Source organism: Gouania willdenowi, chromosome 1, assembly GCF_900634775.1.
Source record: "Gouania willdenowi chromosome 1, fGouWil2.1, whole genome shotgun sequence".
Lineage (NCBI taxonomy): Eukaryota > Metazoa > Chordata > Actinopteri > Blenniiformes > Gobiesocidae > Gouania > Gouania willdenowi.
This window is the reverse complement of record NC_041044.1, coordinates 32,898,595-32,969,898: the sequence shown is the minus strand read 5'-3', so window position 1 is coordinate 32,969,898 and position 71,304 is coordinate 32,898,595. Positions and strand designations below refer to the sequence as shown.

Below are 71,304 nucleotides of genomic sequence, written 5' to 3'. Positions count from 1 at the left end.
TTGTACTTGAGTACAATTTGAATCAAGTACTTCTACTTGAATAGGATATATCAGTACTCTTTACACCTCTCGTGATTAGTATTTGTTCCACTGCTGCTTTTCATTTACTTTTCTTCTCCCAGTGGGCTTTTTTTTTTTTTTTTTAAATTGGAAAAACTATCTTCTGCTGCAAATTATAACCATCTTTAGAAAAAATACCAGATTAACTGCACCTAATTGATGAAGGTATAACACAGCAAAAGTCCCGCTCAATTATCTTTCATCTTTTAGGCACTACTTTCATTTTTAATGGAGCTTAATGCCACCGTTTACCTCATTAAGGAAGATTGCACCTTTTATTTCATTCAATTTAGGAAATGTAATAAGTATCATTAAACTTAATTACATGGATGAAAATGATGTATTTATCCATTTACTACATTTGCAGCTGCAAAATTGTCTCATAAACTGATATTTTTGCAGAAAACACTTTATTGTATAATGGTCCAATTAGCTGCTTATAGGCTATTAAAACACAACACAATAAGTATTGCTATTAGAATCACACATTTGTATGTTGTTGTTGTTTTTTTTCAAACTTAATGTCTTATTCTAGTATTTTGCACTTGCACCGAATGATGTCTTCATGACAATTTGACCCTTATCCAGTCATATATATACCTCTGACCAAATCAGTGAGATCACAGTCTAAATATTTACCTGCACAGTCAGCAGAAATTAAAGTTTTGGTGTCACTGTCCTGGGAAAACCTCAATATGAAGCTCTTCTGTAATTACAGATTTAGCACTTAGAGCTCATTAGTTTTTCATAAAACCTTTTTTTTTTTTTTTTTTTGGTAAAATATGTTTTTGAAAAATCGTTCATTTTTGCATTGTACCAGGGTTTTTCAACCTTGGGGTCGTGACCCCATGTGGGGTCGCCTGAAATTTAAAAAGGGTCACCTGGAATGTGTTGAAATAATTACTGATTAAAAATACTTTTTAAGAAAAAAATTACAAATAAATTTTATTACTTTTGCAAGTTATAACACAACACAATCTTAATCAACTTTATACTTTCACTTTCTGAATATAAATCTAGTTCAAATAAAATATTTTTCTAAAAAAAAAAAAAAAGAAAGAAAAAAGACAACAAAAATAAACAGTATACAAATGTTTGAGCTTTATGGTGAATTTTGTCACGTCACAAATCATGATCAGAAAGTAATCTTTGGGGTCGTCACACATTTGGGGCTGGAAAATATTACTGCTTTAAACTACTTCTGCATTTTACAGTTATATTTGGAGAGTGTGTTGTTTGTTTCTTGGAGATTCAATTACCAAAATATTTTAGGGTCACCCCATTTTTTTTAAATTTTTTATTTATTTTTTTGCAGTGGCTCCACAATGTGGAGCACGGACAAGTAACTACTTTAATTATTTCCACATTAAAAAGCCTTTACCATTTATTTATTTATTTAATGTATTGCGGACTGCACAAATAAGTCTTTAATGTTGCAAATAGGGATTCATTGTAGATGATAACTTTAATTAATTTAACGGCAATAAAAAGAAAGAAAGAAAAGCTGTTGTTGTTTTGTTTTTGTTTTTTTTTAATCTATAAAAAAGTAGAAAACAAAACTTTGGTGCACTTAGGTGAATTTGTGACATTCAGCTGGACGTTATTTGCTGTATATCTGGAGGGGGAAGAGTTAAGTGTGAGCGCTGCTTCCTGCAGCTCCGCGCACTGGACTATGAAATATTTGGAGGACAATTGGTTAAGTGGAGTTAACCGTTGCCTTTTCTCCCTGAGGTATCTTTCCTGTTTGATCCCGCCGAGCCTGGCGCCTTGCTAAACACAACTTGTCTGGCTTATTAAAAAGTATGACCTGGAGAAAGAAAACGCCTGTTGCTTCTCAACTGGGACCATTGTGTCTGAGAGGAGCTCATGACAGCTCCTAAATTGCTGTAATGCTGTGTGACCAACAGTCATACCTAATCAATTTCTCTCCCGGCAGCGCACGTTTCTTTCCATGGGAACTGATCTTCTATTGATGTTTTCTCCTTTTATGGCTAACATTTTTTTTTTTTTTTTTTTTAAAGAATCAGCACACTTTACTCATACATATATATATACATAAATGTGAGAGTGATTTTACACGTTTTTACATCCTCTCGTTATATATGTTAACACCTGATTACCTGGAAATAACAAGATATAAGTGTCCTGGTAATGGATTTAAATGGTCAAGAGAGTCCTCCCCATTAGAAAATTGCGCAAAAATTGGTCTAAGCTCTACTTTGAGAGGTCCATCAATGGGCCTGCACCGCATGGGGTCTGTATGATTAACGTCTCCTTTCCTTTCAAAGGCCTCTTGATGTCTCCTTGGAGGGCAGAGGCCCAATCATAGCTGCACAGAGAGACGTCAGAAGACTAACTCGGCCAGCTGATTGGTGGAAACTGGGAAGGGGAGCGGTCCCCGTGCTTTAACTGGCGCCTCTGCCCCGTGCGTAAAAAGCTCCTGGTGCACCGCTGTGTGCGCAAATACGCACTCTGGACACCCAAGCGACGCATCATTTATCTGAACGGGCCCCACGGAGGTGCATGGCCCCCTTTCCCTTCGTATCATGATGAATCACGTGCAGGGATCTCCGTCCCAGGACGCCAAACATCTTCATCAGAAGGATGAGACGGACACGGAGAGCGAGGAGCTCCAACCGAAAGACATGACCTCAGAGAAAGGATACAAAGCCCCGCGGAGCCTTCCGTTCAGTGTGGAGTCGCTGATTGCAAAGAAAACTACCTGTCGGACTTCTTACTCTCCCTCTGACCTGGGACTTGGGCTGCCCAAAACCGTGGCCCCTGCAGCCGGTGCCGCGCACTTTGCTCCAAGGACTTTTTACGCAGAGAGAAAGTCTCCAGCGGAGAGTTCACACAGTGTTTCCTGTAACTCCGCAGAGGAGAGTCCGCAGCTTTGTGAAAAGGACCAAAGCACTTGGTTTCAGGCACCATCGTTTTCTACACCACCTCGTAAGTTCGCTGTCAGAATAAGAAAATAAGATGTTTTTTCCTCTTTAAACAGCCACAATTATTTTGTTACAATCTCTGTCAACATTCTGCACGTTATAGACTTGATGGAGAGTTTATACAAATTGTCTGGTAATGTTAATAAATAATGAAAATAATATTTTTTCATTTAAAGCCTATACTCAAGGCATGCATCATTTTTTGTTAAATGTAAACGCGCAACATGTTCACAGGGTTTAAAATTGACAGTCTGTGATGCAACATTAAAGTATAAACTCCATGTTTAAATACTTGTAACTTCACGTCTTTAACTAATAGAAAACTTTATTTGAATTTAACCTTGTTTTTCTTTATTTCCCCCCACCCCCCCAGGAAGCTCAAGTCCCGCTCCGTGTCCTTTGAGAAAACACAAAAACAACAGAAAACCTCGCACTCCCTTCACTACCTCGCAGCTTCTGGCGCTGGAGCGCAAGTTTCGCCAAAAGCAGTACCTCTCCATCGCTGAGAGAGCAGAGTTCTCCAACTCGCTCAACCTGACTGAGACTCAGGTCAAAATCTGGTTCCAGAACCGAAGAGCCAAAGCAAAGAGACTGCAGGAGGCCGAGCTGGAGAAGTATAAACTGGCCTCCAAGCCCGTGATGCCGGCCTTCGCGCTGCCGTTCCCGCTCGGAGCGCACATGAGCCCCCCGGGCTGGGGGCCGACAGGCGCTTTCCCAAGACCCAGCCTGCCGGTCCCAGGACTGTTCAGTGGACCTGTCACATATGGGATGTACTACCTGTCCTAGTATTCCAAAATGTGTGTTTTTGCTCTCATCGGAGTTGCAATAGTGGCCTGAAGGATGCTGCGTTTTTTCAAAAAATATCTTGTTTTATTTTGTTGTTTTGTTGTTTTTCTTAAAAAAGGAAAGACATTGTTCTTTCATCTTGGTGTAAAAAACAAACAAAAAAAAAACAACAACAAAAAAAAACAAAACAAATTGAAAGCAAAACACGGGTTAAGTCATCAGTTTATGTAAAGTGTGCAGGATTTTTTTTTTTTTTTTAATTATTATTATTTTATTTTTTTTTACAGTTTGTGTTCAAATTTGTGGCTTAAGTCTTCCCAGAAAGTAAAAATATAGTCCACCTCAAACTTCTGCAACAAGTGGTTATTTAAATGTGCCTGAAAGCAATAACCAAGAGCAAAAAAGGAAAGTACTTATAGATGCCAGTGCCTTAACACACCAGTGTGCTCTTTTTTCTATATTCCCTAAAAAAATTGCTGCTTCAAAACTTTATATTTTCCTACAGCAGTTCATTCTACAATTTCTAGATTTGGGTAAAAAGAAAAAAGAAAAGAAAAGAAAAAGAAAGAAGAACTAGAAGAAGATGAACCGATTATGTTTTGGTACATGTAAATAAATTGTGTATTATGTAAGTGTAGTGTTCAGTCCTGCAGATTCATCTGATGAACGGGAAAGTGGTATTTATTAAATATGTTTGTATCTGTACTATGTACATCTGACTGTTCTCAAATGGATTCGTAAATAAACACTATATATGACCTGTAATAAAAAAACAAATGTGTCAGTATTTCCTCTGTGTGAGCAAATGTTATATAACCGCCAACCACAAAAATAAACAGCAGCTAGAAAAACTACGCTTAAGATTATATTTTTTGTTATAAATATGATCGTTTTGCTTTTCTATTAAGTAAAATATGATAAAATACTCAATAGTAATGTATATTCAGTTTTAAAACAGTTTACATTAAGTGTATCCTTTAACCTAATCATTGAAAAAAGAAAATGAATTTAATACAGCATTTATACGGAAATTATGACAATTTATAGAAATATTCGTTTCCAGTAACCAAACTGTGAACAAAAAAGAAAAGCAGGGAAAACACTATTGAATATATATATATATATATATATATATATATATATATACAGTATATAATTTTATTTTATTTATTTATTTATTTTTAAATTAAAACACACTTAAGTAAACAAAGTAAAAACACAAAAATCTGACCATTCACCCTGCAGCCTCACAGACTGTATTTCATTTATTATCATAAAACGGATCAATGGTATATGGCAAAGTCGTCTTTTGATACATATTTGACAGTATAGGTTATTGTAACCTTCCTTGTTTATACCTTGATGAGTAATTCCTTTAAATCATCACTTAAGCTTGGTCATGTAGAAAATTTGGGCTTTTTCTTTAAAATATAAGACATTTAAAACGTATTTGACAAGCGCCAATAAATTACTGTGTTGTATTCAGGGCTATACAAATAAATTTGATTTAAAACTTAAGATTTCAGCTTTTATTTGAATGTTAATACCCCGATTTTTCTTTTTTCTTTTGATCAATAAAAACATTCAAAACATGTAACCTGAAGCGTATAGGGACTAGTTTGTGGTTTTAGGTTAGGGGTTTGCGTGAGAGTTGCATGGAAAAAAGGCTTTAACTCGTCATAAGGCCCAATCTTCTCCAATGGAAAGAAAGACAATGTGAAATAACTGATTATGTGTTTTACAAATATGTCAATTTATCCAATTCATTCTTTTTAAATTGTGTTGATGTAATGAGACACTATCATAATAATTACTTATCTTCCAAATAATGGACATTATATCCTAAAGTTAACAAAAGAAAATAATGATTAAAAAGAATAAATGTCTATAATGTGATGAATGGTTTGGCCTGTTTGATATTAAAGTTGTCTATTATTAATTTCTTACATCAAATTAGTTTGACACACCTGCTTTAACAAAGCAGTCCCCAACCAACCGGTTTAGTGAAGAACTAATGTGAACCAATAATTTTATAGCCTCAAAAATGTTCCTCATGTCAATGATTTGATCTATATAAGTTCATATAGATAATCAATTCCTTTAGGGTTGAGTGAAAGCGAGTCTTAAGCAATGAGTTTTTATTCACCAATTTGTTTCATTGAATATTTAAATAGACATATAGGAATAAACCACTTAAATTTATGGACAGATACAGTAAAGTGTGTAAAGTTGATTGATAATTGTTGAACATTTTAAATATGCAAACAAGGAAAAAAGATAATAAAAACAAGACATTGCAATAATATAAAATAATAATAATAATAATATTATAATAATAATAATAATAATAATAATAATAATAATAATAATAATAATATAATAATAATAATAATAATAATAATAATAATAATAATAATACAACTTAAAGAATTTATCTAGGAAAGAAACACTAGAGTTCTCTTTCTTCTTCTTCTTTTTTTTTTTAAGGAGCCAACATTTGTTTACGGCCTTACTCTGAATTCAAAACAATTTCTAAATGTTTTTTAGTAACTGAATGCTTTGGGTTTAAAACATTGTCACTGCAGTTTGATAACTGACTTTAATAGACTTTGCTATGAATACCATGCTGAAACATAAAGAACACTCAGAAAAACAAACTTTGGGGCACTCATGACAGGGAAAAATGGATCAGAGTCTTTAGCCACTATAGAGCAGAGGTTGAGAATGTTTTTTTTATCTTGTCAAGTGCAGTAATATGTGCATACTATTCAAGTATCACATGTGCTACCCTCAAATTGTATTTTTGTGTTTTGAAATTGCTTCTATATTTGTCAACAGCAGCATTGCCTGCAGGGAATTTACATATTTACTGTATCCATATTTATTTTTTTATGCTCCAGCATTGTTTAAAGCAACGATTCTCAACTGGTGGATCGGGACCCAAAAGTGGGTCAAGGACAGCTGGTTAAAAATGAATAAATACTTACTGTCTCTCATGTTGGACTTGTCTTTTATTTTGAAAGAAACTTTTATTTTGACAGGCATGCTGTGAAATGCAGGGTGCACAGGAAAATATATAGATTTGCGTCTTTAAAAAGGTTATATATGGGTGGTTTTTAACTGCTATTTTTGAAAAACAAAGTTTAATTGTTTGAATTCTGAAAAAAAAAAAAAAAAAAAAAGTGGGTCGCAATTGAATGACCGTGGCAAAATGTGGGTCCCAGTGTGAGACCAGTTGAGAACCCCTGGTTTAGAGAATGCTTTGTCTAATTATATGTCATTGTTATAAATAAATACATTTAAAAAAATGTCTTTAAAAAAGTCTGAAAATTTTGTTTGCAAATTATTGACAAATATTTGATCCACGTGTTTGCTTTGTTTGAAAATATCCTTCTTTAAATAATAGACAATATAAGGCAAGGAAAGGCAAATTTATACATTTCATACACAAGGCAACTCAATGTGCTTTACATGATAAAACATTCACCAGCTTAAAATCACTAAGAATATTTAAAATCATCAGTAAAATCGATTAAAACCATCAACAAACACATTACATCAACAACATGATCAAAAATCTCCCTCTCAATCATACGCAGTAGAGAAAAATAGTGCCTTTAACTTTGATTTAAAAATGTTCACATTAGATGTACAATAAACTGTTTGACAAATGTATCTGTACGTGCTTCCACGTGCTTATCTCCTTCGTTGGGAATCACTGCCATGGAGGAACGACACAGTGTTAATTCTGTCCAGCAGGTGGCAGTGGCGGGAATCTGCTTCCTGGGCAGCAGCAGAAGAAGAAGCGTTTCCGCTGCATCGTCCCCTCGTAGAACCGACAGTCGAAGTAGCGAGGTGAGCTCTAAACACTGCTGCTAAATTAACTAACTCTCTGTTAATATGTTTTTAATATTCGTCTGTCGAAATTTTACATGTCATTCTCTTTTGGGAATGAGGTTTTAATTTGTTGTTCATTTGACGTTCTCTGGAAATATACATGTAGAAAAGGAAACATCTGACCTTGTCTAGTGGGCTAACAGCGGGGCTAACATTAGCTGGTGGTGTGACACAACCGGGGACTGTATTAGATAGTGACCAATTTAAAATATTAGCATGACGATAGCCGTCAAAACGCGCAAAGGAACGTTTATCATCATTATCTGTTACATTTGATGTGTTATCTCAATCAGACTTTAATATAGTTGTTGGTGTTTACGCTTGTCATTCAGTTTGTCCTGAATGCTATGCACGGAGGTTAAACATTGCTATGGACACAAATGAAACACTAATACCAGCTGTCATTGATTCGTTTCCACGTCTCACATATTTGTCAGACACATATTAATATCAAAACTAATTTGCAACCATTTCATTGAATTGTGCTAAGCAACATTTTCGGTGTTTGTCTCTGACGAGGTCGGAAGTAAGACACAGTTTTAAATGGTTACCAGTTGAACCGAAACATTGATGCTGCAGAACTGAACAAATTGTGAAGGACGGAGTGACAGGGATTTTGACTTAAGATCTTACATCTGTCTTAATTCTGATACTTCAGACTCGTACATATGTTAACTAGCTTCCTTTGTCATGGCGTGTTTTGTCAACGCAAAAACTATTATTGTAATTTGTTTAACAGCATTATAATCTTGGTTCCAGGCTTACTAACGTGACAAAGCAATGATAACTGGGTAATTACTAAGTTTTCTCACCATGATTAAACTCTACTCTGCCAGGTAATTTAAAAATCAGGATTAATCGTGGCAAATTTACCAGATGTTTCATTTTATCAAAAGTCTTTTGATTTGATTTTAGGATTAGAAGATTCTGAAATGTCAGAGCTTTTTGCTGTAGGGTCAAACTCAGATTCAACTTAAATGTTTTTTTTCCCGTATATGTATTTTTACCTGTAACCGTAACTCTAAACCAGGAAATACCCTAAAATGTTAATATTTTTTAATATATATATATAATATAATATGTTTTTTTAAAGGTGGAATTTGCCGTGTAAAATATGTTAAAATGAAAAAATATTTATGACAAAAGTGGGATTTGAACCCACGGCAGCGGAAGGGAGAATTCTTGAGTCGAGCGCTTAGACCACACACAGGCACATTACGCTTATGTAGAAAAGGTCCGGAATACGTACGTTTCCGTGTCACTAGTCCCAGGGTCTATGGATATGTTTCTGTATGAATAGACACTACTTTTTTTTTTTTTTTTTGGCCGTGGTTATTGATACGGAAACGTATCAATAGACTGCCAGTCTATGCATACACAGGGCCCCTCATTGGCCAGTTTAGGTCACATGATAGGTGCGCCACGTGACTTAAAGTTCCATCAGTTTTATTTTTTAGCTACCACGCTAACCCTTTTATTTTAGCCTTATTTCTAACCCTAACCGAGGAAATATTATTCATTTTTTTGTATAGGTATTTTTAAAAGTGGAATTTGCCATTTTAAATATGTTAAAATAAAAAAATATATATGTCAAAAGTGGGATTTGAACCCACGGCAGCAGAATCTTTGAGTCAAGCGCCTTAGACCACTTGGCCATCCTGACATGGTGAAAATGCAGACTCATTATGCTTATGTAGAAAAGGTCCAGAAAACATACTCAGTCCCGGGGGCATTTGATACGTTTCCGTATCAATAGACACTTCCATTTTTTTAGTGTTTGAATGTTGTTTGGACAATCATGTGTATATAATGTTAAATATATCTCAAGTCTAAAATGTTTTCTTATGTGAAGTACCTCTGAAAATATAAGGGTAAAAAATAAAACGTATACAAGTTGTTATCTAAGTTTTTTTTTTTTCATTAAATTGTTTTCACACCAACACTTAATTAAATGATAAAAGTGACCCTTACTCACTGGTATATATTTAGCCTACATTTATTCTTTTATTTTGTCGAACTTTGAAAATAAAAGTATCGTAGTCTGACTGGTACAAATAATAATAACCATATAAATACAACTCTAATTTGTATTAAAAAAATTAGTACTTGCTGTCTTTGGTGAATTTTTATGTGAAAAATTGATTTCTGAGAACTTTTATTTATTTACACTGGAATCCATTTGATTTATTTCACTGAGGTCTTGGTGAAGCTAAAGAAACATTTTCTTGTCCACAGTGAAGATGGCAGGACGACGTGTAGCCCTGAAGGCCGTTGACTGGCTGGCGTTTGCTGAGCGCGTTCCACCCAATCAGAAAAGCATGTTTAATGCACTGAAGACTCGCAGTGATTCCATCGCTGCCAAGTATGTTCACACAGTCACTGCAGACTTCAGCAACGCATTTCATTCTAGTGTCATCAAACTGGGACATGTGCTGCTATGTGACATTGATTCTTTTTTCCCTTTTTAACGTCTGCAATCTCCTGAACTGGTTTTTAAAATTTGCAAGAACTGTTTTTGAAATCAATGTTTGTCTCGGACGGCAGATACAAACATGCTAAACCTGCATCTTGAGTCCATGAGCTCCATTCATGGCCTTGTTTATGCTCAAGTGGATCAATTAGAAAAATGCCAACATCTTGAGCATCTTACCCTCTGACTGACAGAACAGCATTATTTTAGTCAGTTTACAGCAGAATTGGGCGATATGACCTAAAATTCATATCTCAATATTTTTTCTCAAAATGGTGATATACGATATAAATCTCTATTTTAAACTCAAAGTCTTACCATAAAGATTATTCTGGGTTAAATCTGATGCAAAATGCCACATAGGTACATTTAATAATAAACAGCAGTGCAATTTGTGTCACTTTTGGCTTTTTCATTTATAAGGGACAGCACGTGTGAGTGAGTTCTGTAGTGTGTTTTAGGGGAAGGTCTGGGTTTGGACGCACTCGGTAATCCATCTAACTGTGCTTTTCATGCTGTTCTGAGAAGTAACGAAAGCAGCAACTCCTAAAATGAGTATTTTAATTAAAAATAAGCTATAAAATGAAAATATATCAATGTAGACAATATTGTAATTTTCTATATCGCCAAAATAGAAATGTTGATATATCTTGAATCTCTATATATTGCCCAGGCCTAGTTTACCGCAGGGTTGGTATTGTAAATATGAGTTTTGTTGGAATATTTTAAAATTATCCGTTTTAAATCTTAATTCCAAAAGATTTTTGCTGTATTTTGTCAAATTTCATTCGTCGTTGTCTTTTCCTCAGACTCAACTCCCTGCCACAAACTCCTGCTGCTATTGACTGGAGTTTTTACAGGAGTGCCGTGGCTAAAGCTGGGATGGTTGAGGAGTTCGAGAACAAGGTGAACTTTCCATTTTGGTTCATATGTGTACAACTGATGAAGCATAAAGATGCACAGTCCATCCAAAATCCTGGATTTGTCTGAAATGTGTTATTTAGAGGCAGAAAATACTGCAAAAACTTCAATAGATGTTTTTTCGACAGTGTCATCATTAATATGAACTCAGATTTTCTGTTTGTAACTCTTCAATAAACACTACATTTTCTTAGTTCTCCAAAGTTTCTCTTGTTTGCATCTAAATGAAACCGACTGCTTTTTACCTACAGTTCAAGGCACTGCAGGTTCCTGAACCCATTGACACACAGTCCAGTGCCATCAACGCACAGGAGACTGAGGCAGTAAGTCACTGCACAGAACATCACATTTTCAACTTGATGGATTGAAGGAGATTTTAGGATGAGTCAAAAATCTGTTCAAATAGTTACATCCGTCTTTGGGCATCAATGTACAGTAAATAAAGAAACAAAGACCACAATAATCAGTTTTTTGTTTCAACTTGTATGGCTTTTTTTCTTTTCTTTTTTTTTGCAGAACGTAGGTGCGTTAGCTTATATTGAAAATTCAAAAGCTCGTATCGCTCAGTATGAAAAAGAGGTGAGACTGGAGCTGCATCATTCGCTAAAAGCATTACATTTACATCTAAGAGAGGATTTTTCACCTTCATACTTTTTTCTCCTGTGTGCCCATTCAGCTGGAGAAATTCAACAACATGATCCCCTTCGATCAGATGACCATCGAGGATCTGAACAACACTTTCCCTGAGACCAAATTAGACAAGGTCAAATATCCTTATTGGCCCCACAAGCCTATTTCAGACCTGTGATTCTTTCTCTGAACACCTCACCTCAAAATAAAGATGTATTTTAAAATGTATATGGTGGTTTCTTTTTTTTTTTATTTACCAACGTGATTGAAATGTATTTTCTCTCCAAAGGTTGTTATAGGTAGTGACCACCAGGGGTTGCTGTTGTTTTAGATTTTCTTTACAGTTTCTGAATTATCTATCCATTGGGGCTTTAAGTCGTATATTATATATGACAAGAGTAAAAAAAAAAAAAAAGCCAGTATAGGTAATTAGATTTTTTTAGGTGACTTCAAACCCAGGAATGTTTATTTGTTGTTCACTTTTGTACCTTTTTGCCCCCCCCGCCCCCTTTCTTTTTTCAAAAGAAAACGATGACTAAATACAATTTCTTAGGTTATTTTTTTTTGCAATTGGGATGAGATGCATCGATCCATATTTGGTATGATACATTTTGATCACTATATTTATTTACACATGAAAAAGTTGGCGATTGTGCCAATATAAGACCTAAAGGGCCTGTACTACGAAGCTGGATAAGTATATCTGGGAGATCTCTCCGTTAGCAAACAAACATTCTCCGTCAGAGTGCCCCTGTCCTAAGAAGCAGGATATAAATATGTTCACTGAAGACAGGTGATTTCAGGCTAGCCAGATGTGTGCGCCTGTGACAGGTGGAGATATCAGTGTCAGACCAACCACAAACAAGGAGAAACTGTAGAACAATTTGTCACAATTGAGGACTAATTCTTCCAAAATATGAAGATTTAAAATCCATAATTCAGACCAAAAACAACACTGTTGCTGCAGAAAAAGCAAGAAGAAAGGAATGCATGCAGGAAGCTGCTGACACTTCATAAAAGCAGATTTGAATCCATAAGCGGACAGCGCTCTGATCAGCTTCAATTTAAGGCACAGACATGTTTCTATTCAGATAATCCTCCTGAATTTATCACACTGGGATAAGAGCGCATTGTTTCACTGTAGTGTGTTCCTGATGAGACTGTCTGCGTCACTGTAGCTATTCATGAATGAATGACAGAATAAATTACTTAATAGCCTTACAAATATTTCCAGGCAAAACGATCAAAGGACAAATGTAACTTGTGATTAAATACTACGAAGAAAATCTTCAAAAAGTGCTGAAGCTGCTTAAAAACTTTACAGATCGAAACATGCATGCAAAGACATGCCTTTAAAATGACTGATGTTTCTTATCATTCGCAGAGGAATAAAGTGTCTAAATCGTGTGCTCACACGTCTCGTGTGTACACGCACTTCAATGCAGTGTTTTACGTCAACGTCAAAGTTCCTGTTAACTTCCCTGTCACTCAATCCTACATCATCCAATCACACATCGCCTATTTGTTTCCCCTAATGCTGATTGGACACTGGCTCTTTATTTACATACAGAGAGGCGGGACTTTGTGGCCTCTCCCCCAGTGCCGAGCTCTGATTGGCCAAACTCTGAAAAATACCGGTTGAGGATTGGCTAGTGTTGTGAACTAGCGAACGGCTTCATGGAATATGATTTCCGTTGTATTTTACTTGTCAGTCATTGACGGTTGACGGAGGTTCACTAGTCCAGGTAAATACAAATACATATGTATTAATATCCTGAAGAAAAGCCTTTTTGTTTGTTGCAGCTGTGTGTATCTTTCTGGGGAAGCTTTCCGAGTGGTGCCGGTTAAAACAGGAGCTGTCTGCTCAGCGTGTTGACAACGGCCGAGCTCTGGCTGTTCGTGTGGAGGTCAAAGGGAAAAAACTCGCTGCAGTCTTTCCTTGTTTCGACCTAAGCACTCACAGCATTTCTCAGGGCGTTTTTCTGTTTACGACGGTTATGAGCGCAGTAAACAAATATCACCATCATTGACAGGGAGCTAATGCTAGATGGGAGGAAAGCAGGTGTCCTCTGCTCTGCTGCAATGATGCTTCATTTTCCTGCTGTCAGGTTAGCACAGTGGGTCTTCCTCTAAAACCGAGATGAAACCATGTTTTCCTTAGTTGAAGTTCTCACATTTTGCTCACGAGTGATTGAAGACAATAAGACCTAACCGTATCACACAATGTAGTTTCTTCCTTTTCAAAATCATATTTATCAGCCCCAACACTATGACCATGTGATGGGTATTAGTGTTTCGTTTCCCTTTTTTTTTATGAGGGCATGGACTCCACATGATCTGAAGATGTGCTGTGATATCTGTCAACAAGATGTAAACAATATGTACTTGAAATGTTCTTACTAGGGATGTCCTGATACAACTTTTTCCACTTCCGATACGATACCAACATTGCAGCCTTGATAATTGACAGATATGATACGATACGATATCGGCACGAATCATACAAACATTTATTACTTATTTTATTGTGTCAAATGTTAGAAAAGCTTGATTATTTTTTTTTTTAAAAGACCCATTTATTATAAACCAATGGATTACATATAATTAACCTTTTAGAATAAGAATTTTCTATGATTTAATATAATGAATAAAATCTGATATACGTTTTCTGACTGATATCGGACCAATATCCGATATCAATATCGGATCGGGACACCCCAAGTTTTTACATCTTCCACAAGAACAGAGAACTTTATTCTTGTTCTTGATGTGAAAACAATAACACCAACAACCTGAGTGATTAGAGGAGAAGATTGTTAACAACACAGGATAATTTGTCTCTTGATTTAGGAAAATAGAATATTGTGCTGATGATATGCTATTGTAGGAGTTCTTGTTATTATAATCAATGTGAATTTTTGACTGTACATTTTTAATAAGTTTTAATAATAGTCTTTTGACTATGATGCAACTAATTTGAGTCATTAGATCTTTTGTCCACTAAATCTGTTACAGATATAGTTGAAAAAGATAAAGATTTAATTAGCATTGATCAACCTGATAAGGGATGATATTAATGTTTGTAAATACACACAGACAGATTTGATGTGATCAATTTGTAAAATCACATGATTACTGATTGGATTTTGTCATGTATTACGAAAATATAGTTTTGTTTTCATTATTTAATGAAATATCAACATATTTTGATATAGTTTTTGCTCACATGTATTTTATTAGTCATAGTCTAGTTATTGTCACTTTAAAAGATGTAGTCGACGAAAGCAATGACAGCATTTTGGTCGCTAAAATGTACCAAAGTATACAGTAAAAGGATGAATGGACAAATTAACCTGCATCAGATCTCTTTGTTTGTTTAGCACACATGCATATAGTATGTCATTGACCCTGGGGCAGTGTATTACATACCAACACATGATTATATCAGACTTATCACAGCATCATTCACAGAACAGGTATTACAGACCCCTGCAAAAAAACAGTTTACTTACAGCAATGTAATGAGAGCAAGATGAGAGACACCAAAAGTGGTGGCTGCAAGTAAGACTTTTTTTTTAGTTAATTTGACTCTTGCTGACATTCAGGAGAAAACAACATTCTCTGTCCTTGTGCGATATGTAGACAGAGGCAGTCTGCAAGGTGAGGCTTTGATCTAGGCCTGAAATGATGATTCCATGCAAATATTCTGAATTGTTGCAACGTATATTAGTGATAGTCATGGGTCTCAATTCTGCTTTCTAACCAGACATTTCAACGCCACCATCTTTACAACTGTACTTTTGTTTTTGGTTTCTTTAACATTGTTTTAAGTTCCTTTGTATTTGAAAAGTTGATATGCATGGTCAAACCCATTTAAATACATTCAAAATAGGCAAAAAATCCCCATCCAGGCAGCTGTTTACTACACAACCCACCACAGTCTTGTCAACCAATACCTTCTGTAAGTGCAAAATATGCTAAACTATTTTGGCTGAAAGGAAATACGAGCTGCTATCCTCAGGGTTCACCCATGGTCACCAGTTTAAACTTCATGTTTACAGACAGTCATAACTACAGAAATGTGCAAATCACTCCTCATGAACAACAATACAAGCTATTTATTTTATTCTTAATTAGGATGTTCTAAACACGTTTTCAATAACTTTTAATACATAACTTAAATCAAATATTATAAGAAGGGGCGAATCCATTATAAAACAACAACCATATTAAGTTCAAGAAAGATTAAAATGACACAACATTTTTAATAATTAAAGCTTTTTGCTACAGACCTTAAAGAGAAGGTACTCCACAAGGATTTCCTTCCTCCACTTTTTACCTATCTATCTATCTATCTATCTATCTATCTATCTATCTATCTATCTATCTATCTATCTATCTATCTATCTATCTATCTATAAATCAAGGAACCTCTGTCTGCGTGTGTGTGTTCCTCAATCATCTCTGCAAATCAGGCTCAGATTGACCTGAGACTTTCAACATGGCTGCTGCTTGGTTCAAGGGTGTGCAACATCGGATTTGTTTGGACTGCAACAACACCGTTCATGAATTATTTCATAAAATTGTCTTAAATGCAGCTTTACAGAACAGCTCAATGTTGACAGGTAGTCATGGTAACTCAGAATAAGTTAGAATAGCTCAATGTTGACAGATAGTAATGTTAACTCAGGATAACTAGAAAGCTGCATAGAATCTACAGGAGTGACTAAGGCTGAACGATAAACCTTAATCGCATTGATATTGAGATTTCACGACTGCAATAACGTAACCTCAGATGCTGGAGGTTTTTTCTTCCGTCTCCATCATTTGAGTGATGTATATGTTCACCAATCAGAATTGCAGAGAACCGCCTTCCTGGGCTGCTGGCCAATCAGAGATGGCTACAGGACACAAGCTGGTATGCGCTGCAGCAAGTCTCAGTTACCCCTCAGTTGAGTGTGCTAACAACAACTACACTAGGACCCTTTAAAATTCACGTTAACAGAATCACGGAATTGACCAATGAAAACGGAATCTACCTTTTAACGCGTAAATGGATGGAATCGGGTTGAAACGCCGCCATCGTGAGGAAAAGGACGTTTTTTAATCGGGAAATGTTTCGGGGACTGCTTATTAGATGCACCACCCACCCCCATCCCATCCTGGCTGCTTCACACACAATCTGAACCGCACTAAAACACTGTCTAAACTGCCAAAAAAACAACTTAAATCCTCACCGACTCCTAAATTAGAGCCACCAGTGTCTGTTTAACTTTGCTGTGTCTGTGGAGCTCCAGAAGATCTGTGGATGAAGTTGTTCTGTTGTTGTGGACGAGACCATCAATGTTAGGATTGTAGAGTCTGAAACATCGTAGATTAATGATAACTTCTGATACTTTGTCCATTTACTTTTATTTAATCATTATGGTCTGGAATTATGTCATCAGGATCATTTAAATTAGGTTAATTTAAATAAAGTTGATCATAACTTAATCAATAAACCTGCTCAGATTCAGTAAACCATTGATCCTCGAGGAGACATTGGGTGACATTAATGCTGTTCTCATACATCTTTATATGACATGAATAATTAAAAAGGAGCAGAACAATCCATGTCAGTACAACTTATATCTACCTTTTAATTGTATCTTTCTTTATTTTTGACACACATTTTTGTTTAATTGTGGTTTTTAACTTGTCTATGCTCATTGATTTAATAGAACAAAATGAAATGAGTAACATTTTCAAGGTTGTTGGGAAAGAAAAACAAACAATTGGAGTTAGTTTTTATAATGATAACACTTTTAAGGAAAGGCCAAGTGGATTGAAACTATATTATTGTGGATTTTATGTCCGTAACCAAATGTGGCTTATAGAGATGAGCGTAAGAAAACACAGTGAAGGTGACATAACTTTTCTCACATGGTCAAGTCAATAGTCAATATACTACATTTGTTTTAGTGTTGTAAATGTATCATCAGATATGTAGAATGTTGGAAGTTTGTTCACACCTTTGATAAAATAGCTACATTTAAAAAAAAAAAAAAAATAAATAAATTTTTTTTTTGGACATCATGACCCAATGACTATGTATTGTGTTAGGTGCAAACAGACTCAGTTGTGTTAGCAGTCGGAGCAAGTCTGCCCCTGGACAGTGGAGTCGACACTAGCGTCATTGTTCGCAGAGGACAAAGGAAACAGGCCCGGGGCTCTGCTAGGAGGCCAGAGGCTGGACGCAAACTCATCCCTGTGTAGTTGGAGCCCTGTGTGTTGCTTTACACTGTGGTTACCAGTTAGTTACCACACACAGTGTTGAAACTGAGACAAGTTATGTTTGGCAATCGACGGTGTAGCAAGCAACCGATCAGTTAACAGAGAAATATATACTTTCATTGTTGCATGCTGAATCAGTAACAATTTATTTATTTTAGTAGGAAATAGATTTTTAACAAAAATTAATCAGCATAAATGCTCATTGTTCTAAATTATATGTAATAGTGGTGTGAATTGCCATGAAGCTGATGATACGATTTGATTCACAATACAACATACATCGCAATATCAATAATTGCGCACAACTAACTGTAATTCAAGTACAAATATGAAAAACAAGTGGTGTGTTTATCAAACTGTCAAATTAATTACATTTTTCAAAAAGGTTCTACCTTTTGCTTCTGCAACAGATTTGGATTCTGTTAAGTTTTAAAATTCTTAAAGAATAATTAGTAAGTACATATATAAAAGTGCCCCATATGTTTTATGAAAATAAAACTTCCAAGCTAAAATGCTTCGAGGAGTGAGGTAGTTTAACAAGGTCTGCTGTCATTCACTGACACCTAGTGACGGGTGTTTACGTGCTCGGTATATGTAAGAGCAGATACATGTTTTTTTTTTTTCATTATAAAGCATGATTTAAAAAATCTATTTTGACATTTTATGGATCGACACGATAATCGCGAGGTGAAATATTGCGATATATCGCCGAATCCATTTTTTCTTACACCCTTAATATGTAATACATTGGCAGTTTGTCCTTCACAGCTGCTTCTTCCTCTGAGGTTTGGTTATTTCATGTAACCCGACACCGTCCTCCTTTCACTGATTGAATATCATCAATACAGCAGTTCAGCCATCCACTCTCACTCAGTGATGGTGAACAAGTTAAAGGATATGCATCAGCCTGTGGAGGAAGCAGCTACTCATCTTTGTTTTTTGTTTTTTTAAGACTTGGAACTATACTGAGACTTTCCTTGGTGTTAATTTTAGCCCAGAATTAGCATATACATTTACCTTTAACAATAATGTTGGCAGTATATCCAGCTGTCATGATACCACAGAAAACAAGGCTGGGTGCACACAAACAGGTCACTGTTTACCAACATTAAAAATACTTATATAATCCACACAGAATAATTTACCTGGTAAAATGAGAAAGCTGTCCATTAAATTAATATGATCTTTACCATCCAGTCACCTAACCATCCCAAACAATGGTTTTCTTAACTGATGGATGAGCAATTGCTCATCAACAGCTTCATGTATCTTCTTTACCCAATTACAGATGGGTATATTGTTTACTAACTTTGCATTCATTTATATAGCGCTACCACCAAGGTAGTCCCAAAGCACTAATCATTGATCAACTATTAGGAGGAGCTTAGGGTTCAGTGTCTTGCCTAAAGAGACTTTGACACATAGACATACCAGGATTAAACCCCCAACCTCTTGATCAGTAGACAATCCTCTACAACCTGAGCCACGGTTGCCCTAGTCAATGATTACCTATCTTTGATTCATTAACAAATAGGTGTTCTGGTGCTATGAGTAATATAGTTGTTAATAGCCAATCTTGTTTCGTCCTGTTTGTTCAGGAGTCCACTGTGTATGCCCTCAGCAAACAGAGTACCGGTCTGATATACAGTCGATGAATGAAGCTCGTTGTTACTTTTTTGACAAAGTTAGGAAAGTGAGAGTTAGCAAAGTTAGGAAGTGAGTTTTTGCGACCCAAGAAGTGTTCTCTGAATCATAAACTGTATGAAGATTGTTTTTTCTAATGAGTTTAGAGATTGAATATTTGGATTTTCTACAATACTTACTGGTCATTGCCCAAAGCTAAAGGCACTCAAACCCAGCTGATCAGGTTATCTCATAGCTATTAGGGATGGGATAAACGATTATTTTTTAAATGATTAATCTAGTAATTATTTTTTCGATGCATCGATTAATCTAACGATTAATTTTCCCAGTTCGATTCCACTCGATTCAATTATCCATTTTCTCCCCATTAATTGACTAAAAGTAATTTATACATGTTGATTTACATATCTAAAATGAAAAAAAAAAAACATGAATTCCTTAACATTGCAATATATGTTTATTGCTCTTCAACTCAAAATTCCAAAATAAAGTTCAAGTAAGAATATGAAAGCACAAAATAATGCATTCAGAGTAGGTAGCATTCAATAAAAAATAAAAAGGCAGTGGGAGCCGGCAGTCTGTCATGGTGTCCTTCATGAACCAACAGAATTTAAGATTTATGTTGAAAACACATAGGCCTAGCTTACTGAAAAAAGTGCATCTTTTAATTCTTCATTTACATGAAAATAACAACAGTTTAAAGTAATACACTCTGCCGCTCACATTTTTCTTAATTCAAAATTCCAAATACTAATACAGAAAGTGCTTTTCTAACAAAAATAAACTTTCCTTTTACCTTAAGAAGTGTGTGTGTGTGTGTGTGTGTGTGCGTGCGTGTGTGTGTTGCTATGTGTGTGTTCATGCTGCGTTTGTGTTGCTGCTGCTGTGTGTGTGTTGCCGCTGATGTCACGGTGGGTGTTTCCTCCTTGTCCCGTCGATACGCTGCCGTCCATTCACACCCGGGATAAAGGAAGAGGGTTACACGGAACAGCTGCCTAACTAGTGCGTGCGCTCACTGCCTTGCACTTTTGAAACTTAGAGGAGCCACTCGCGTTAGTTATTCTCTGACGCCACCATCTTTGTTTTGGTCAACTCTACAATAGAAGACCAACTGGAAGGAACCTCCGGCAGAACCAGACTCAGCAGTAGCGGCTGTCTGCCCAAACTGGTTGCTGTTTGCAGAAAGTAAGAAGAGAACAGAACAGTATAGGGGGAAACATTTGAGTATCACAAGCTATGGCCAACTGCAAAGCACAGATAAGGAACGGCAAGCTCAGAGGATGTGAGAAAGCACAGACTGCATGAGAGAAGGACATGACTACAATTCTAGAATTTCATTTAGCAGATGGTTTTGTAAAAAGCAACGTACAACACAAGCAAGAATTCAGACTGAAATAAAAAAAAAAAAACACTTAGTAAGTGCAACAAGAGCTTCAGGTTTGATTGGCCGCAGGGGCTGCCATCTAGTAGGTATGTGGTCAGCATTAGGCTTGACTAAGGGAAGAGGGCGTTTCCTTCCTTGCATAGTCCCATGGGCTGCACCAATGAAACAACCAGGTTTCTCATGAGTGGGCACGGAACAGGTGGCTACCTGTGGCTGGGGAAAAAGGGACTTTTAGAGACTGAGATTCCACCAAGTAAAGAGAGGATGTTTGAGAGAGCAGAGGAAAGGGAATTGCATTCTTACGAAGCAACCAGTCAAATCAGTCGATTGAAGCACAGCGACGGGAACACAACCACAGTTCGTAGAGCATCAGCATTCATGTCACTGAAGAGGTTGGCACAACTGTAGAAATGCCATTGAAGGATTCCAAAAGAAGAGATCAAAGAGCAAACACCATGGGAAGGAGATGATCAAAGGGCCCAAAGCTGCAGATGGGAGAGAGTGTGAAACAGTTAAGCTTGATCACCCTGTAGCTTGCCACCTTTGATGAGGGTGTATACTGTTAAAAAGGCTGAAACACCCCCTTGTTCTAAGGAACACTACTGATGATGCGTCCCAAAATTTACATCCTTTCCATATTTTAGACGCAGCTCCCAATGCTAACTTTCAAATGGTAAACCTCATGTTACTACCATCTTTTGGCACAAAGGAGATTTTTATATCATGTCCCGTGTTTAATGATTCAAGAAGAAGAGCCTTTATTATTTTTCTTTAAATTCATCAACAACATTTTCATTTAAAGAGAAGTTGCTCATGCATCAGTCATATATTTATTGCAGTCACATGTAATTAACTTCTTCAGCTTGAGTAATGGTATCTGTCCATGGACGTGAACGTCAAACCTGAAACTATGCCTGATTTTAATTTCTGTTCTTGTGTGTGTGTGTGCATGCAATTAAAAACTTTGACAAGGACATTTTCCTGCAGGTGTTATCTGTAGTTTTTGTATAAGGCACACCTCCAAGACCTTAACATAAAATGCATCTCTGAAGTGTAATCTGTGTTTTGTTTTCAGAGAACGTTGATGGACCTTCCCTATGAAGAGACACGGTTACAATGGGACAGAATACCTCCGAACAAGGGGTTCAAGGAGAAATCCCAAAGGTTGGTTTGTTCCCAGTATTCATTATCATACAGTATGTATACACATGAAAGTAAAATATTATTATCGTAATGACAGAATTGATTTGATTTGATGTTGTTAACAAGGTTTATTTGCTCAAACTTTACTGCAGATCCTTATTTGTGTGTAGAATGGAGAGAATAGTTGCAACAAAAAGGACAGATTTATATTCAAGAGTTATTGCTTTCTACACAGCACATTAATAGATTGGATTACAGCAGTTCAAACTGATGAACTAATCATGCAAACATTTTTTTTTAAAGAAATGCACTTGCTTTTGACAAAGAAAGTCTTTGGTGATTGGGTTTATGGTTGTCATGTGAAAGACGGGTGTCCACATTACGCCTGATATGAGCTGGGAATGGGAAATAGCAAGACCTCCTCGCTCTGGTACAGGATATGTTCATATAGAAAACTAGTGATTGTGGATTTATCCCAAAATATAGGCAGATGTGTGAGATATATTTCTGTTTAAAAAAAAAAGAGATGAAAACTGACAACACATGGTGATCAAATCCTGTGACTTCGTTACTGTAACTAAACTGTACTTAATTTTCTAATAATCTGCTGGCATCATTTTAGGTCACACTAAGATACATGTGGCCCCAGGACAATAATGAGTTGGATACCCCTGAGTTAACTAGTAGATTTTATGCCATCTACCTCCCCCCAAAAAAAAAAAATCCAACCCCAGCGTGAAACCACGACAGTTTCACCTTTTTTTATGCGAGTCTTACGCTCCGTGCTCTGCATTTAGTGTACACACATACATTCACACATTTAATTCTTCAGCTTTATCGTCTAAAGCAGGGGTGTCAAACTCATTTTAGTTCGGGGGCCAAATACGGACCAGTTTGATCTCAATTGGGCCTTAGATTATAGGTGGAGGAAAAAAAAACAATTTTAACATCATTGTGCCCTACTTTTCTGTATCACGTCAATTCACTTGAATTTAGCAGAATTTTTGTAATTAAACAGAATTTTTGTAATTTAGCAGAATTTTGTGAAATTGTTTGAGATTTGTAGAAAAATTTAGTTCTTTCCACAATTTGCAACCAAAATTGACTGCATTCATGTGATATAAACAAAGGAAAAATGTAAGCCACGAAAAACATTGTGGAGTTTCATTAAATTGGAGAATTTGAACTGATTTATTTAGTAATTTACACAATAATTAATGTTTTCTCAGACATTTTTACTTTTGCCTGCGGGCCGAATTGGATGCTCTAAAGGGCCGGATTTGGCCCCCGGGTCTTGAGTTTGACACGTGGTCTAGACTTCAGTTTGAACTATTTCTTCATACTTATCCAGCTTAGACTTTTTACAGTCTAACAACCTTTATCCTGTAACACGATAATTAAAAACTACTGATAACAAACACCAAATTTCATTGGCTGGCAGTCAAAGCACTAAGCATTGTATCTGATGTTGGACCATTCAGCAACACACACACGCACGCATACACAGACACACAAAGAGCTGGGCGATATGGACAAAAATTCAAATCTCAATATTTTTTCTCATAATGGCTATATCTATCTATCTATCTATCTATCTATCTATCTATCTATCTATCTATCTATCTATCTATCTATCTATCTATCTATCTATCTGTAAAGCAAGGAATCTCTATCTGTCTGTTTGTCTGTCTGTGTGTTCCTCAAATATCTTTCAACAAGACTTTCAACAAGGCTGCTGCTAGGTTCATCGTTGTGCAACGTTGGATTTGTTTGGACTGCAACGATACCATTCATAAATTATTTCATAAAATTATCCACTGGGACAGCTCAATGTTGACAGGTAGTCATGGTAACTCAGGAAAGTTGAATCGACAGGAGTGACTGGACAAAGGGCTTTTAAAAGTTAGTCTAATGTCCTAAAAAATGCCCCATAAGTATTGATCAGCAGGTGTCCTCAGTGAGCAATGTTTGTAACTAAGGTGAGTAATAATAATAATAAAGAATATGTTGACAGGTAGTCATGGTAACTCAGGATAAGTTGAAAGCTATGTAGAATCCACAGGAGTGACTGCACAAAGGGATTTTAAAAATGAGTATTTTTTATATATTTATTCAGTTTATTTTCGACATGGTTACATTCACTTTCACGTTTACAATTTTTTTTTTTTTGTACATGCCGAAAAAGGAGACGAGAGAAGCATTTTGCTTATCTAAGTCCCGTCCCCTGTTTTGAACACAGAAAATTTACATCAAAGCTTGTCACTAAAGTCAGTCTAATATCCTTCAAAAACACCGTACAACCGTAAATATTTATTGCCATGAGAAACAGGTTTACAATGCCAAAGCAAGTGTGACATAAAACGATGTACACACGAAAAGAAAAATTGCTACATTTGTGATGTGCAAAACAATAATAAAATAAAAATAAAAATGGGCTTTCACTATATATATGTGGAACAAAATTCACCATGAAGTTATGAGAGTTATAAAAGGTGAACAGGATATGTACAGAATTTTACATATATCAATATACACACATGCCTCCGGTACATACATATATACATACAGTACCTGTACACAAACATCTATAGATATATATATATATATATATATATATATATATATATATATATATATTCATACATGCATGGGCAGACTGTATATATCGATAGTCTTCCCATGCATGTATGAATACAGACTTCCTACAGGCACAGCACAAGTACAATATAAACGTTGATATTTTTAACTCAATAATGTCTGACCCGAAAGACAATTCAGGTTAAATTTGCTGATTTTTTGCAAAATGCCATACAGGCACATTCATCAACAAACAGTTGCACAATATGTTCCACTTTTGGCTTTTTCTCCTGTAAGAGACAGGACATGTGAGTGAGTTCTGTATTGTGGCTTGTTTAGTGGAAGGTCAGGGTTAGGACACCCTCAGCTATTCATCCAACTGTGCTTTTTATGCTGTTCTGAAGTAGCAAAAGTAGCGACTCCTAAAACATGTGTTTGGATACAAAATAAGCTTTAGGCAATATTGTAATTTTCTATATCGCCAAAATAGAAAACTCAATATATCTTGAATCTCTATATATTGCCCAGTCCTATACATACGCACTGATAATCATTGTAGAAAAAAGTAAAACAAACAGGTTCACCTTTAGGAATCTCTTGACTTTCTGCTTAGTTTTGTTTTGAAGCTAGAGAAGAGAGGAGCTGGTTGCACGATGTGATAAAGGAATAGTCCTTGTTAGGGATGTAACGATTAATCGTAAGGCAGTTAAAAATCGATTCATAGGTATCACGGTTGATATCGATTTTCTGAAAATTGAATCGCAGTACTTTTTTTAATCCACAAGTGCTATCCACAAGTGTAGGCGGCGGGCGGAGTCTGCAAATACTTTCTTTCTGGCCGCCTTCTACTCTTAAATATGTTAATAAATGATTCATTACCCCTTTAGCACCGAAAGAATATCTGTAATATTACTTGAATATCTGTAAAAGTCACGTTTTTCTATTAGCTCTGTCTGCTAGCATAGCTTCTCTTCTTCAGTGCAATATATAGGCATGCCAACCGACCACTGTGTTACCAGCGCCCTCTGCTGGTCCAAACAAATATGACGTAAATCAGTGTAATCACGGTTTTTTTTTTTTTTTTTAAAAGTCCAATTGTTAAGGCACAAAATACATTTTCAGTTGCACTTTTAAAAGAAAAAGAACTATTATGCAGTTTTGCATTGTTTATTATAGAACCAGAATTTAAATTAATAGGCTTCATTTTCATTTGTATTATTCCTTTATTATTTCATTCAAGATTTATTTTTAGTTAAATTGCATTGTTTTGAATTGTTTATCAAGGAATTCTTTTGACAATGAAAAATAAAAGGAAAATAGTACAGTATTTGTCTACAGTCCCATTTTGTAAAATAAATCATGAGAGAATCGTATCGTGAACCCAGTATCGTGAATCGAATCGTATCGGGAGTTGAGTGAATCGTTACATCCCTAGTCCTTGTTGTTGTCCATGACCTCTACATTTTTACACCTGGAATCCCATTATATAAAAACGGGGCAGATTTGGAAAACTCCATAGGTTGATCTGTTAATATTTGTGTTAAACACACAAGTAAGTAGAAGTGTGAAGAAGATTAGATTGGGGGTGGTGCCTATTGTAACCCTTTGTCACTATGTTGCCCTGCTGGTACAGATTGATATGTTGTGTCCAAGACATTTCCCTCTTTCCCATATTTGTATTTTCCTTGGCTGCAAGGCAGTGCTTCTGGCTCAGGACTCTCAGGATACTTGAATCCTGAAGCAGTTATCCTGTTCAGTGACTGTGTACTAATTCATGCTCCCATTCTGTTGTTGCATCAGGATGAGTTTAATGAATTCAAGGAATTGGTGGAGGAAGAGCTGCACACCAGCATGGTGAGTTAAGAGATTTTACCTAGCCTCATTTATGTACCGGTAGTTGGACACTGCTTTGCAATGGCTACAGCCAGCATATAATTAAATCCTTTGTGTCTTTCAATTCTTTTAAATAAAATCTTTGAATCAAATTTGTGTAAATCAAACTCTTCATTTGAAGACCTTGAATAAAAAGAGTTAATTTGCTTAAGCAGGAACACTGCATCATGTCTTTGCTTGTTTTTGTTTTGCCTTTGTTTAGATGGTGGGGATTGTGATTGGTGCAGGCATCGTTATAGTCTCTATTGCCATCCTTATCTTCTTCGTATTGCGGAAGATTCGGCTTCGAAGTCAGTAGTTGTTTATATTCCTTTTTTGCAATGCATTTAAAGCAAGTTGTTCAAATACTTGAACTCACATTTGTTTTAAATTGTTCTTCGATATCATCCTCAGACCGCGAAGCTCAGGAGGCACCCAAATACCGTTTTCGCAAAAGAGATAAAGTCATGTTCTACGGGCGCAAGATCATGCGTAAGGTAAGAATGCGTCCATGAAATGGTGTAGTTGAAAAGCCAGTTGTGCAAATACTCTCAGGGTCATTTGCATTAAAACTAGAGACCTGCAATAACACTTCACGCAAACTGTTTCTGAGCAGGTCTCTCAGTCTACCTATTCCCTCGTGGGGACGCCCTCCTCCTCCCGGCCACGCCTAAAGAAGAAACAAAAAATGCTGAATATCGCCAAAAAGTACAGAAAAAACTTCCTTGCTGGGTCATATCATTGCACTAAAACACAAGCTCAGACTTACTGTCAAAATCCCTCTTCCTTTTGTCTGTACTTTGGTAGGATCCTGCGCATTAAGAAAGAGGTGCCCACCCTTCAGGCCAAGGAGCCCCCTCCCTCAGTTCTTGAGGCTGACCTGACTGAATTTGATGTGGCCAACTCCCACCTTCCCTCTGAGGTGCTCTACATGCTGAAAAATGTCCGGTGGGTGTATTTTGAGATCGCTCTTATTTCCCAAAAATCTACACAGAGAAACTACTTTCCATTAATCCTTTGTCCAAAACAAGTCTAAAAAAGCACAAATCTACCCCTCTTCAACTCTTTGCTATTCTCCACTGCAGAGTTTTGGGCCACTTTGAGAAGCCCCTCTTCCTCGAGCTGTGCAAACACATGGTGCTCGAGAAATTCCAACAAGGCGAGTACGTGTTCAGACCTGGGCAGCATGACAGCAGCATCTACGTTGTTCAGGATGGGAAATTGGAACTGTGCCTTACTGCAACGGTATGCATGTTTTGTATGCCTCTATTCTCTCCATCCTGATACAAGTTTGTTTTTGTTTTGTTTTCTTATCAACACTAGTTCTCACAAATCAAAGATTTTTATCTTTTATTACATACTTTACAGCATTTGTGTTGTATTCTTACCTCCACCAAGGTGATCTGGATCAATACACTGATTCTAATCAGTCAATCCAAAAATCCCAATCTCTCATCACTGGAAAAATTTCTAATAGTCAAATCTCTGTTTGTAATTGATCGATCTTTATGAAATTTGAAATTTATGTTAGGTTGGTTCTTCAATTGCCACACAAACTTTCATCTGGATTGGAAATGGACTGCACATTTTATCACAATGTTTGGAAAAAATGTTAGTGTCCACACATTTTGACCTATTGTATCGGCATTAATAAGGATAAAATTTATTTCAAGCCTTCAAAGTATGAATGATCATGGTGCCATGATCAGGATCTCTGGTCCAAATAACTGCCAATATCTGACAAAGAGGATATTTGGCACTTGATGGAGGTTGGCGTTCTCTGACTGCTCTTGTTTTTTTATGTTTTATAATTTAACAAAAAAATTCTTCATACTCAAAAGTTGCTCTCTGTGTCTTCCAGGATGGCAAAGAAAATGTTGTGAAGGAGGTGTACGCCGGAGACAGCGTCCACAGCCTCCTCAGCATTCTGGATGTCATCACAGTAGGTCCCAACCACAGAGTTACATTTTGTTGCACTTGTAACTTTATCATGCTGTTGTATCTGTATTTTATTCTGTTTAACAGAAAACACACATATTAGTGTGGCATGATTTCTTTTTCATTGAGGTGGATTTTAATTGTTTTTCAGTCTTACCTTCTTGCCTTATTTACGATCACCTGCTGACTCACCAGACCTACTTCACATACAATGATATCACTTTATTTGTAAAAGATGTGAACTAATTTTGGGATTTTGTCTCGTGCTCAGGGCCACCAGAAGCCTTACAAAACCGTGTCGGCTCGAGCAGCAGAGGTTTCCTCTGTTCTTCGTTTACCTGTGGAGGCCTTCCTCTCTACGTTTGGAAGCAATCCAGGGAGCCTTGTGCGAGTAGTACAGGTGAATTCTGTTGCTCTGAATAATGTCTCATTTTGCTGATCCTGTGTACATAGGCAGAACATGTTTGCAAACATATCACTGTGGGCTTCTCTCAATCATTGAATTCTTTAGATTATCATGGTTCGTCTGCAAAGAGTAACTGTTCTAGCTCTGCACAACTATCTGGGATTGACCAATGAGCTCTTCAGTCATGTGAGTTATGCACACACATCTATGCACACACTTGCAGGTGTTTGGTTTGTGTTTTTAAGCCCACTCTTTAATATTTGTTTTGTCCTTCTACATCATTCCTGCAAATACAAATACATGTGGTCAAGTCATTGGTGCTGGTAAAATTTAAATACACAAAAGTTAATATAGATTTATAACTATTATTATCATATTCAGATCATTTACACAAATTGATGTATTGGAAAGATATAATAATTCTGGTGATGGTTGTGTTTGGTACCTTGCATATTAAATGAGGTAATGACACTTTTGATTTTTGATATATTGTCAGCTAGGTTGGACACAACAAAAGGTTAATTCTGACTGAGTTATGTTATAACTGTCCCAACTCTTATTTTGTAGGAAATGCAGCCGTCGCGGTTGCCACCTCAGTCGCCTCACCCTGCTCGGACCAGTCCAGTTCGCCATGGCAAGCGCTTTAGCAGCCTGACGGTTCCTGAGGAACACCGGGAAGCTGCCATTAAGGGGGAGGCTGCAGGTTGTGTGTAGTTGTAATGTTAACTTACAAAGAATTTAGTTTATTATAATTCATTTAATCATTCAAGTTTTTTTTTGGTTCCATTTGTAGACCAAAGGATTAAACATGGTTTTGGTGGTTAACACTGTCATCTAATTGAAGGAAAGTTTAGACTTTAAACTTTGAAGTTTGCATATTTATTCTGTGCAATTAAATTCTTCTGAAGTCTGAAGACATATATTTATTATTTTTCTGTACGTGCTTTATACTATAGTCATGGAGAGAATGTTCAGTTAATTATTTTTGCTGAATTGCTCATGAAAATAGTTTTTTTTGCGCATGCATTTTACTTTTTATACATAATCATACATACTGCAGATGAAATATGTAGGGAAAACAGGTGGATGCATTATAAAAGTCGCACTCATTTTATATCAGGGGTGTCATATGACTCAATTTAATTTGTAATAAGCCAGACCAGCAAAAATCCAGATTTGTAGGGGGAAAAACAGCAATTCCATCATTTTATTCTCTTCTTATAATATCTGAATTGTCACATTTAAACTTCATAATTATTTAAAAATTGCAAATTTATTTTGAACAAATTGCAGGGTTTTAGATAAAGAGTCCTTGCATATAAATTCATAATTTGTAAAAAATGACCACAATTATGTAACAATAAGCATAGAAAGATAGCCAGCCTTAGCATATTTTGGAGCTGAATTGAATGCTTTGGTGGGACGGATTGGGCACACAGGCCTTGAGTTTGACACGCCTGCTTTATCTGTTCACAGTGGACCAAGGAAAAGACGGATCAGTGCCAACGCTTAGCAGGACAATTTCCATGCCTGTAGACATTGCTGGTGAGAGATCTTCTACCTTTCATTGGTTTTACAATTCACTAACCACTGTTTAGGTTTACCAATGAATTATTATATTGCAACGCATGCTTCTTTAGACATTTATTTTACTGTAACTCTTAATCACAAAAAGTTACTGTCAATGACTATCAAAATGTCTTGGTTAGACATTTTGATAGTCATTGACAGTGACTTTTTCACCCTTTTGGTGTCTTGCTTTGCTCTCAAAATATTCACACATTTTTCTTTTCACGTGAATGTTAAATAAAAGTCATTTGTGCAGGTATACAGAAAAGTCTGCGGTCAGACTTTGATATGGCATTTGAAAGAGGGAGGATTTCTGTCTCTGCGGGAGAAGGCAACACTCCTCCCGGCCTCACTCGGGTCAGTACCAAGCAAATCAATAACATGATAATAGTGATTGTGGATTGGTGGTTGCCATATTTTAGAGAACAAAGAAAAAAGATAAATGTTATGGAATTATCTTTGAAGCTACATATGTGCAATATTTTTCAATGAAGTCAATCATAAAGTGCCTGAATGTTTTTTTTCTTCATATAAATATTAGGAGGTTTATTCAGAAAGAAGTAATACATTTTTCTGTTCTCAGTTCCCTTCTGTATCTCAGGACCAGCGTGAGCGAAAGGTGACAGTGGATGAAGTGCCATCAGGGATCTACTCGTATCCAGAGGAAGATATTTTTCAACCTGTAACTTGTCGATCCAGCTCTGTTCTCTTTGAGGAAGCTAAGAAAGAAGTTCTGAAACTCATGAGGATTGAGGTCTGTACTTAATAATTATCTTTCACTTTTTATTTTGTGTAATATTTGTTAATATTTGTTCTGTTGTGCAAATAAAACAGCATTTCTTTTAACAATATGAAGTGAGGGATTATTTAAATCCATGTTGTGCACTGTGTATTCTGGGTTTGCACAGCTATGTCTGTTAATTTCACATTAATACAAAGAAGACCAATCATTAATACATGTATTTTTTAGACTTTGTGATTCTTCACAGTGAAATAAAGTATTTTGAATATGTGTGTTTCAGGATCCCGCTCTCTTAAATGGGAGAGTGACACTGCACCATGCAAAAGCTGGAGCCGTCTTAGCAAGACAGGGAGACCAGGTACTCTACACCAGCCATTCAGCAGCCTCTTTGAAAACTTGCATTGAGATATTAATTTTCTCATTTGTAAAGCATAAGAAACCTGCAGTGTAAAATGATGATCAATAGTGCAAATAACATATTTTTGCCACAAATATTCTCTCTGTGTGTCTCTCCAATTATTTTTAAGGACGCGAGTCTGCACTTCGTCCTGTCGGGTTGTTTACACGTTTACCAGCGTATGATTGACAAGCAGGACGCTGTCTGCTTATTTGTGACACACACGGGAGAGATGGTTGGCCAGCTCGCTGTGCTCACAGGAGAACCTCTAATCTTCACCATCAAAGCGGTCCGAGACTGTACTTACCTGAAGATCTCCAAGTCAGATTTCTATGAGTAAGTTTGTCTTCTTTACAAGATGTGCAAAGGAAGTGCAATTAACTTCAAAAGAGTAAGCTGTTATTAATCACCTCCACCTAAACCATTCTCTGGCTGTTCTTATGCCTTTGTTTGCTGTGCTGTGTGTGCTGTCCTCTGCAGGATCATGAGGGAACAACCCAGTGTTGTACTGAGTGTTGCTCATACAGTGGCCATCCGCATGTCTCCGTTTGTCCGACAGATGGACTTTGCTATTGACTGGATGGCTGTAGAGGCCGGCAGAGCCCTCTATAGGTACACTGACTTTATTTTTTAACATATCTGACAAAGTGTTTGTCTTACCACACTGTTTTATTTATGTTTAAATCCAGGGTTGGGGAAAAATAATTGGAATTTTAATAGTAATTGGAAAAAATGCCTGGTCTCCATAATCATAGTTGAGTTGTAATTGAACATGGGTAATTGAAGACATAATTGTAATGATCCCATTTCTTTTTAATTTTGTGCTCATTTCCTGACATCAACAGACAAGACGACCAATCAGATTGCACCTACATTGTTCTCAATGGGCGTTTACGATCAGTCATTCGCAAGGCAAATGGAAAGAAAGAGCTGGTTGGGGAATATGGACGAGGAGACCTAATCGGAGTGGTGAGAAAAAGGCTTTTATCTCTCAAAATTTCCTTCACCTTGCGTGCAATATACAAAATATACAAAAAAATGTTGTGTGAAAAATAATATTCCTATAAAAACAGTCAGTTTTTAAATGAATAAACAGTTGTTACCTGAGGGTGTCCTGCTTAATTTCTAGGTGGAGGCTTTGACCAAACAGCCAAGAGCCACTACAGTGCACGCCGTGAGAGACACAGAGCTGGTTAAACTACCAGAAGGAACTCTTAACAGCATCAAAAGGCGATACCCTCAGGTTTGCAGGTTTGGTGAGAAAATGTTTTGTTTAAAGGCTGGATGCAGAGTTATATCAGAGCTTTGTTTTTTTCTGTGTGTTTAGGTGGTGACAAGGTTGATCCACTTGTTGGGTCAGAAGATTCTGGGAAATCTGCAGCAGGGTCGAGGGCCATTCTCAAGTGAGACTATAAAGAAGAGTTTAAAATCTCTCAGTGGACTGTTTGACTCCTACCTGACTTCTTGTGGCTCTGTTTTTACTTTTAGGCTCAGCCCTCAGTTTGCCCAATGTGACAGCAAGTGCTGATGTCACCAACCCAGCCAGCAACCTCTCCACTGTGGCTGTGCTGCCTGTTTGTGATGAAGTCCCAATCAATGCGTTCAATCTGGAGCTCAGCCACGCACTCAGCGCCATTGGTAGAGCATTGAGTCATTCATTTAAATTGATGCATAGAAATGGACCCGACAAATTTTTTAAATTGTTTTTTGCTGCGCTTAATTGACACCCACAGGACCCACTTTACTTTTAACCAGTGACATAATACGAGAGCGACTGGGTGCATCAGCGTTGGACAGGTCAGCATTCGTTTTCCACCTAATAATATCTGTAATTACAATTTGCGTATTCTTTAATTTTCTTTTGTTCTGTTTGGTTTTAATCTTACCACTATTCTATTTAATCTTACCACCATTACTCTTTATTATGGTTTTTTTCTCTTCCCATCTTTGCTTTTCTTATCTATCCATCCAGTATTCATGAGTATCGTCTCTCCGGCTGGCTGGCCCAGCAGGAGGACATCAATCGAATTGTCCTCTACCAGACAGACAACAACATGACACCATGGACTCAGCGCTGCATTCGCCAGGCCGACTGCATCCTCATAGTTGGCCTGGGCGATCAGGAACCCACGCTAGGAGAAGTATGTGTCCATGTGTGTGAGGGGTAGAAATGTGTTGACAATCGTTAGAGTTCAACTTCCTGCTTTATTTTTTTTCGCTTTAAGTTGGAGCAGATGCTGGAGAACACAGCAGTCCGAGCTCTAAAGCAGCTGGTCCTTCTGCATAGAGAGGATGGGCCTGGACCTTCGAGGACAGTGGAGTGGCTCAACATGCGCAGCTGGTGCTCAGGGCACCTTCACCTCAAGTGTCCACGCAGGGTCTTTTCCAGACGCAGTCCGAATAAACTGGTGTGAAGCAAACTTTTTCCCCATATATATATATATATATATATATATACGTATGTAAAAAAAAACAACTCACTGTGTTAAACATTCAACATATAAAACAACAGTTTACGTTAAAGCTGCAGTATGTAGAATCGTGAGATTTGTATAGAAACAACCACGCTCCCCCCTCCCTTCCTTGTTTTGAAATCTATCGTCCCTTACTGGTATCCTTGTGAACGTGCACAACTGTGGAGCTCTTAGATACTTTTTTCTCACTAGAGACTGTTAACAAATAGTGTTATTGGAGAGTTTTCTGATGTTTTAGAGAGACTGACATGAATGCACATAACACTCTATAATTACTGCCCCGAACATCGGCTCTTGCCGTGAGCTCGTTCCCCACCACAAAGCTCACACAGGCAGCTGGGGTGATCCCCACTCTCCCTCTGACACCAGTAAGTGGGGCAGACCCTGCGCATTCATGGAGGGCCGTGGAGTCCGTTCCACCTGAGTATGTTTTGTGCCTTTAGACTTTTTCCGCTTGCTTTACTGTGTAACCGTTGTGCCTAACGCAGCGATGGGGACTTCTGCTGCTGGAATGTCCACCATAGCACTTTTACTACAGAGAACGCATCAACTCTGTTTGTAAAAAAATTCTGATTGGCTTAAAAGTCACGTCACACTCCTGGATTTCTAAACCTCATATACAAAGCCAAGAGAAGCTGTAAAATTACGGTGTCAACTCAGACCACTTTGGATTACGATATGCTCATAGGTGATTATAGATTTTTGACCAAATAAAGCCAAAAAAAAAAACTTACATACTGCCAATTTTCACATTAAAAGTAATTTCATAATTTTCGATTGTAAACCTCATGCTATGCTTGATAGCTCTGCCTCAACACAATAAAAGCATGCGTCTGTTTTATTTCTAAGGAAAAGTTGACTAATTTGTTTTATTTTTGCAGAGAGACCTGTATGAGAAGGTGTTTCAGAAAACTGCAGACAGACACAGTGATTTCTCTCGGCTGGCCCGAGTTCTGACTGGAAACAGTATTGCCCTTGTGCTGGGAGGAGGTGGAGCAAGGTGTGTTACCTCTAAGGCAGGGGCCACCAACTTGCTGCCCGCGGGCACCATAAGAGGTGCCCTCTGGCCTCTTCTAACAAGAGCACTATAAACCAATGAGCTTTGTCTAAAATCTGATTTACTTAGCAGACTTCAAACTCACAGAGATAAATACAGGTGACAGATGTAGTCAGGGCTTTAATAGAGTACATCCTGCACTTGATAGGTTTTTGTATAAAATTAACCATCTTTTAATATTTATTTCCAGACATTGAGGCAAATTTGATAGTTTTCCTTATTATCTGACCCTTTAATTAAAGTGAAACCGTGAAAATTTAGTATTTAAGAAATGTTTATCAAACCGATAGCCCTTCTGATTATTCAGTACCTTTGAAGTTGCTCACAGTTTCAGATAGGTTGGTGACCCCTGCTCTGATAACATAGTAGAAACCTAGTGGTCAGTTTTTTCACTCCTGTTGAAGTCTGTGGTCGAAGCCTGCCTGTTGTCAAACACTGGGTCGTGTTTTTGCAGAGGCTGCTCCCATGTAGGCGTTATAAAAGCTATGGAGGAAGCAGGGATTCCTATTGACATAGTGGGCGGGACGTCAATTGGCTCGTTCATTGGTGCGCTGTACGCGGAGGAGAGAAGCGCTGTTCGAACCAAACAGAGAGCAAGAGAATGGTCTAAGGTACAGCTCATTTATGTTATTGCTCTCTGACAGTAAGGTGTCAGCTGCCTAATCAAATTAGATGACTTGTTTTTAGTCTTAGAAGTGTGTATTTTTCTGCAAATGAAACTGAATGCCTTAAAGCTTTGAGTAAAATATAAAAATGAGATACTTTTTTTTTTTCCTCAGGCCATGAATTCAGTGTTTAAAACAGTGCTCGATCTGACCTATCCCATCACCTCCATGTTCTCTGGCTCTGCCTTTAACACCAGCGTCTCTAAAGTTTTCCAGGACAGACAGGCAGAGGTAAGGGCTGCATCTTCACTAAAAGTTTACAAATAATGTGATAAAGAAATTACAATTAAACTTAATAATGTTAAAATAAATGCCTTCAGGACCTTTGGCTGCCATATTTCAATGTCACCACTGATATCACAGCTTCAGCCATGCGTGTTCACCAGGATGGTGAGTGACAGCATTACAGTGTTACTATTTTTTTTTATAAAGAGTTTATTTGGATATATTTTGTCTGACAGCCAAACACAATAATCAGAATGTGCTATTTGTTTCAACTTAATGCATTTATGTAATATTAATGAATGGCATGAGAACTAATGTCTGACAACAGTTGGTTTTGCATGCAAACTAAGCTAACACAGCAGCTACAGAAACCATGCATTAGGGATGCACCGAATATTCGGCCGAATATTGCAAAAAAAGACACATTTGGCCTTTGGTTTGGTGAGTTAAAAGAATAGTAGCGTGTGACGCAAAGACGCAATCAAACAACATGCAGTGATTTAGAGTCGGAAAAGTGTGTGTGCGTTGCTGCAGGAGCACAGCAACAGCAACAGCTCTTCCTTTCCGCACACAAACACAGCCAGACTCTCTCCTTTCCGCTTACCGCTCTTCGTCACCGCGTAAAAGTTGGAAACCGTCCAATTCCACAACCGAGTCCGTTTTAGCGATGTGAGCCACGAATCCATAAACATCGCTATTGTTTCCTCCTTACACTACACCGGCTCTTGCTTTATAGGCTGGTGTAGCATTAGCACTGTGCTAACAGCTGATGTGTGCAAACAATGGGTTCGTGGCTCCAAGCAGTGACTCCCAACATGATCGGCAGCAAAAAAAAGTAGTGCAGTTTGGGCGTTCAGTGGTGCAGTTTGCATTTACATATATGGCAATAAATACATAACATTGACTTTCTTTAAAAAACATGTCTAAAAATATATTGTAGTCTATTTATGCTCTATTAGAAAAATAGTGAAAAACTTTACAACCGTATTCGATATTAGGTATTATTCGGCCAAGCGTTTATATTTTATTTAGCTTCGCCCACAAATTTTAATTTTGGTGCATCCCTACTATGCATATATTAAGGCTGTTAAAGGTATTTTTCAGACGCTTTAATGCCCCCATTTTGCTCTTCAGTAAACTACTAAAAAACTGCTGTTTAATGCGTCTCCTAAGAAGACTGAACTGCATTTTCCCCCCTCCTTTTTGATGTAATTAGATACTCCATACAAAAGTTTAATCATTTTCAACCAGTTGATAATGACAAATGGCTAACCTGCATGGGCGGAGAAAGAGCCAGAGACATTTGATAGAGCTAATAATTCCTTATGCACAAAAATGCCAGTTTCCAGTCTTTTGCCAGTCTTTTTTGGAGAGAATCTAAAGCCTGTGTTTGTATTTGCCTTGAGGTGCTCCATCACTAACTTCAACTAATGTAGTTCTGTGTAGTATGAATGTTTTCACTCAATGCTCCACAAATCCAGTGACATGTTTTCTGTCTTTAGTTTGTAAAATATGTGTAATATGTAAAATAATTTGGCAAAAACAAGAAGAATACCAAACAAATGATTTGATGTTTTGGTTTAATGTTGTTTTATGGTGTTGAATCCTGGATTTATGGAGTTTAAGAATTTGTCACGCCTTCTCAAATCTTCATCACCATTTCTTTCTTTCTTTCTTTCTTTCTTTCTTTCTTTCTTTCTTTCTTTCTTTCTTTCTCGCTCTCTCTCTCTCTCTCTCTCTCTCTCTCTCTCTCTCTCTCTCTCTCTCTCTCTCTTTCTCTAAATCAATAAAGCTGTAACTGTTGGAATAATTTTTATCTCACCCCAAAATTTTTTTATCAAACCTAACTCCTCCTGATGTAGATGTGTATCAGTGTGTCTAATCTATGTGTTGTGAATATTTAGACAAAATAACTCTACAATTGTAGCTTCAGTCATATTCGCTCCTTTTGTTCACATCAACATGTAGGATCCAGAACACATGAGCGTGTCTTTCCTTTTTTTGCTCTTTTTATCCCTAATCCTGTATAACTGTATCTAATCATTCCCATCCTTGCTTAAAACATTTTCCTAAAGTGTCCTGTACAGTATGTGTAGCTTGTTGTCTGCTTTTCACCTTAACCCAATACTGAAACAAAACTTAATTTCATTGTCGTAAAATGCAGGATTTTATAACTCCAGGAATCAATAAAAAGGCTATGTATCTCGAAACAAATCATTTTGACACTAAACAAAGCAGCTTCCTCCTCACAGCGGAGGCCCAGCAGTCCTAAATGGTTTGTCTCTTTTTCTTTCTTTCTTTCTTTCTTTCTTTCTTTCTTTCTTTCTTTCTTTCTTTCTCAGCTGGTCTTTTCATCACAATGTCTGTTCATCACTGCACATTTTGTTCATATTGATCTTATATATCCAAATACAATCATGATATTAATTGAATTATTAATAGATGAGAAGTGATACATAGGAACTGTTTTCAAACAAATTTCCTAATCCCATGTTTCAGCAGCTAAAAACTAGACTGGGGATTTATCTAGAGGATTTTTTTTTTCTGAATTTTGATTATTGTGTAATTTCCCTTTATTTGGATTAAAACTGAATCCAGAATTATGTTTGCTTAGGTTTTATTTCCCTCATGCTTTGTTTTGCTCCTTGCATTCTTCATCGTGTTGCAGTTGTTTTCTTTCCTGGTTTCCTCTCTCTTCCTCTGTGTTCACTTTCTTCTCCGCCTTTCTTACTCATTTATTCCATCTGTGTTGTGGAGTCTAGCCCATATTTGATGTCTTCCTCCTTGTCCATCTCCATCTCCCGACAGGTTGCGTTTGGCGATATGTTAGAGCCAGCGCCTCCTACACTCCCTATTTACCTCCCCTGTGCGACCCCAAGGATGGCCACTTGCTTGTGGATGGTTGCTATGTTAACAATGTCCCAGGTCAGACTTTAAACACCCGATCCCCAAAACCTTCTCCCTCATTCCCTTCCCGGGTTGACAACAAATCACTCGGCTTCCTTTTTTTTTTTTTTGTTGTTGTCCCACCTCGTGTATTCTAGTGTAACTAACCCCGCCTTGAACAGATGCACATTGGGAGGCCATGGATTGGAAGGAAATACAAAATTTTTCACTATCTTCAGAATAATACAATTAGTATCTTATGTTATCAGAATATTAATCACAGGCTCTTGTTATCCTCCCCGAGGACTTTGATTATATATTCTGTCATTAAATTTTCCCCAACAAAACTCATTGGCCAGCACTTTCTTCTTCGTTAATCAGCATGTTTAAACATCCATTGATCACAGAGAGCTGCATGGTTCTCACATTCCTTTCAGACCCTTTTCATTTGCTGAAATTTTCTCGTAATTTATTCTAGTTTTGGCAATTCCAGCTCCTCAGAGGAGACTTTCCTGCTTTCATTAGCAGTTGAGCTGCTTCATCACAACCTAATTGTAGTCAGTAGGCTGTAAAGGTTTCTGGACATACTGTAGGTGTGTGGAAACATGCAGGACTGAGGCCCTCAAGGAAGAAGTGTGCAACCTCCCCCTTCCTCATCTTTCTAAACATCTTCTGGATGAAGCGTCTTCATGCATGGGAAACTTAGTTACATTTCTATACATTATATCCGATAAGTAGGTGTTTATTTTCACTCAGTGAGAAATACAGGTGTGGGATATTTCAAGTTAAAGCAAGAATGTGTTTATAGTGACTTTCGGACTATATGGCTTCCATTTCTATCACCTAAAGCAACAGCTCTGGATTTTTCAGAGTAGCGTTTTGCTTCCTGCGCTGTTGTGGGCATTTCCCTAAAAATCAGGCGTGGTGAAGAGATTTTGCAGGACAGACTACACGGCACACCACGCGCTACAATAAGGGAATAGAATGGACTTTGCTCCACAGCTGAACGATGTGGTTGCAATCCAGACCGCAAAGGTACCCCGCCCATAATAGTGCCATAGGCGTTGCGAGAGAACTGTGTCAACACTATGTCAGTTTGTAGTTTGGTTATATGAGATTTATTAATCAAATGTGTGTGTCTGGCTCAGCTTGCTCTGTGTGGGGATGAAGGTTTTTATTACATGTTCAGCCTATCTGCTCCAGCTCCCTTCTTGCCTCTGGCTTTGCTTGCGTTTTTGCATGCCAGTGTTTTTTAAATGAATATAATTTTACTATATATTTTCCAGTCACAACACAAGGTCCACCTTACTGCATAAACTTCATCCGATTTGTCTTTCGTATGTCACCTAATGTAATGGCCAGTGAATGTGTAATCAAAGTTCCTCTGCTACCATCATAATAAATATTTGTAGGTTTCATGACAAGTCTGAGTGTGTTCTGGATCCTGCTGTTGCACTGTCTATAAGAGAGAGCAAAGACTGAAAAGCTACGGTTTGTAGTTCTCTGTGTTAATTTATTATTCACACACAACATGCACAGCCGCGCCCTCTGCTTTTTCTCTGTGGTGCTCCTTATCCTTCCAACCCATGCAGTAACCGGCCCGCTCTGCTCCTGCCCCCTGCTGGCACAGAAGTGTAGCACCAGGACAGGGCTGGCCGGTTGCCTCCCTCTCATGTTCATGGGGAAAGATCTCCAAATGTTGTTCTGTCAACAAGTGCTGCTGCTGCTGCTGCGGCTCCTTTATGGGGTTTTTTTTCCCAATGCTTTAAGATCAGGAACCACCCATACGTGACCTAACACAGAATATCCTCCAAAAGAGCTAATCCAGGTGATTCCAACATTCTAATAGTTTCTATCTTTACTTTATTTCCCTATACCAGATGATTTCACATCAAAATCAAGATATATATGTTAATAGCAACCCTTAAGTGAGTGGTAAATGTACTGTTGTGAGGACACTGTTTGGAGATCTCTAACCTTGGTTCTCTGTTATGGTGGCCATTTACTTTTTACCTTCTGCACAAGTCACACAGGGTCTCTGTGCGAGGTAATGAGGTTTGCACTGGTATACAACAGAGTCTAAAGGTGAGCAGTTCTCCAGTCCTCACCTCTGTGGGGTCGGATACCCTCTCCTATGTCCGTGCTCCCTGAGGTGTTTGGTCTGAGATCTGCATCGACACTAATCTGAGACGTATAGCAAACGTTATTGAGATGTTATCCCCCCCCTCCCTCCTTCCTCCTCCCTCCTCCCCTTCCTGGTGTGCCAGGCTCTCTGTGGCGCTATGTACGGGCGAGCATGACCCTCTCGGGTTACCTGCCGCCTCTCTGCGACCCCAAAGATGGCAACTTGCTTATGGATGGTGGCTACATCAACAACCTGCCAGGCAAGTACAGGTGGTATCTCGTTCCCCCACCGTCCAATCAGTGGCCTCAATTTCTGCCCATTTCATCTCCCAGAAGAGGGGGAGGGTGGAGCGATGGATGGTGATGCTTTGTACAGAGGTTTAAATCAAGCTAGCTATGTTTACATGTTGGGTAAGTAGATGTGCACTTAATGCTAATTAATGGAAATTTTTGGGCAGTTCTGAACCTTTCCCCTGTAATGATCCATTTGACTTTATTAAAATATATTTCATTTGTCTAAACATATAAGTTTGTAAATAGATTCAAGTTTTCACCATTGTTGAGGTAAAAATTGCCATTTTGCTTCATAAATCTAATAAACACCCCATTATTCAGTAGAAGAGATATTACTAGTCACCTTTCAACCAGCCTTGTGTCACCAAATATGAACTTCAATGGGAGAGACATTCGACAAGAAAAACAAATTTGCATTGGTTTTAAAATTTATTTTTCAATCTTTGACTTGATGTCACCAGTTTGGTTGAAAAACAAGGTCCGATTCCTGTAATATCAAAGTCTTTTCAGAGCAATTAATTAATAACAGATGCTAATTTTTGTGAAACTAACATCATGTCACAATATTATCATTCAGATTTCTTTTCAAAGATGTATTTTTTGGCCAAATGAAGTGAAAAGGAAATCTATCTGTCTTTTTCAACTTCATTCACAAAAAGTGAGATGATTAGTCTTTAACTACTGATACAGGAGTGTGTCAGGAGTTTTGAAATGAGAGGCTTTTCAAAACAAAACAAAAAAGATCTGATTTGATGATCTAAATCAGGTGGTCACATTTTGCCACGGTCATTAAATTGTGACCCACTTTTTTTAGAATTCAAACAACCAAATTTAGTTTTTCAACAATAGCTGTTATAAACGCACATGCATAATCTTTTTTAAAACATAAACCTATATAATTTCCAGTTCAACATGCATTTCACAGCATGCCTATCAAAAAAAAAAGTTTCTTTCAAAATAAAAGAAGTCCAACATGAGGACATTAAGTATTTCTTTATTTTTGACCAGCTGTCCTTGAGCCACCCAGTACAAGTCCACTTGAGAATTGCTGATCTAAATCTTCTCTCATGTAAATAAGACAAAGATTATAAAGAAAATCTAGACGATAGATTTCCTTTCATCACAAGTCTTGTTTTTTCTTTAAAATAATGTTAGTCATTCTCTATTAACTTATTTCCGTTGCATCATCCAGCCCCACCATTATATTTCCATACTTAATATTTACATTTACTTCAACCTGAGATAAAGTCTGCATGTGATGTGAAACTGAGCCAAGGAGTATTGTTGTGTCTGTGGACCTTTTTTGCTAGCTGTTGGCATTACATTTGGACAAAAAGTGCAAAAAGTTAACAAGTCAACCTAAAGCATCCTTTGTGGAGTGCAGATAAAACTCATTTTGCTCTCTGGTTAGGTTTAGAGATAAAACAATACTCTGCACTTTGATAAAAACAATCATATTTCACAAGACTTCACCCTAGTGTCACAAAATATTTAGATTTATAATGTAATTCTGATTTATTAGGGCCCTGAATTTGTGAAACATGATGTTTTCTGGGCTCAAAGGCTGATCCAGCTGAAACAGGTCTTTGTGGTCATTTGGGTGAAAACTTTACAAATTACCTCATGTTTCCCTGAAGAGCTCTTACTAGATCAGCTGATTTTATCGCTGCTGTGGGTACGCTGGATTTGTCCTCTGGGCTTTGGACGTTGTCCTGCTTTTATCTTCGAAATGCCTAAACACCACAAAAATGCCTAATGCCCCAAGGCACTTCTTTACTCAACCAAGTCAATAAAAAGGTCATGGCTGTACAGTAAGTTCTGTGCTGATTCCCAGGAAAGTAAGCCATTATCCCTCTCCTGATTGAAGCATCTCTGATTTGGACAAATATTCTCTGAAGTTTATTGCAAAGCTAAGAAAATGCTGTTTTTGTGGTGTGGGTTTTTTGAAGCATTGTGGATTTTAGGGAGAACACATTGAAACCAACTCATTAAGATAACATTTTTCTTTTTTTTTTTATTCCCACTCCTGTGTTTTTGTGTTCATACATCCTGCGTGCTACATGCACATGTGTGGATCTCCATGTTAAACATCCAACAGCGGACATCGCAAGGAACATTGGTGCCAGAACCGTTATCGCCATTGATGTGGGCAGCCAAGACGAGACGGACCTCTGTAACTATGGCGACCGCTTGTCTGGCTGGTGGTTGCTGTGGAAACGAATTAATCCCTGGGCGGAAAAAGTAAAGGTGCGGTTCGCAGAACTATCCGTGACTCAGTGATTCAAAGAGGGACTACAACCTTTCTGTTACTGTGAATTAGGTCATTGGTTCACAACCTTTTTCATCTTATTACCCTGTTAGCATTTTACTTAATTCACACAAACTCCCTTAACAGATCATTAGTACTTCTCTTGTTTGCTGTCTGTAATTTATTTGCCAGCAGGCTTCTCTCAACTCTATCCTGTATGCACAACTTATGTAAGCCCAGAATTCTGATTCCATCTATTGGAAAGTACAATATAGCCTGTGACCCCTTGATGGCCATTGATAGTTGATTGGAATTGGGATTTTCTTTTCTTTTTTTTTTTTATTTATTGAAAGTTTTTGTAACTTTAGATGGATACGTTCATAAGATTTTACCAAACTGGAAAAATAGGAAACAAATGAAGCCATCTGTTACTAAAGTGAGTTTTATATTCCTCTTCTAAAGCAAAAGTAACTATAAATGAAAGCCATTTATTTATACTTCCTTTTTAGAATTTTAGTTTCTGGTGTGTTCTGTTGATATTGCCAACATTTTATGTTGTCTCTGTCTGAGTGGAAAAACCCTATGGTCGACATGTACCTCATTTAAATTGAAAATGACCTGCAAAGGTCTTTCGTTAATTAAAATAAGTTTCCACATATCCTCATGTAACCTTCTTTTGGAAACGTTGAACACTATTAGAGCTACATTATTATATTGTTGTGCTTGTGTTCTGACTGGAGGCATCCACCTCTACAGGTTCCTGACATGGCAGAGATTCAGTCACGGTTAGCCTACGTGTCTTGTGTGCGACAATTGGAGGTGGTGAAGAAGAGTGCGTACTGCAAGTACATCAGACCTCCTATTGACAGATTCAAGACGATGGACTTCGGCAAGTTTGATGAAATCTATGTGAGTTACTCCCTGAACTTTGTTGACTCATGATTTTAACATAGTTTGTGTTAATGATGGAAACAATACAAAGACAAAAATGTAGTAACAATTTGAAATTTTAGTCACTGATCTGTCTGTGGGTTTAGGGTAAATGTCCTGGACTTCCAGTGTTCCAGTGTTGATAAAAAGCAAAATATTTGACTTTTGACTGATGAAGTGAATCCAAATACTTAAATTAACACATGTATGTTCAATAGAAACATGGAAACTCCTGCTATGATGCTAACCATTGCGCCATTCCAGCCACCTCATAGGAATTTTGAATATCTAAGAGTCTGGTGTCAATATTTAAAGATAAGTCAGAAGGATCAGAGTCTCTGCCCCTTAGATTTAAGTCTTAGTTGAAGTGAGAAGATTAATACGGAACTCAAACCCCAAAAATATTCTAGACTTAGACTAAAATCAGACTAAAAATACTGGTAAGTATAATTTTTGGTCAAATAAATCTAACTACGGTAAAGAAAATTGTTGTTTAGAAAATGTTAATTTAAAGGAGTTTCGTGATGTTTCATTTTGTTTATTGATGATAAAGAATGTAATGTAATTTGAAATACAAACTAAATCAACAAATGGAATGCATTTAAAACAGCAGATAGTTAAACAACCTCATGTAATCTGAACCTTTTCTCACATAAAATCCATTCAGTAAACAACAACATAATAACTATCGGGTGACCTGCTGTTCATTCCTTGTAACAAAATCTAGCGGTATATTTGATAATAATACTAATAACGCGAATAGGATTTTAATATTTTTTTCAATGAGTCATTCTAAACTCTGCCTGTGTATTGTGATTTAATTCTTCTTTTGTCGTACAGGACGTGGGCTACCAGCACGGTAAGCTTCTGTTCTCTGTCTGGGCCCGAGGTGACGATATTGAGAACATGCTGAAGGATCATCGCTCAGCCGACTACAATGACAGCAAGAGGACTGACGTGAGAGCGACACACTTTAAACCTTTAACACTTACTGATGTGTCTGATGTCTGACAGTATGTCCGCCTTCCTGTTTTTCAGTCCTGCACATGTCAGGGAGCCGACTTCACCGACCTGGCAGAGATTGTGTCCAGAATAGAACCGGCACAAAGCTACGTCGCTGCAGAAGGTGACGTATAGAGAGAAAAGGCCTGGGAAGCAGCATAAAGAGCACGTTACATGTTCCTTTTTGTCTGCATTTTTGTTTTTTGACGTACAGGTCTCCTACGAGATCATGACAGATTTAATCAGTGTAATAACTTAAAGTCAGTATTTTTCACCTACTCAGTGGTATTGATATACTGCAGGAGATGTCCCACATTTTTAATGGCTCCTATCTAACCAGGCAGGTCAGCCACGCAGTAAATAAATGTGACCTGTAAATCCTTTCTCTCAGCCGAGGAGTCGGACTGTCTGACAGAGTACGAGGAGGATGGGATGGACACGGTGAGGGAGGAGGAAGGGGAGGAAGAGGAGTACGAGGTAGAGGATGCTGAGGAACCCTCCCCAGGAGAGACAGTGGAGCAGAACGGCGTCTTCCAGACTGTAAGTTACACACTCAAATCAAAGATACAGCACATATGTCACTCATACTGTATGAAGACATTACACTTAACTTTAGGTTGAATCATCATTATGTAAAATACTAGACTTATTGGTCACAACCTTTTAAACTGTACCTCTATTTCATCCAAAAGTTGTTCTTATTCACCACTGATCCCGACTTGTCCTAAAAAACGAAACATTTCTGGTGATTAAAAACCAAAACAAAACAATGGCGTATGTTGATATTTTAGTTTTTCACGGAGACTAAAAGCATACACAAACCAGAAACTTATCAGAAGTCCATGCCACCATTTGTCAATGCATTGTTTGTGATGAATTGCAAGACAACCTTACGAGCAGCAATTTCAACCTTCTATGTTTGTTAGGGAGCAAATGATCTACGATATATAGATCTATGAGGCCTACACTATGTTGTCATCTGTTAAAACATTATCGTCACTGGCAGCTTTAAACTTTCACTATGGGTGCAGCTCAATGAATTACGATATCATCAAGAAGTTGATTTATTTATTTGAACAATTCAAGTCAATCGGTTGGTATGTAGATTAATAACACATTGACTGGTTCATTTAAACCGTGCATTTAATTCTACATAGCTTAGCAAATCTAATAGCCTCAGGTGCTTTTCCCAACACACCACTAACATTTTCCAATATGGATTTATCTGCAAATGCTTTCTAAGATAAATATCAAATATAAAGATGAACTGTTTTTGCCCTGCAGGGTGTGGGTAGGTCTGTTAGGAGGCGCAAGAAACTCGCCAGTGACTCCAACGCCTCTGAGGTGTCGGATTGCTGACAAAAGGCCTTCCACAAAGATGAAGAGAAGACATGGACCTGGGACTTTGAGACTTAGAGGTCACACCAAGGCCCTGCTGCAACTTTTTAAATTCTCAACATTTGTTTGGAAGGAAATCAACGTTATTCTCTGAGTGGCTTCCTCCTTAAATGTGATTTCAAAGAGAGAAGATGATTAAAAAGAACCTTCAATCCACCCAGTGTTTTCCTCTCATCCAACAGAGGCCTCACCTGAATCATGTCCATGATGTCAAATGAACTTTCCATCATTGAATCATGGTTAAGGCCACCTGCATGTCCCGCAAACGTCTCTAAAGTGTTCTGTTGGGTGTAGTTGTAGCTATACCTGCACTTCCTCACTGATCATGTGACCAGTTACATGGATTTTGTTCGGTGCGCCAAGACAGGACGGAAAACGGTGTCAGGAAGCAGAATAAATCCATTTTAAAGATGGCATTTAAGGATGCTATCATGGTACAGTGTATGCTAGAGAGTGTGAGTTTGAATGGGGCATGACAACTAACAAGTTAAGATCAATGGTTGACTATAGTTTTATTTTATTTACCTTATTCTAAATCTAGATTAACGCACAATACAGCCAGTTTGCACTCTGACGTAGAGGAAAGGAAGGAAACAGTGAGCAGATAATTGGACACTTTGGTAGTGATATAGTTATTTTGTTTATGTTGGAGCTGACTCCATTTAAATTAACAATGTCTTCAGAATGGTAATTTAACCATCTCACAATTAAGTAATGTTTTGACTGACAGTAAAAAAAAGTAAATAAAACCAAAGGGGGTGTGGCTTCATCAAGCATCACCACCCTCATAGTTCCTGCTTATAACTTAGTTTGATTTAACAGCAAAATTGTATTTTGGCTTGTTAATGTTCATCTCATAGCCGTGATCTCCAAAACCTGCGCCAGAAAAAGGACAAGTTGGACAAAACAGAGTTGTCTTAAATTGATTATTATGACACTTTAACACTGAATTCCTATGGAGCCCTTTTACCTGAATTATGATCTATACATTGTTAATATTTATTTATGTATATGAGGATAAAATTTGATTCTTTGCTGCAAAAGAGGTAAACCGAAACTCTCTGCATTGCTTCTTATAATTATATCAGCTTTTTAAATGGGACCTGTATGTGAAAATAGGAACGTCATTACCAGAAGATGCTTGGATCACAGTTTTCATCCACCTTCATGAGCTGAGAGAGTCTGAGGTTCTGAACATTTATACAGTAAAGATCATACGCATCCTGTCCTGTGTCATGATTGCAGTTTTATTTTCAACTGTCTTCCACTTCTGTAGTTTGGTGCTTTCCTTCCACAGGTAGTTTAGATCAAGGGTTCTCAACCTTGGGGTCAGGACCCCATTTGGGGTTGCGAGACACTGGGAGGGGGTCGCCAGATGCCTTCAAGAAACAATTTGAGCCCATTTTTGCTTATTTTTACCGTATTTTTGCTCCTTTTAATGCGTTTTTGCTACATTACTCCCATTTCTGTCATTTCCCCATCAAATTTCAATGCTTTTTCTGCACATTTTTTCCACTTCCAAGACATTTTTGGCACTTATAACCCCTTTTCACCACTTTTACCACCTACTGTCACAAATGTTTACCCATAATTGTCACTTTTAACCTCTTCACCATAATTCATGCTTATTTTTGCCTATTTAACCACATTCATGAATTGTCATGCCCATTATTTGCCAGTTTAAACTATTTGTTCCTACTTTTTAAACTACATACCCCAACCTCCACATTGTTGCCACTTTTAAGCCAACATTGACACTTTTTTTTTTTTTTTTTACCACTTTCTCTGTCTTTTTTGGCCACTTTAATTTGAAACTTTTAACCAATTTCTGTTATTTTAAAAAAATCTCGTTTCACTACGTTTTCTGGTCACTTTTAACCCATTTTTTTATTTTTTTTTATTAATTAAAACAAGGATTTACATCTTTAATATTATATATTACTATACTATGGCACAAATAATAATAAACTTAATTAATAACAGTGGATAATATTCAGATATATAAATAAATGTGGTCATCACAGATTGATATAACATAATTTTGCTGACTTTATGGATGGGCCCCAAAAAGCCCCCTTATAGATGGCCCTGTCTCCATGACTGTTCTTCAATGTTCATGTCTGTGTTCAACCACCTTCAGGTACAGTGGGGGTCCCCGGACTCTGGCATCTTTATTTTGGGGATTGCAAGCTAAAAAGGTTGAGAACCACTGGTTTAGATGGAGCCATTGAATTGTGTGTGCGTCTGTCAGTGGTTGTCATTATGTGGTGAACTGTTAAAGGTACACCCCTCATCACAAACCAAGTCCTGTGACGTTGATAATCAGGCACATGTTTTAAAGCTTGTTAACCACATAACTCCCTTTTTTAAAGAACGACCATGTATTTCATTCAAAGGTTGTTCTCGTAAATCTTGTGAAAGAGATTTACTCTAAAACAGATGCCAAACATAGAAATTGCCGCTCAAACTTTTGTTATTGTCTCCATTGTTAACAAGTACTGTTAACGAATGGTTATATGACTTGAACTTCAGAAATGTTGTTTGTGTTGCATTGTGGGATTTGGAGTTCTGTAGAATAATTTAAAGATGCTGCCATCTAGTGGAAAAGAGTTTTTACTTTAGTCTTTCTATGATTTTTTTTTTTTGTGTGTTTCTTCCACAGACAAGACAGTAATTCACTTGACGTTTTTTTGTCCTTCTTTGTTGCTATTTTGGCCGTATTCGGGTGTTTCCGTGGAAGCCACAATATCAACATCCACCAACTTTAAATCCGAGAAGACAGCAGAAATGTCACTTTTGGGGTCAATGACGACAGCAGTAGATTAGAACAACTCTTGGACAATTTAAAAAAAAAAAAAAAAAAGTTATGTATGTGGTTAAGCAGCTTTACGCTTAGGTTCTTTCTGTGTGGAGTTTGCATGTTCTCCCTGAGCCTATGTGGGGTTTTCTCCAGGTACTTTGGTTTCCTTCCACCAACTAAAAACATGAATGTTGGGTTAGTTGGAGAGTCTAGATTGCCTGTAGGAGTGAATGGGCGTTTGAGTAGTTGTCTGTCTGTGTGTTTGATAATGCAATGGCACCCTGTTCATGGTGTACCCCCGTCTATCGCCCACTGAGAGCTGCTAATAGACACCAACAGACCCCTGCAACCCTGAACCAGTCAGAAGATGAATGAATATGTACGTTAGTCTGGATAGAATTAAGTCTTTGTTTGTTTTTATCAACTTTATAGAAGAACTGCCAAAGTAGAGGCTCAGGAGAAAAAAAAACAGTTAAAGAAATAATTTCTTGCCTCAGATTTCACTTTTTTGATATTGTAAGATACGTATTATATGTTGTCCATACAACAATGAAAACAGCAGAGAGAGAGAGTAATGGATGGAGCAACAGAACTTCCTCTATAGGTGCGTGCTGAGGAGGTGATTAGACTTCCCTTTGGGTCCTCATGGCAAGAGATGCTAAAGCAGTGAAGAAGTTAACTGGAGCCTCTGATTTCTCCAGTTTAGCATTGGCACAGATTGCGGGGGGAAGCAGATCTGTAGGGTTGGTGATGCCCAAGACCCAGTTGACGGTGCTGGAACACAAACCAAGATATAACTCAAAGATACAGTGAACATTTTTTTTTACAATGTCAATTAATCCTCATATCTGACTTTGCTGCAATCAAAGCTAAATATGATTTTTTTGGTAATAGGAGATTAATGAGATTTAGGTCACACTTCATTAGTACACGGATGGAAAAAATAAGAGGAACACTTTTTAATCAGAGTATAACGCCAAGTTAAATTAACTACTGGATTATTGTCGCTGTATCAATAATAAGTGCTTATAGTGGCAATAATGAGACAAATCGAAAAAAAATCTATTTTTTTTTGTTTAATTGATATTAGTGCAACAATCAATACTCAGACTTTTTCCTAAAGGCTCATTGTTAAAAAGAAGACCTCTATCACGCAAATCAAAAATCCAAAATGTTATATACAGTAGATTAATTACAATTACATACTACATTAGTTACAAACTATTGCCCAAAAACACTGAAATGCAACAAAAACCTAAATGTTAGCAGAAAAAGCTTTAATCTTGCATCATGTGAGTATTTTTAAGGCCTGTGGACCAAATTATGCCTGCAGGATAATATTCAGTAAAAACATTGTGACTGAATTCTAAGTGACTGCACCTTTGGTTGATTAGAATTATCATTATGAATAAGTTTATTTAATATTTTGAATAGAATCTGGTCCTATTGAGAATAATTAGCACTGATTATGTGGCCTGAGAGGAATTTTCTAACCCTGTTTTAATTGGTAACAAGGTAAAATCTGCTTTTTTGGTTTGTTTAATGGTCAGAACAGGCTTTTTACCTCATCGCAGACCATGAACCTCCTGGACTGAAGCTACTGTAGGTCATTGGGATGCAGCCGATCTCAGTGAAAACAGTTGAGTACAAACCTGGAAACACAGTAATACATAAAGGTCCAAGCAGTGGTGCAGAATGAGAAACCAGTCCAAAAAGAACCCTTATAATGGAAGGGTGATCTGTTTATCAAACGACAAAATCCATTATATAGTGGGGAAAAAATGGTTTTGGGAGGAGAGAGGTTAATGGGAATTGCGTTCAATGCTCAACTATTAGAATACAGGTGAAGTCCATTGCTCATGGTAACTTGATGACATTTTGGGCAGGATGGACAGACTCACCATCATCTGGAAGCTTCCCGTACCAGTTGTTGACGAGCACTCCCATCCCCGCAGCAGAGGAGGTTCCCAGTACAACCTGCCCCACCAGTTTGGAATCCTCAGGTACCTGCATGGGAATGAAGGCCGTGTCCAGGGGCAACTTACGGCAAGTATGTGTGCTCCAGTCCACCTCATAAATTAATTTCTGAAAGGTAAAAAAAAAAAGATTAGTTACAGGGATTTGTATGGCTAACCTTAATTAATGTCTCACTATAGTTGACGTCCTAATTTTTAGACCAATTTAAATGAAAAGTCTCCTTTGTGTTCACAACTCAGTAATAAGCTGTGAATGTATTTTGTATGTAAGGAGCCATTGAATATTTTATTTAAATATGTATCTCATTAAGAAAAAAAAAAAAAACAGAACACAGTGTAAAGACAATTTGTGGTGGAATAATTTTTCCACAGCTGTTACAAAGTAGAGACTCACAGAATATGACAGCTGATCAGATGTTCCCCGTGAGCTTTCACATTACACATTTGAACAATAATAATTGTAATAATGTTAATTAATTTAAAGGGTTTTGAAACACATTATTTTAGTATGAGGGCCTTGCTTCACACTTTGAATTTAAACATAGTCTGATTAACAGACGGCCAATAATTCCACCTCACATCACTACACTACCGTTTTAGATTCACAGTAAAAACTGGAACGTTTAGATTACACAAAATCTGATGAAAATGGGCCATTTGGACATAATGAGTCCTCAAATTATTGATTGAATTATTAACATTCATTCATTGATTTTCTGATGCTCTGTGTCCTGTTCAGGGTCTGCTGGTGCCAAACTCAAGCCTGTGTATTTAAGTTAGTCTGGTTTCCAGTTTGATTATATCAGTGTCATTTTTCAGTGGCTTCTCTTAAAAGGTATTGATTTAAATATAAACATTGTATGTCACTTAATGTATACAGTATCCTTATCACTTATCGCTCTGTGTTTGTGGAGGATGTGTGTGAAAAATTGGATATATTACCTGCTTGAAAAGCATCAGCTGGTCCAAAGCAAAGCTTTCATTTCCCATTTGCACATAACCTCTGAGCCTAATCTTTTGTCCAAAAGCGTCGTAAGTCACCAACCCAGTGGAGGAAATATGTCCATTTGCGGCCTGGAAATTAGAAACAAATGAAATGATAAAAAACAGTTAATGAGAGAAACCTTCGTATTAATCGATAAATCTCTGAAAGATCTGTGAATGTAGTTTATCAGGAGAGAATAAATAAAGGAGAAACTCACCACGTTGAAAGCTCCGCTCATCAAGGGGGGAGTAACTGTGGTCAAAAAAGGTGAACATATGTAGGAAATTCATTATCCCAACAACAACAACCACAAAAGAGAGATAACTTGATGATATTTGGACATTTATTACACAAGGTCAATACAACTATAGTTTACATATTGAAATAAAGGATGTTATAGGGGCTCTGTGACATAGGACACCACAACATTTGAACAGCCTGGACCAAGTTTCTAAAATGCATGTTTTTTTTTTTATCTTTTATGGGTTTCCTTAAGAATTTCATGTGCAAGGAGAACTTCACACACAAAGGTTCTACGTCCTTGTGCAGGAATCAAACCCATGATGCAGCATTGCTTATTACTGTACCATTGTACTGTTATTATTTGTTTTCTCAAATTTCAAACAGAACCACATAAATCATTCAAATGCAGAATAGGTGATTGGCTGCCTAACATCTTTTTTCCAGATAATTTTATAGGCCGACTAACAATTAATACTTTAAAACTGTGTTTCTTAAAATGTTGAGGAGTACGCAATGGCACTGCAGGGTAGAGTAGAATTAACAAATGACAGCATTAAAAATTTGTGATTTTATTTTATTTATTTTATTTATTTTATTTATTTTATTTTATTTTATTTTATTTTATTTTATTTTATTTTATTTTATTTTATTTTATTTAAATGTTTTTATTATTATTTTTTTTTTTTTTACATTTTTTTCTTAAGTTAAAAAAATTAATCATAACATTGATGATGGAAATTATTTATTTAGAACATGAACTAAAAATACAAGGGTCAGTCTTGGTCCCACACCAGGCGGAAGATGACTGGGAATGATACAACTATAAACATAAGTCTATTCAGGAGTCACTAAATACTGTTTCATTCCATTTGTTTATAAAAAGGTTAATTTAATGTGTGTTATTAATTTTCATCATTACGCTCTATAGTTATTTTTTTCTGAGTAGTCTGAGCAAAATGTTGTAGTCGGACAAAAGGGGGTACTTGGATTCAGAAATAAGAGTTTGAAAACCACTGCTTTAAAACCATAACATCATTAATTAATATCAGTTATTTGCATCTGTGGCTGTCTTCTAAATTTCCAACCCAAGCAGACAAACACATTTGATGTATTAGAGAGGATTTTTCCACTTCTTACAGTTTGATTCTTTCTGTTATATTACAGTTACATTACTTGTGTGTGTGTGTGTGAGTGTTCAGTGATTGACTCACCGCAGGGTTTCGGGGCCTGAGCAGCAGCAGCTGCCAGCAGCAGGCAGAGGCAGGACAGCACACTGGTGAAGTTCATGGTCAGCAGTGGAAGGAGCCACGAGGGAAAGATACACACTCCTATTTATACCTGTCCACAGCTGGCTGTGCTCACACACCTCACAGCACCTGCTTCCTACCCACAGCCCTGGCCTTTTGACACTTTTCCCTTTATAATGATAAAGCATGAGTGTCCATCAACAACCCTACGAGTCCTTTAATAATCATATCATGTACCATCAACCAGACTCAGGAGCAGTTTCTTCCCAAAATGCATCCACTCTCTAAATGATAAACACACACCATAGACACCAGCACCACTACTAATATATGGAAAATGAAATACTGTCTTTTTTTAAAATGTGTCTCATTTCTAATCATTTATAACCATATACTTTTATATGGATAAACCTTAATACTGATGAACTTTTTATTACGACAGACTTTTACTGTAACTTATGTTCTTTTTTATGATGATTGTGTCTGTGGGGCTTAAATCAATGAAGTGAATGACTCTGTTTTATTTTATTGGAACTGAAGAAGAAGAAGAAGAAGAAGAAGAAGAAGAAGAAGAAGAAGTCATACAAATGACTGTCAACACAAATGTGATATTTTATCAGAAACAAACAGGTTAAGTAAATTTGTCTAGGAATGAACACTTTACTAATATCACAGTCACATCTCTTTACCGATAGCTTTATTTCCAGCGGCTGAGTTTCTAAGTCTTCATGCAGACCATGTGAGTAAAAGGCTCTGGGCGTGAGAACACAGCCAGCTGTTGACAGGTATAAATACAGGTGTGTGACGGTGTCTCATTTGGCTCAGACCTCTGCTCAACATGAACTTCATCAGCGTGCTGTCCTGCTTCGGCCTGCTGCTGGCAGCTGCCACCGCTCAGCTCCCCAAACCATGTGGTGAGTGCCTCAGAAATCATCAATAATGGTTCAACCTGAAGAACGATATCTGCCGGCACTTTTTTTTTGTCCGACACTCAACAACTTTTGGAGCCAATATTCTATGATTCTTTCTTAAAACTGGAGTTGTTGTGAACCATTTCTTAGCTGTTTTTGGGGTTCCAGTAAACACTTTACTCACAGAACCTGCTCACTCTAAAATATTCACTTTGACATCACTAATAGCTAGATGTAATATTTGACTTCTTTGGAAATCTTCTAAAGTTTCTTCAATATCCATGTTGTTCTACAAGATGTTTTGTCCTTTATTAAACTGGAGACGATGATTTTCTCAGCTAAAGGCAATAAAGAAGAATTAGATATAACATGGGGCCTCTTTTTGGAACCGTTTGTTGAACCCTGCTCTATTTATGATGAACATTTGAATATTTCCCACACAGTTACTCCACCGCTGATGACTGGTGACATGAGTGTGGTGAGTCTAAACTAAACATATTGGTCTAATCAAGTCATGTTTTCCTCTACTTGTATTCCTGTTTTCTCGTGTGACGTGTGTATATTTTTATCTTCAGTTTTCTAACGGAAGCTACATGACGACTGGGAGTTTGACGTATGATGCTTATGGCCAGAAGATTAGGACCACCAGCTTTGGGTCTATGGGTAATCAGAGCTTTGTTGTGGACCAGCTGATGCTTTTTAGAGAGGTAATAAATTATATTTATATACACACACACGTGGGGTTGATCGAAAAGTAATTGATTAAAAAATAATAATAACTTTTTTTCCAAATACTGAAAATGGCTAATAAACTGAACTGAACTGAACTAATACAAAAATATTCTATACATATTCTTATACATTAATCTAGATGTTAATTATTACTATTATTTTTAAAAATTATTTGAGCGCTACAAGATGACTATTGTTGTAATTAGCGCTATATAAATGAAGTTGAATTTAAATGAATCATTATTAAATAATTTTTATCATTAAAACACAACAAAAATTTATTTTACACTTTTTAGCTAAAGTTCAAATAAAATGCAGCAAAAAATTATCTAAGTTAATGCAATTTGTCACTAATCTTGGCGACTCCGTATCTGTAACACGATATAACAAACATGATCAAAAAGTATTTCTAGAAGAAAAAAAATTGTCTATGGGGTTGCCATGGATTTGTGATATCAAAATGCGTTCACTATCCAAAAAAGTTTGGGAACCACTGCTTTAGAGTGTTATAGATTCAGAAATAATTTGTTTTCAAAATGTTTTTTTTCTGTTATGTTATAATGTTTTTTTTCTGAATATTCCTTTCTTTTTTTATGATTTTCAACATTTTGTTTTGAGTTGATCATTCAAGTAGGTTATCTGTCAATTAGAGGTGCAGTGACAAGGAAAAAGCATTTTATGAATTTATTAGACTGTAACGTTCTGTTGTGTTTGATAGTAAAGCAACTTAACATCTTAATTAACCCTTTCTCTAGAAAGTCTACTACGAGATTGACTGGCAAACATTTACCTGCCAGAAAAAGCCACTGGACGCTTCCTTTGTTCCCATGCATGTGCCTGAGGACGCTGAAATGATGGGTCAGTACATTCTGGGTTCCTCCTCCTCTTGGGGAATGGGATTGCTGGTCAACAACTGGTATGGAAACCTTCCAGGAAATGGTGAGATGAATCATATCACTATTAACACCAATTACATGTGAATACATTTTACAATTAGGTTAAAATATATATATTTACTACAGTGAATTTATGTAAAAACTAATAGAAACACAAGATTACACTTTACCCATCGGTGGAGTTTGAATTTCTTGCCAGGGGAGACAAAATTAAAAATAGAATTAAATATATAGAACATCTCAAGATTTACACTAACCATAATGTGTGTAACACATACAATAATGCAAAAATGATTGGATGGCGTCGACATGTCATTACATATTGTAAATTCATGACAAAATCAGGCTGCTGCTGCATTACCAAACATGAACTGCTGGGGGCAGTGTCGCTTCACCATTTACATTGTGAAGAAGAATTGTGCAACAGAAGAAGAACCAACCTAAAGTCTCAAAAATTTGGGACCATTTAGCTGAAATTTCTACTACACACCTGAAGTATAACTAACATCTCTGACATTAAACTATGTATTTAAACATTGCCTTGAAAGGAAGACAATCGTCACATGACTCATGCACCAAAAAAATAACTTGTAGTTTTAAAAGAACAACAAATGAATTAATATATATTTTGTACAGTCACTGTGTTTTATGGCACTTAAAATTTTATTTTGAATGAATTTGGGAAAACTGTAATGAAAACTTTTGATCACTGGGGGGTAATGCGCCCCCTTCAGTCCCACAAACTCTGCGTATGACGCGTATAACTAAAACTGGGATTCAAATATTATGTTTTTTACCTGAATAAAAGAATAGAGGGGAAAAAAACTAGAAAAAGGTGAACTTTTCATCATAATTTGATTTCTCTAATCAGAGTGAATGTTTGAGCAAAGGTAGAAGTTTGCATTAAGCTAATCAGTAATCATCATGTGACAAATCAAGTCAAACAATTTAAAATGAATCATTTGCAAATTATGAAATAATATACTGTTATGGAAATCTTTGAGCATGCACAATGTATGATGAAATAAAGTCAAAAATAGACCAAAATATATTTTGTTGAGTTTATTCCAGAGCTGAATCTAACACTAACTCAAACTGTTCAACCTCTGCTTGTTATTTCCAGCCACATACATAACCACCTTTACCGATATTGGTTGCATCCCGCTGACTACGTCAGTTTTTGGTCCGGACACCGAAATGATCTTTGTCAGGTAAACACCTGCACTGACGGAACCTTAGAGTACTGAAAATGACTGCCAATGATTTACTTCAGGTCAAAACAAATGTGTAGTGGTTTGTACAGCTGTGATGACCAATTACCATCATCTTTAAATCTGTTTCTGTAACGAGGAATCACTCTTTCTTTCTCAGCACTTTCAACTGGGTCATTGGCATTTCAGACCCCAGTGATTTGAGCCCTCCTTCCTTCTGTTCCAAAGCTCAAGTGGAACAATCAGCGACTCCGGACAACTTCTTCACTGCTTTGGCTTCTCTGGCCATGAAGGCTCAGAGGACGGATTAAACTTCTGATCTGATCTTTAGAAAAATCCCCAATTGTCATGAAAGTCCTCAAACATAATGTCAATTAAAACAATAAACATTAAATGAACAAAACTGGACTGCATTGTGACACGTTTTTAGATGCAATACAAAAAAGTAGTGCTTTAATAACAAGTTGAAAGCTGTATCTGATATTTTCCTCTGAGCTCACAACCGTTCAATACAACACAATCTGACGGAGGATTGTGAATCTTCACGTTAATTAATTTATTTTCTCGTGCGGGCAAAAGCGATTTACTCAGTTTTTTTTTTTTTTTTCATGCTGCTTAGAACAAATAGTAAACTAATGTATTTCAATTCAAAGTTATTTCCTTCTGCCCAGAACAGATTTAAAGTACAGTTAGGTGCCCCGTGAGGTAGGGTGTCGGGGGCCGGAATAGGGGGCCACATCCCGGCGGGGCGGTCTGGCTTGGCCCTTGGAGGGGGCCCTGGCTTTAAAAAAAAAAAAAAGAACTGAAGCTCGTGGCGCGGGCGGCATCAGTGAAGGGTGATCTGGGGCGCCGTGGGGGGCTAGGTTGGGGTGCCTGGGGGCCGGCGGGGAGACTCCCAGCGGCCCCCTGGTGCCTTATGCGGCTTGGGGTGTGGTCGTCCTCCCTGGGCGGGCTGCTCCTGGTGCTGCATTCGTTCCGGGTCCTTCTGGCCTGGGGTCGGGCCCCTGCTGGCTCTGGGCTCGCCGGCGGGTGCCCACTGGCTGCCTGTTCGGCGCGGTTCTGGTCGTCTGCTGGGTGTGGGCTTCGGCTCCTCCGCTGGGGCCTCGGGCAGGGAGTTCTCTGGGCCCTCCCCTCGGGGGGTTAGGCGCGGGGGTGGGGTGGGGGGGTGGGGGGGTCGATGGGGTGGGGGGTCTGGGGGTTGGGGGTGGGATCGGTGGCGTGGTGCGCTGGGTCCTTGGCTCCTTGGGGCTTTCTCGGGTGTGTATGGGGGGGCGATGGCTGCCTCTCGGCTTGGGATCTTGGGGGCGTTCGGGGGACTGCTTGGCCGTGGGGTGGTCGCCGGGGGCCCTTAGGCTGCCTGCTCTTGCTGCTGGCCTGACTGCTTCTTCGGGCCCGGGGGCGGCTCTTGGGTTTTGCAGTGGCGGTACTCGGAAATACATTTGTCATGGATGCACTGGCCTTGGGCTGTGGGATAACACTCATACTGGGCTCAACCTTAGACACGTTGTTCCCAAATACCTGTTTTATGGAATTTCCACTCACCTCTTCCTCTGTTCACAGCCACCACCATTATTCCTAAACCACACACTGGTCACCAAACTGGCTTGACAACACAACAATAAACACAATATACACAACCACAATTTCACATCGCATCACATAAAACTATTCCTCACCCATTCCATATCCTATCTTGTATCCCTCTTCCCTGCTAACTTCCCCACCCCCCTCCAACCCCTCACCTTGGTGTAACACTGCCCTCTCTTTTTTACATCCTCCCTTTAATAAAGTATTTCTTACCCTTCCCTAGGGAGGGCTGGTGACGGTCACAATTATGCAATGAAATAAATAAATTTATTTAATTGCAATAATAAAATATGCATTGCTGTCAAAAGATTGCACTTCTTGTAGTGTTAACCTTCGAAAGCATGTGCAGACAAGGTAAAAAAAAAAATTAAAGTACAGTTAGGTTTTAAGGCCTGGGTTTTATAGTAGGCTAGTTTGAAATTTGCAAACTTTTTGACCCAAAGCTGAAGTCCAAAATAAAAATTAAGAAGTCACATAAAGAACCCAAGAAAGAGTCTTTCTACTACAAAATGAAAACACATTTTTGTTTACATTCCCACATGCATTTACTGTATTTGCCAATGAAAATATTTTTCAGATTTCAAGAGACTGTCACCCAAGAACCATTTCATATATCTGACTAATCATTAGTGATTTGAATAGTCTGTGTACATAGCTCAAAGCTGATAACATTGCAGGGAGCTGAGGCATATGCCTGTGTACTGAAGCCCCAAACATATTTGAGTCCAAAACCCCAACAAACGTTTTTTTTCAATTTCGAGGAGCTGGCACGTCCACCAGATAGTATGTATAGCAGATATTTTTGTATATTCTGAGAGCATAGGTGAAGCTATTAGTATAAAAAAAATTCAGTTTCCTATGTGTTGTAGTTCCCGAGATATTGGAAGCTGAAAATGGAAGAAAAATAAGGATGCATGAAAATCGACACGTACACACCTCACTAAAATTGGCCATATCTCAAACAGTATTCATCCGATCAAACTAAAAATCTACAGTGTGCCTAAAAAAAGTGTTAATTTCCTCTACCTAAATCAAACTGTGAGGGAAAATGTAATGTATTTGTGACTGTCTCTCTGTTCGTCTCTTATAGTACTTGCTGATGTACAACAGACGGAGGCAGCATTTCTCTCTATTTGAGCAGATATTGATATCAGTCATGCATCACACACAATTGCTGCGAAATGCCAAAACAATAAGTTCATTCATCAAACAAATTGCATTAAAGCTATATGAGAGTAAATGTTATTCACAATCTCAACAATAGTACGATCCCTTATCCTCCAACATTATGTGTAGCTACTGTACAGTAATGCATGAGTGTAAATAGTAGGTAATTAAAGAGAGAAAATTCTCATCACTCATTTATATTTATACTTTATTTATACATTTGTTTTAAAAACTGTGCAATACATGCTATTACTAGATCATTTAGGCACCCTACCAGCAAACACAAAACATAGTAGTTAATAACGACCCTTTAAAACAGAGACTGACAGATGGAAATATGTGGCTTATTACATTCTCTATTAGTTTGTGCATGTGTGTCCACAATGTTGTCTATTTTTAAATCATTTTTATATTTTTATATTACATTTCATGTCCTAATGCAAAGCTTCAAACAAATGCAGCAATATGGCTCACATTTAAGTGAACTCTGGAGGTTACTTTGGCGTCATATCTACATTATGAAACATTTCAGTATTTTCTTGCTTCTTCATCTTTTTTTTTTTCATATAAAACACAGAAATTAGGGACAACATTTTTATTTCCATTCACTTTACCTGTCACCTGTGGGGCATAATATTCTGTTTAAGAATATATTTACAAAGAGATTTCAGAAGCTAATGCGTGGCCATATACAATTCATAACAGTTCTATGTTAGGGGAGTGTAGAATTTCCTCAGTAGCTGTTTTCTTAAACTGTAATAAACACAAACATAATTAATTTATTCATCAGCTTTTTCAAGATCGTTTCTATTCTTGTGACTCTTCCTGTAATGTGAGGCCTGTGTGTTTAAAGAGATGAGAGGTTGCTCTGAAAGCATTAGCTGCAATAAAGGCCCTGTTATTCTGCTCAATTTTCAGTCTAATGATTGTCAAAGCGTGCTGAGAAATTGCTCTTTGAAAACTCCCTGGTGGAATGAATCTGACTGTACAGTCCTGTTGTGAGGAGGAAATGACATTGTCAGAGTTGCTTTTTAGCTGATTTTGCTGAATCTAAAGAATACATTAGAAGGACGTCTATGTGCAGATTTGATGGATTTTATGCGTGGCTGAATGTGGAGCACATAGACACAGAAAAGTAATAGCATTTTAAAAGCCTTGAACCTAAGCGTTGATACATTAGCAGGTTTGCAATTAAATGTATTTATCGTCTTCACCCAAGATCTGAAGTGACAATGGGAAATATTACTGAGTAAGCTGTGTTAAGTGTACGTGACGAATTTAATCATAACATAGCACAACAACAATTTGACAACAAGGCTTTTAGTGCATGTGCTCTGCGTTGTGTGTTAGGAACTGCCTAAAATATCAGTTTTATGATCTATTATTATTATTATTGAGGCACAGTATTATTGACACGTAATAATTACAGGTCGATATTTGCTTTTTAAAAAAATGTTTTTCACCTTGTCTGTACATGCTGTCGAAGGTAGTACAAGCTATGCATGTTTATTTTATTGCAATGAAATAAATACAATTATTTTACTGCATAGTTGTGACCATCACCAACCCTCCCTAAGAATACTTTATTAAAGGGACAATATAAAAAAAGAGAGCAGCACCACACCTTGGCGAGGGGGAAGGGAACAGGGGAGAGGGAGTCAGGGTATGACAATGGAAGGGGTGGGTAAGAGTCAACTATTTTGATTGTGCGGAGATTGCACTGTGATTGTACAGTTGTGCATATTGTGTTCAATTCTATTCAACTTTATTTGTATAGCTCAAATTACAACAAAGTCATCTCAATGCGCTTATCAAAATATAAAAGTCATAATAAGAAAGAAAAAACCCAACAAGATCCACATGAACAAGCGTTTAGCGACAGTGGGAAGAAACAACTCCCTTTTAACAGGAATAAATCTCCAGCAGAACCAGGTTCAGAGGTGGCAGTCATCTGCTGTGACTGGTTGGGGTTAGTGGACAGAAGGACCAACAGAACAGGATAGAGAGATAGAACATCAGAGTGTCTCAGACTAGTTGAGCTGTGAACCACAGATCAGGAACTGCCATCATCAGCTTCACGACACCTGAGACAGAGAAGGGTGAGGAGAAGGCACAGACTGCAGAAAAACATGATACATTATTATCAAGTCAGCCTGTCTTGGCCTTGGGTCTCACTCCCAGTGGCCTAGTCATCACTTATCATAAAGGTGATGAATCTCTTCCCGTTTATTGTGCATGCTAAATAAACAATTTGAGTAAAATGATCCTGTCTAAACTGATATAATAACAGGCTTTGCTTCCTTGATCAACACATAGACATCATATATGTAGAGGCCTCATCGCCTGGCGAGAGGCGTGACCAACAAGGCACCACAGGACCTTATTGTTAATGCTCAGTGATGAATCAATAAAAACGATGGAACTTTTACTGATGCTGCTATTATGGATAGATTATAATGCACAGATATTTGCTTTGATGGCATTTTGATTTGTAATAATAATAATAATAATAATAATAAACTACGCAAAAATATTGTGATTGATTGTGTTCTGTCATTTAGTAAAAAAAAGAAAAAACAAATACAAAATAATGATTGCATTTTGTTGTTAATAGGGGGGAAAAAAGGCTTGAGAGGACCTTGTGTTTCTTCAAAGCCAATAATGATAAGAGATACAGATTGAAACACAAAACAAAAACACCAACATCCATCTTAATATCCAACCATTAGCTGTGTCTGGTGAGGAGAGGTGTGGATGTTGTGTGGCGTCACTAAACATGCTGCTCATTTTTCAACCCACTGTCCTGACCTCTAATTTTATAGCCACTGATGTATACGAGGGATTAGAATATTTTATCACAGCGGGGATCACAAACATGTGATTGTCTATTTCAAGGACCACATTATCAACATTCATGTCAGTATTTAAAATAATGACCAATATGAGCATTAACACAGGGAAGAACAGGGTTTGTGTGTTTTCCCTTTATGTGTGTATTTTCTCACTTTGTGTATTTTTGTTATTATTTTATGTATTTTTCTTTCATTGTGTGTGTTTTTGGAGTCATTTGCAGTACTTTTCTGTAGTTTGTTTTTGGGTATTATTGTACTTTTGTGTATTTCTTTTCTTTAATTTTGTTGGGTTTTTGGGGTCAATTTGTGCGTTTACTTTGGGGGCCACACAAAATTGCACTGATGGCCGCATATTGCCCCTGGGCCTCCAGTTGCGCACATCTGATGTATACAGACACAATCTAACATTAATTTTGACCTTTTCACTTACATGTAAATACCAAACATGCGCTCCTGTTCACCTTCTCCACAGTCAACGTTTATTCTGTTAACTTACTAATTACTACTGATCACTGCTAAGCATCACGAGGCAGATGGGAATGTTTTTCTGTTGCCTGGTCAAACCAAACCAGATTATTGTGGCTGATTGAATTCGGACCTGATTATGACTCCAGATTAAAAGTCGTAAGATTACCAAATTGATTACAGGAACAATAATTGTCTACTACAGGCTGAGAGTGTGATGCCTGCACTAAAGGTAAACAAAGCACATCATTGGGCAACTATTTTAATGTCATATTATGACACGTCATATGAGTTTGATTGAAATCACACCAATGTAGAATTGAAACCTTTTTCTCATCATATACTGTATGTAATAGTTCCTGCAATATTTATTTTGTCAAAATATGTCAGGAGATTGAAAAAAAAAAAATCTGAATAAATGAAACCTCATCTTAACATACTATGAAAAAATAAAGACAAAATGAATCTTGCTGGAAGTGAAACTTCAAAGGAGCCATCAAAGGCAATCAGCAGAACTCCTCTGACGAAGACTGGCAGTTGACAGTGGAAACATGTCAGAAGATACATATTTCCTGAAAAACCTTGTCTAAATAAACAAAACCTCAACTCAACATACTACCAATATTCTTAAAAAAATATTCTTCACTGACAGTAAATATCATTAACACTGAACATAATGACTACACACAAAGAAAGTAATAACGAGAAGGCTAAAGATGAAGCAAAAGTTAAAAGAGCATTAAATGATTTGACTGCATTAGATGTGCAACCCGGGGAAAAAATGTAATGTGAAACTAAAGTTCAAACATAATGGTTTACATCAGCATGTGAAGTGGAGCGGAGCAATAAACAAACTTTCAATAGCTGACGTAAAAAAATGATTTTCTATTTTGTTTTCTTAATCTTTATGGCACAGATTTCAAAGAATTTAAACATTTGTTTTTAGTGCAAATAATTAGTTGAATTATTATTATTTTTTGATTAATTTTTTTATGGATTTATTTTAATTTTATTAATTTATTTTACGGGGACAATGTACATTATTATCAATACAGAAAATGTACCAGATAGGGTCAGAAGGCTATTTTCATCTGAGGTTCCTGGACAGAATGTTCACTCGTCTCCAACCGCACAGCTTCACCTGTCAATCAGTCACTTTATGACATCATAGACTTGTATTGAAGACGAGTTACTGTGCATGTACAACTTTTAACGTGAGTGAATGGTAAATATTATTGCGCCCCAAAGCGAGAAAACGTCACCAATCAGACACAGATGAACCAAACATGTAATATTTATTTTGATTATCTAAATACTAAAATCTCAATTTTACAATTTTTTTAAGGCAGGCGTACAGTGTGCAATTTTCGTCCCATTTTGAGCCGATTTTTGTCGCTAGCGTTTATTTTTGGGATGGGGTCGAGTCTCGGCTAAATCGTGTGTCATGCATCATGTAGTCTTCATGGGATCACGAGAAGCGATTAACACCTCAGAACCAGCTCCCGATCAACAATCGTATGGTCGTAAGAAAACCAAACATCCTGGTCGCTCCTCGTGAGGGTATCGCACTGTTGAAGCAGTGTCATGGACTGGCTTAACTCAAACTCACACTGCGGATGCGTGAACACCATAGGACTGCTGTAAAATTGACGAACCGTACTGCCCACGTCTGTCCAGCCAGTTCCTGGTCTATCGCATCGCCGCCTTTTCTTTTAAAGCTCTTTTTGCTGAGATTTGAGAATGGCTCTCCACTTCAGGGTTCTTCTTCTTCTTCTGTTATAATGGCAACGCTTCAGAGTTCTTCTTCTAATTTGTACGTTGCATTTCCGGGAACAAGACCTCGACGTCTCGTGTATGGACGTACAGTGATTGTGTCAGAGTGTCGGTCCATGTAGTGTGAGAACATTAATCGTGAGCTGCACACATTCAGGCTCTGCAATTTAGTCACACAGTTTGAGCTGGAGCTGATTAAAACGATTTTAAAAATCGCACAGTGTATTTCCACCTTTAGTCAAACTAACGTGATGAGTGGTGGGGCGGCGCCCTAGCGCCCTCTATGGGCTGTTGTGTCCTAAGTTTGTTGTTAATGTCTGCCCGCGAAGCTCTTAACATCTACAATAGATCTTCATTCATGATGTCTCTCTTTCCTACATCTTCTTGCTCTGCGTTTGCTGCTCTCTTACTGTAAATCCAGGCAGTCTGAGAAATGATGGGATTTCCCATTAATAGCTGATTCTCCATCAGAAGTGTTTTGATGCTGATTAGTGCATGCTTCCATCAGCACAACTTTAAAGTGGGGCCATTACTCTGTGGTAGGATGTTTGTAACCATGTAGCGGCATTGATTGGATTGTTTTTTGCATGCTTTTGTCAACGCTTTGGCTACTCTGGGACAGAAAAAAAAATATGATCAGTGTTCAATGCAATGTCACCATCAATTCATCTACAGTATCTGTGTACAGTATTGTAAGACACACACGCAAGCACGCACGCACACACACCAATTAGAGGCTCATCTACAGCTTTAATAAAAGAAATACTATTACCCCATGCATTATTTAGAATTATTTTCCTTTCTTTTCTTTTTTTTAAACATTTAAAAAATGTTTGAAAAATACAGCAATATATAATGCTTGAAATGAAGCCCCAAAATACCCCATTAAAACCTGCATCCCTCAAAGTGTAGGTCTGATATTAGATTCATATAGGTTTTTTTTTTACTGAAGTGACACAGAAAGTCAAATGAAAACCAAAGAAAATAAATGTTTACTTACTTTAGGATTATTAACCTATCTCCAATAATTACACGTTACCTTCAACTCACAGATCACACTGAGTCTCTGAATCCTTATGCCATCTGAGGATATGGCTGCACCACTTTAGTTTTTCACTTTTTAACTATGCTACGTGGGACATCTCTCAGGCTGGGCTGATTGATAGGTGAGTGAGGACAGTAAAGTCTCACCTCTGATTCCAGACTGATGTTCTTGTCTTTCCATGGCCTTGAGTTGTGCCAGGGCAGCAGTTTCTTGTGCCGTCCTTCGATGATTTCTGTTTTAACTTTACTCAACTCCAAATGGTGTGGATTGAAAAATAGGCCTGACACAGGTGAAGTTTGTGGTAAAACCTTTTTGTTCATGCGGGACGGTGATCTTAAAATAAGATGACATCAGGCACTGTTCTTGTTTGACATTATGAAAATTGGGTGAGACGTTAATCAAATCTTATGAGGGCACAGTATGGATTTATATAACATACCTATAATAGGATTGAGAGCTGCCCAATATTCACATCAATAGTCACCCAGATCCCACTTTCAAATAAAGAGAGGATTAGATCAGGCTGCTCAACAAAAAGTCATTTGTCTGCTGCCAAAGATGTTTTCTTGCATGTCATCAGAGCAAGAGGCCATATCTCAGTGCTTTTTCAGACTGTCCTAGCAACCTCTTAATTACTGTAATTAAGTAAAGTTTATTTATATCGCGCTTTTCACAGACAGAGGTCACAAAGTGCTTTACAGTGAACACAATAAAATTCTAAACAATAAAATAAACAATCAAAAAAGCAGCTCTATTGGCTCTGGAAAGCCTGTTTAAAAAAGGAAGCTGCTTTTTAAAAGTCTCCACAGAATCAAGGTAGTGCAAGGACAGAGGTAGTTCATTCCAGAGATGGGGCGCAATGGCTTTAAAAGACCTGTCTCCTCGAGTTTTGTGACAGGTTTGAGGGACCATTAGCAGGTTTTGGCCTGAACACCTCAGACTTAGAGCTGAAGTGTAGGGCTGGATCAGATCAGTGGTATAATCTGGAGCCTGTCCGTGAAGCGCCCTGAAAGTCAGGACCAGAATTTTAAATTTCACTCTGAAGTCAACAGGGAGCCAATGGAGAGACTTCAGAATGGGAGTAATGCTGCAGAGTTTTGAACATACTGTAGGTGAGTCAGCTCCTTCTTATTTAGCAGGTGAACAGGCTGTTACGGTAGTCCAACCACGACATCACAAAAGCATGAATAATAGTCTCCAGCTGTTTTTGTGAGACCAACAGTCTCAGCTTGGCGATATTACGCAGTTGAAAAAAACAGTTCTTTAATTACTGTCTCAAATGCTGCACTAGAGGCATGTCTTCAGATAACTCCGAGGTTTCGCAAACAAGTTTTGATTGACACGCTCAGGTCTCCCAGGTGTTGCTTAATACCAGGGATGACACTGTCAGGGGCAACAATGAGTGTCTCAGTTTTCTCTGAGTTTAATTGGACATTGTTCTCACTCAGCTACTGCTTTACATGGGACAGGCAGTCCATTAAGGAGGTAAGTTTGTGGACTTCAGACATCTTAAACGAGCAGTACAGTTGTATGTCATCCGCGAACAGGTGATAAGACACATCACTGAACCTCTGAATTATCTGTCCAAGAGGGAGAAAGTACAATAAAAACAAAAGTGGCCCTAGGACTGAGCCCTGCGGAACACACCAGGATAGTTCAGCTGACCTTGACATGATGGTACTGGTTTGTTGGCATCACTTTAATATGCATGTAATTATTAATCAATAATGTATGCAAAGTACTGTAGAGTGATGAGAAGTATGATTTCATCATTACCTGAGTGAATGTTACAAGAACATTACACATACTGTATATTTAGTAGATGCCACCCATGGCGCCACGGGTGGGCCCATTTTAATCAAGGCCCACCCAGGTCCTGTTTATCCAAAAATCAGCCCAAGGAAAGCTGTGGGTGTGTCCCAATAGTCCCTCCTATCTCCTTTCCTATCCACTTTTCCCTAACGCAGTGGATGACGTCACAGGGTCACAGGGTGTTAGAAGACTTCCTGAAGACAATCAGATGCACTTCCACTAGGTGATGTAATAACCCGACGGTGAAAAAACTACAAATTTTTGAAAATGCACTAGTAAAAATGCATTTATAAGACTTTTCCCTGTACCTTTAACCAGGCTACAAGGAACAAAATTAGAACTAAAAGAACGTTACATTGACGATGGTTGCTCACACTCACCTTCCACTCAGAAATCAACATTAATCCCAAAAATAAGAGTGATTTTATGAAATTGTTACTGTTATGCAAGATACAGGCCTACATAACATTGTAGGCATATACATCTACAACCGCACAAAGCATTCCTAGGTGAATGAAATATGTTGAATAAAACAATGTGGCTAAAAATGTCTCTTTACCCCACTGGGTTATAAATGAACCAGGATTTAAGAGGACCACCGTTTCCGCCTCCAATGTTCTTGCGAATTTGAAACTTTGCAAGCCTTACCTTCCTTTTTCACAAACCCTAACCCTAACCGCTACCCCCTCCACTTACTGGCTAAATTTGAGGTTACGTTGAAAAACTGAATGCTAGAAGCTGATTGGGCAAAGCGCCTGTCCACCATGATTTGTTTTAGCCAATCACACATAATATATTAGGGATACTGGAGTTTGGTTGGGGTGGTGAATCAGCCAAATTTTATTGTATGAATGACCTGTTTGCATTAAAATCACTACATGCTGTAAAATCATAATTTTACTGTATTCTACTTAAGGGTTCAAGGTAATAATTATATTATGATTATAATCCAAAGCAACATCAAATGCAGTTTTTTTTCTCAAGGGACATAAAAACTTGTGTTGCCGGCTGGCTCCCCACAGGGTCTGTCAATGACTCCCGGCCCACTTTCCCCCACCCTAGTCCGGACCATAACAAGCAGTACAAAATGTATCACAAAATCTTTTCAAGGCAATAGGTAGAAATATGTGTGTACTCATTCTCTTTGGTATAGAGCGCTTCATCAACCATTAGCATAAAAAAAAACTTAAAATGAAAGTTTATTTTGAAATCCTGTCCTATGCTCCTTTAAGAGACTAGCTCAGTGGTGAACCAGGTTGGATTCAAAGCCCTCCTCTTTAACCCTTACACCACCACTGACCAATCCTGCAATGAGAGTCTCTTTACTTTGGCTTGCAGTTAAAAAAAAAAAAAAAAAAAACTTAAAAGTTTTGTTTTGTAACAAAGCTGCACAACTGTGAACGTACAAACTCTCTGTTTTTTTAAGTACCTGACTAAACAAATTGCCACACACTTCTTGTGTTGTTACTCCGAGTACTTATCAAGTATTAAATTGGCCTCATCAAAGAGCCTTCAATAACACACATTAGTGAGCGATGCACTGACAAATAATTCCATGTGCAGATTTGGTGTTGAAGTCTTTGAGTGGGCGTGAGTTTTGATTTTTGACCACAATGTGCAATGTTCCTAGTCATTGGCGCCTCACCATTAAGAAGAGGGTGATGGATGCTAACAAGGTCAGCTGACAATTATCCTCTCCAACACTGGGAGGAGTGTTTCCCCTCTACATATCAATACGTATCAGCTCTTTGTCCTCATGCAGAAAATGCTTTATTTATTTTATTAGGATGTATTGGTAATTATTAAAATTTTACCAGGATTTTGTGCCACTTCAACTGAAATTCCATTAGAAAATCTGAATTTGGGGGTAACCAATATTTAATTAAATCTAATGTAAAATCAATGTTGTTATGCCTTCATTATGTTACATTATGAAGTGTGAAACAAGTACAAGAAGAATGATAAATGTCATACCTATTGGCTCAAACATATTTCATCACCAAAAGAAGAAAAAAAGATACATTTTTATATGAATGTAACATTTAAAGTCACAGTGACCCATTATTTGAGATTCTGTCTTGTCGGTTGCCATGCTACTACATGGCTAGGCAACTCTTAGGACTCATGTTTCATGTTGGGAGGAAAACGCTACTCTGATTCCAATATACAGTAGTATATATGTACTGTATATGGCTGTTCAATATATAACTTTTAGAGACATTGACATATTTTTAGATAAAATGTAACATATTATTGCTAAGGTGGTGTCAGGTTTTATCTCTACCTTCTTCCTGGATTCTTTAATTGAACAGCTTTGAGGACAGATGGCAAGAGTAGTATAATGTCATTTATTGTAATTAGTCACAAGGAACGTTTAACAGGGCTGCTGCTCCTGCAAACAGAACAGCTCACACACAGGTGAGTATCAAAAGCAAGAGTGTGTCCAGAGCGGTGGAGTAGACATTATATCTTCTTGGGCTGGGTGTTCCCCATACAATAGTTTGGTTGGTGCAAGAGGTTTAGGTCAGTTAACAGTCACACCACAGGCCGATTTATGAGCTTTTATGAGGTATCAACAAATTGTGGGTGTTGAGTCATAGTGACATGCAGCTAACATGCAACAGGTCTTTAGAGATGAGAGCTGG

The 71,304-nt window shown here is 37.5% G+C and overlaps 5 protein-coding genes across 7 annotated transcripts; 4 read left to right on the top strand and 1 right to left on the bottom strand.

Moving 5' to 3' along the window:
* Positions 1 to 2,515: 2,515 nt before the first annotated feature.
* On the top strand, positions 2,516 to 4,437 carry LOC114466481 (homeobox protein MSH-C-like). Its single transcript, XM_028451950.1, has 2 exons — positions 2,516 to 3,009; positions 3,379 to 4,437. The coding sequence occupies exons 1-2, from the start codon at positions 2,607 to 2,609 to the stop codon at positions 3,789 to 3,791; spliced, it is 816 nt and encodes a 271-aa protein (XP_028307751.1). The 5' UTR covers positions 2,516 to 2,606; the 3' UTR covers positions 3,792 to 4,437.
* A 3,110-nt stretch (positions 4,438 to 7,547) lies between these two features.
* On the top strand, positions 7,548 to 11,937 carry atp5pd (ATP synthase peripheral stalk subunit d). Its single transcript, XM_028449191.1, has 6 exons — positions 7,548 to 7,646; positions 9,924 to 10,050; positions 10,968 to 11,064; positions 11,331 to 11,402; positions 11,596 to 11,658; positions 11,756 to 11,937. Exons 2-6 carry the CDS (start codon positions 9,929 to 9,931, stop codon positions 11,885 to 11,887), a joined length of 486 nt encoding a protein of 161 aa, XP_028304992.1. The 5' UTR covers positions 7,548 to 7,646; positions 9,924 to 9,928; the 3' UTR covers positions 11,888 to 11,937.
* A 1,404-nt stretch (positions 11,938 to 13,341) lies between these two features.
* On the top strand, positions 13,342 to 48,183 carry pnpla6 (patatin-like phospholipase domain containing 6). Of its 3 annotated transcripts, none has more exons than XM_028473805.1 (36): positions 13,342 to 13,454; positions 22,086 to 22,174; positions 26,531 to 26,584; positions 26,826 to 26,913; positions 27,017 to 27,099; positions 27,219 to 27,310; positions 27,410 to 27,550; positions 27,688 to 27,847; positions 28,464 to 28,544; positions 28,812 to 28,940; positions 29,052 to 29,132; positions 29,514 to 29,649; positions 30,423 to 30,491; positions 30,772 to 30,872; positions 31,099 to 31,269; positions 31,538 to 31,615; positions 31,785 to 31,990; positions 32,135 to 32,266; positions 32,500 to 32,623; positions 32,784 to 32,897; positions 32,982 to 33,057; positions 33,143 to 33,292; positions 33,388 to 33,451; positions 33,627 to 33,795; positions 33,880 to 34,062; positions 35,010 to 35,128; positions 35,640 to 35,796; positions 35,965 to 36,081; positions 36,171 to 36,240; positions 41,229 to 41,345; positions 43,478 to 43,626; positions 44,384 to 44,536; positions 45,398 to 45,514; positions 45,596 to 45,683; positions 45,951 to 46,099; positions 46,844 to 48,183. In XM_028473805.1, the coding sequence occupies exons 2-36, from the start codon at positions 22,127 to 22,129 to the stop codon at positions 46,916 to 46,918; spliced, it is 4,041 nt and encodes a 1,346-aa protein (XP_028329606.1). In that variant the 5' UTR covers positions 13,342 to 13,454; positions 22,086 to 22,126; the 3' UTR covers positions 46,919 to 48,183. The 3 variants fall into 3 exon arrangements, with proteins under 3 accessions (XP_028329606.1, XP_028329657.1, XP_028329742.1); XM_028473856.1 differs by lacking the exon at positions 41,229 to 41,345 and adding an exon at positions 38,884 to 39,000; XM_028473941.1 differs by lacking the exon at positions 41,229 to 41,345.
* A 2,016-nt stretch (positions 48,184 to 50,199) lies between these two features.
* On the bottom strand, positions 50,200 to 54,251 carry LOC114464762 (ependymin-like). Its single transcript, XM_028449287.1, has 6 exons — positions 54,173 to 54,251; positions 52,936 to 52,970; positions 52,676 to 52,807; positions 51,659 to 51,842; positions 51,322 to 51,409; positions 50,200 to 50,531 (listed from the first exon to the last, which is right to left on the bottom strand). Exons 1-6 carry the CDS (start codon positions 54,246 to 54,248, stop codon positions 50,381 to 50,383), a joined length of 666 nt encoding a protein of 221 aa, XP_028305088.1. The 5' UTR covers positions 54,249 to 54,251; the 3' UTR covers positions 50,200 to 50,380.
* Positions 51,702 to 58,361, top strand: LOC114464756 (ependymin-like). The gene is made up of 10 exons (XM_028449272.1): positions 51,702 to 51,807; positions 54,161 to 54,786; positions 54,829 to 54,838; positions 54,916 to 54,947; positions 55,034 to 55,122; positions 55,563 to 55,597; positions 55,695 to 55,826; positions 56,607 to 56,790; positions 57,871 to 57,958; positions 58,119 to 58,361. Exons 4-10 carry the CDS (start codon positions 54,937 to 54,939, stop codon positions 58,267 to 58,269), a joined length of 690 nt encoding a protein of 229 aa, XP_028305073.1. The 5' UTR covers positions 51,702 to 51,807; positions 54,161 to 54,786; positions 54,829 to 54,838; positions 54,916 to 54,936; the 3' UTR covers positions 58,270 to 58,361.
* Positions 58,362 to 71,304: the final 12,943 nt, after the last annotated feature.

Coding starts and splice junctions, on each gene's coding strand:
- LOC114466481 (XM_028451950.1), top strand. CDS start 2,607: ATGATGAATCACGTGCAGGGATCTCCGTCCCAGGACGCCAAACATCTT. Junction 3,010..3,378: donor ATCGTTTTCTACACCACCTC/GTAAGTTCGCTG, acceptor CCACCCCCCCAG/GAAGCTCAAGTCCCGCTCCG.
- atp5pd (XM_028449191.1), top strand. CDS start 9,929: ATGGCAGGACGACGTGTAGCCCTGAAGGCCGTTGACTGGCTGGCGTTT. Junction 10,051..10,967: donor AGTGATTCCATCGCTGCCAA/GTATGTTCACAC, acceptor TCTTTTCCTCAG/ACTCAACTCCCTGCCACAAA. Junction 11,065..11,330: donor TTGAGGAGTTCGAGAACAAG/GTGAACTTTCCA, acceptor TTTTACCTACAG/TTCAAGGCACTGCAGGTTCC.
- pnpla6 (XM_028473805.1), top strand. CDS start 22,127: ATGGGACAGAATACCTCCGAACAAGGGGTTCAAGGAGAAATCCCAAAG. Junction 26,585..26,825: donor AAGAGCTGCACACCAGCATG/GTGAGTTAAGAG, acceptor GCCTTTGTTTAG/ATGGTGGGGATTGTGATTGG. Junction 35,797..35,964: donor GAGCAAGAGAATGGTCTAAG/GTACAGCTCATT, acceptor TTTTTTCCTCAG/GCCATGAATTCAGTGTTTAA.
- LOC114464762 (XM_028449287.1), bottom strand. CDS start 54,248: ATGAACTTCACCAGTGTGCTGTCCTGCCTCTGCCTGCTGCTGGCAGCT. Junction 51,843..52,675: donor AGCTGATGCTTTTCAAGCAG/GTAATATATCCA, acceptor TTTACCTTTCAG/AAATTAATTTATGAGGTGGA. Junction 51,410..51,658: donor CGGGAAGCTTCCAGATGATG/GTGAGTCTGTCC, acceptor CTGTGTTTCCAG/GTTTGTACTCAACTGTTTTC.
- LOC114464756 (XM_028449272.1), top strand. Junction 55,598..55,694: donor TGACTGGTGACATGAGTGTG/GTGAGTCTAAAC, acceptor TTTTATCTTCAG/TTTTCTAACGGAAGCTACAT. Junction 57,959..58,118: donor ACCGAAATGATCTTTGTCAG/GTAAACACCTGC, acceptor TTTCTTTCTCAG/CACTTTCAACTGGGTCATTG.